General features: G+C 41.9%; 5 protein-coding genes across 7 annotated transcripts in view; 3 read left to right on the plus strand and 2 right to left on the minus strand.

The window, feature by feature from the left end:
- LOC134100805 (lysosome membrane protein 2-like) overlaps positions 1–13,614 on the minus strand; it is a 21,346-nt gene extending 7,732 nt beyond the window's left edge. Inside the window, exons 1-7 of one of the 2 annotated variants that reach the window (XM_062554233.1) lie at positions 13,081–13,614; positions 6,290–6,450; positions 5,106–5,253; positions 4,765–4,959; positions 4,427–4,518; positions 3,839–3,958; positions 1–162 (exon numbers count right to left, since the gene is read on the minus strand). The exon at positions 1–162 is cut by the window's left edge and continues 17 nt beyond it. In XM_062554233.1, coding sequence (XP_062410217.1) covers positions 1–162; positions 3,839–3,958; positions 4,427–4,518; positions 4,765–4,959; positions 5,106–5,253; positions 6,290–6,450; positions 13,081–13,203 — 1,001 coding nt within the window. In that variant the 5' untranslated portion in view covers positions 13,204–13,614. The remainder of the gene's footprint in view (positions 163–3,838; positions 3,959–4,426; positions 4,519–4,764; positions 4,960–5,105; positions 5,254–6,289; positions 6,451–13,080) is intronic. The other variant, XM_062554232.1, reaches the window with a different exon arrangement.
- Positions 13,615–24,134: 10,520 nt separating this feature from the next.
- On the plus strand, positions 24,135–25,270 carry LOC134100810 (liver-expressed antimicrobial peptide 2). The gene is made up of 3 exons (XM_062554238.1): positions 24,135–24,200; positions 24,533–24,675; positions 25,145–25,270. The coding sequence occupies exons 1-3, from the start codon at positions 24,135–24,137 to the stop codon at positions 25,179–25,181; spliced, it is 246 nt and encodes an 81-aa protein (XP_062410222.1). The 3' UTR covers positions 25,182–25,270.
- Positions 25,271–25,876: 606 nt separating this feature from the next.
- scarb2c (scavenger receptor class B, member 2c) lies at positions 25,877–43,688 on the minus strand. Its single transcript, XM_062554234.1, has 12 exons — positions 43,268–43,688; positions 42,895–43,052; positions 42,387–42,531; positions 40,653–40,844; positions 40,096–40,187; positions 39,790–39,909; positions 39,189–39,367; positions 38,721–38,839; positions 35,792–35,865; positions 31,403–31,457; positions 29,345–29,497; positions 25,877–29,196 (listed from the first exon to the last, which is right to left on the minus strand). Exons 1-12 carry the CDS (start codon positions 43,385–43,387, stop codon positions 29,158–29,160), a joined length of 1,446 nt encoding a protein of 481 aa, XP_062410218.1. The 5' UTR covers positions 43,388–43,688; the 3' UTR covers positions 25,877–29,157.
- Positions 43,689–51,504: 7,816 nt separating this feature from the next.
- On the plus strand, positions 51,505–54,878 carry stbd1 (starch binding domain 1). Its single transcript, XM_062554231.1, has 2 exons — positions 51,505–51,879; positions 52,361–54,878. Exons 1-2 carry the CDS (start codon positions 51,609–51,611, stop codon positions 53,788–53,790), a joined length of 1,701 nt encoding a protein of 566 aa, XP_062410215.1. The 5' UTR covers positions 51,505–51,608; the 3' UTR covers positions 53,791–54,878.
- Positions 54,879–61,559: 6,681 nt separating this feature from the next.
- shroom3 (shroom family member 3) overlaps positions 61,560–72,089 on the plus strand; it is a 46,929-nt gene continuing 36,399 nt past the window's right edge. For both annotated transcript variants that reach the window (XM_062554225.1, XM_062554226.1), the window contains exons 1-2: positions 61,560–62,383; positions 67,687–67,841. In XM_062554225.1, the coding sequence (XP_062410209.1) occupies positions 62,237–62,383; positions 67,687–67,841 (302 nt within the window). In that variant the 5' untranslated portion in view covers positions 61,560–62,236. The remainder of the gene's footprint in view (positions 62,384–67,686; positions 67,842–72,089) is intronic.

The following is a 72,089-nucleotide window of genomic DNA, read 5'->3' on the forward strand; positions in this document are numbered from 1 at the left end:
ACCTTGAGCACCCCAGAGCCCAAACACTTCTTGGGGTTCAGGCAGAAGCCTGCGTTGTCAGGGTTCTCTTTGGCACTGGCCAGCACAGAGCGGGGAGGGGTGAAGCGGTACGCCGGGATCCCCTTCACATCCACTTCCTTGTCAAAGTTCATGTAGATGGACCTGTGGCACAGAACATATACAGGACTTCAACCGTGTAGCCAAATAAACACAAGGCATATCCAACGTGCATCTAAAGTATACGTCTGTGGACCTTCACTTAAGATATACAGGACTTCAACCATGTAGCCATATAGCCATCAACCATGTAGCCAAATAAACACAAGGCATATCCAACGTGCATCTAAAGTATACGTCTGTGGACCTTCACCCCCCCCTCCCCCTCTCCATGAAACATCTCCCCATAGACCAGACAGCAATGGACCTGAAAGAAAGCAGGATCCAAACAAGGTCTCCTCAAAGCACTCTCAGCTAACCTAACCCACCCCTTTGGTCTGTTCCACAAGGCGAGCTGTTTAAAAAGCGATTTGCTGATACTTAAAGCTCATTACTAGATATAATCTGCTACACTGCCCGGCCTTGCACTTTTGAGCAAGGCATGGAGATTACCATGCCAATTATGCGTTCACAAATGCATTGAGCCAAGTGATTAAGCCTGTGCTGCATGTACCGAAAACTGAGTTCGCCCACATTATGTCTATAACGGCAAAACGGGAAAAGGGGAAATGTTGTTCAGTACAAAGGTCAATGGTCAAACAAAGCAATACCATTTTTGATGAAACAAGAGCAAAGTTGAAAATTGAGAGGAAATCTGCCAACGGTGATCTGGCTGATGATCTTCCTCTGAGAGCACAAGACTAGGCTAAAGTGTTTAGGGAGGGGAGGGGAGGGGAAGGGAGGGAGGGAGGGAGGGGAGGGGAGGGATTTGATCAGCATCCAGAAAGAGCAAATATGTGTGCCATACCAGCAGAGCAGATTCTTTCCACTTTGAACAAAAGAGGGAGGGTGCGTATGTGTTCAATATCATTGCCAGTTTTTTAGGTCAAGGTTCCCACTCAGAATAGACCCCACCACCACCACCCTCTCCGTCTGACCAATAACAACACGAGCACCTTTCATGTAGGTGAAAAGTCATACTGCGATGTGAGGAAGCGATTACGCTATGATCGTCTGACAAGGAGCACGTATCAAACAAACTCATGTCTACTAGGCCATGGTAGTAGAGGGACGCCCAATCAGCACTGAGGCTGGCGGCTCTTACAAGCAGACTGCCCAAACAATCACCAACATGATGTCACCCCCCTGTATTTAAAGTCAAACAGTGCAACTACCACTACAATTTTAGGATAGAATATGCATTTAATTATTGCTAAAGAAAAGGCAAGCCACTAAACACACACACACACACACACACACACACACACACACACACACACACACACACAAACACTAATTCTGGCAGTGGGCTGTTACCACAAAATGATTGCCACCGTTACCTCAGAATTAGGGCAAGTGCACGATCTTGTCTCGTTTGTCTGTAAGGTATCCTTCCGAAGTGTCCTCCTCCACTGGCTGATACTCATGAACAGCAAAACTAATGAGAGGCTATTCTTTTTTTTCCCACTAACATATCGTTGTCGTTAACGTTAGGGGAGTGTGCTACCAAGAGCTTCCATTAAGTGCACCATACTGCATTGTGGTACAGTATGTCTGTCAACAGTACTGCAAAAACGACTGGCACATTTTTTACAAAACTTGGAAAAGTGAAGCATAGGCTAGGGCATACCCATTCATTTTTGGAGCAGATCCGACTCACATTTCTTACAACATAACATAGCATGCAATCACTGTGATTCAGTGACACAGTTCATGTACACACTGGGCTATAATCAAAGAGAGATGGGATGCCATTTGCATCTCCGTTTAAACAAAGTCCATTTGTTTTAACCACATGTTTGCACAAAACAACATTTCTGTCAGAACCCAAATAGGCTAAGCTTTCTGTCCAATGTCAGTGTGAACCATGACAATATCCATGCTCAGTTTACATTTGCATAGGGTAAAGAAAATGTAATGACTATGTAATAATGTAATCTATTTCCTTTGGCAAATATTTTCTTAACATTTTGGCGTTTCTCTTAGTCAGAGTGTACAACAAAGATATACTCTCTAGTACATTACAAGCCAGGGAATGCTCTGAGATCTTCAACAAAATATCCTTATGTCCTTATCCTCCTTGGCTGTTCTGGATTAAAAACTGCAGTCTATGCAAAATGCAGGGAAATTCATGGGATACAGCTGACATTTAACATTAAAAGATAAAACTAGCGAATGGAACTCCTGGGAAGGACCTTCAGTGTATTCAATGAGCCCATTATTAGTAGCGGCTCTACTTTTGATGAACACTCAACAGGAGCAACCTGTCTGTGCCATCAAGACTGTAATAACATACTGTATAGCTGCATGGTATGCCAACTGCACAGCGAAGAACAGGAAATCCCTTAGCCGAATCATAAGATCTGCTGAAAAGATCATTGGACTTCCCCTGCCCCCACTGGACGACATATTGTCCACTGCCTCCGTCGAGCGCACAATATTCTGTAGAATGAGACACACCCCTCAAATCACACCCCTCAGGCTGCACAAGCAAATTTTTACAATTTTGCTGCACAATGACAATTAAAGTCTATTCTATTCTATGCTATTCTATTGCACATACAGCTTGGCCAGGCTTTATGACTTGCATAAACAACTCCCATGAGTCAGGTTTGTGTTTTCTTAAACAAGATCATAGAGATAGTCTACAGGCTTCCGAAAAGTGTATAAATAATTCCCATGAGTCCAATAAGCATATCCGTCTCAAAACAAAAGAAAGGATGTTTATGAAAATAATCTGGCCACCGAACTGAGGTACCTTTAACCTCATTCAGTCCCTCACCAGGTGAAAAGTAACACACCAACGTTTTGGGATCTTAGATTATTCACCACTTATGTAGCCTAGAAATCTAGACGCCCCTAGCGGCAGAAAATGTAATTTGGCTGGCGGGGCAGTCTAGGCACGATCCATAGAGCTTAGAAGCTAAGAACTGGAAAATCAAGCTGGCCAATCACAGCGTGTATAAAGTCGGTGGGCGGACTTAACATAATGGTGACTGACATGCGACCAGAAGTTGCGACGGTAACGCATCCTGCTATTTGAAAACAAGATGATGATTCGTTTAGCATTATCCTATTGCGTGGAGAGGGAAGGTTACGCATCCTGCTACTTGAAAACAAGAAGATGATTCGTTTAGAGTTATCCCATTGCAGAGAGGGAATTTGAAAGACAACTGTTTATCCCACCCCTCCGATTGAGCCCTGACTACGGTGAGTTCCCAGACCCTACATCTTGATGTGGGTCTGGCTCGTCAGGCTACCACTTATGCATGTACATAGGAAAATGTTGGAATTCTTTTGTCACTATTGGGAGGTGTAGGCCAGCCGCTTTGAGGCACTAGTGCTAAGCTAGGCTAAGAGTGGGTGTGTCAGATCCAGTGTATCGACATATCTAACTCTGGGGAATATGGTGAATAAGATCAGCGGGTTCCTCTAACTGAACATTTGCTGCCAAGTGTCAGAAACATCAGTGGTGGTGGCTAGTGACTGAGATCTTCATTACATTTATGAGGGTATGCTATACTTAGATGAACACTAAATCTGCTAATCTGCCCTCTAGCCAGTTTCAAACTGGTTCAAAATGTTTTAGCAATTGCTTTTTTAGAAATTGCTGGACTGGAGCAGCTGATCAGTCCAGATCAGTCTCTGCGCTGTGTGATCACATTTATGAGCCCCAACATACCTGCACAGGTCTGGGGTGAAAATGTGAAGGGTTTCCTCCTTGGTCAGGTAGGGGTGGAAGGCACTACCATCTGAGCCCCGGATCAGGTTGCTGTAGTTTGATCCCCAATAGGTCAGCTCCCTGGAATAAAGATTTATACAGAGAGGCGGAATCATGTAAAAGACAAAAAGTACAACACCCAGTCAATAAAAAGTATGCTTCATAGTATTTAAGTTATTACAAGGCCACACATAACTATCCACCGATGGACAAATAATAAATATATAAGAGCATAAGGATGACAAGGACAAAGTGTCAAAAATAAATCTCTAAACTCCGAAGGCCTTCAAGCCACTTCATGACTCCTCTCCCGCCTGACCTCCAAGCACCAGAGGACGTCTGGTCACTAATACTATGGAGACTGGGCTGCTGTGACCACAACCTCAGGACCTCTGGCCTCAAGAACACTAGAGGCAAGAGTCATGGGAAACGCCACTGACCCTCAAGGGACATGCATTGCACACTGATTTCACACAAAGACTGTTGCACAAACTGGGCTCAGAGTGCAGTGATGTTGAGATGCTCAGACAACAGATGAAAGGTCATCACCTTTGACCTTTCCATGTGTCTACACGACCATAGTCCAGGTAGTCCTTCTCTCCAGTGAAGTACACCAACTCTCCATCATGGGTCCCATTTTTCTGCAGAGATTGATGACACACACATTGTGCAACACAAAAGTGCAATGGATACGATTGTTCATGCACTCTTTACATGTCATAGCTTACCAGAAATAGCTTTTCTTGAGTTGTATTCAGATTTTTACAATAATGTTTATGCAAAGGCCACTTGTTGCAGTAAAATCAATGCATTCCCAACATTTGCCTTAAATTTGAATTGAAACAACAACAGCAGTCTTGGATGATATCTATGGAAAAAAACCTTACATCTAGCATGAAGCCGAAGTTCGTCGTTAGTCCTTTCTTTAAGGCAGCGGCCTTCATCAGAAGGGGGTCTTCATAACCCCACAAAAGCTCGCTGACAGTGCGTGCTGTAAGTATTCCAGTAATATTAAGCATCTTCATCCAAGCTTTGGCCACTGGGGCCCTGAAGAAACTACCCTGCATTTGGTTCATCACAGCCTATTGAAGAGCAGATTTCAAAAGAATGAGAAGTAAAACCAGACTAAAAAGACATCACCTGATGGAACAGAAATAATACCAGGAAGAGATGAAAGCATGCGCACACACACATACGCAATTGTAACAATGTTTATTACAGGTCTTACCAAAGCCGGCACATTGACAGTTGTAATGGTATCAACACCAGGGTCCCCCACTGATTTCTCACGCAAGAACACAAAGGTTTTGGGGGTATAGGCTGCCACCTTGGTCCCATTCTCCACAAACGTGACATTGTCTTTGGGTCTATACTCCCTAGTGATGAAAAGAGAGGGGAACTATTTGAGACACCAAGATGGGAGGAATGTGTGTGCATTATCCTTTAAAGACACAGAGCCGTAACACAGACACCAAACCATGTAAGGCATACCTCCATCAATCCATACATACATACATACATACATACATACATACATACATAGTACATACATCTATACATAGATGTATATTGTCTGTAAGAATGAACACATTTTGTTTCCCACCAGTTAAACAGACAGGCACTAGACAGCCTTGTGGGTATAGTACAGACCTGGCAGTTCAGAACATTGTCCATAGAGCAGGAAATGTTTATTACAAGCCTGGAGTTACTACGAAAGCATATCGTCTGCCATCTTAACAATGGTGTAAGCTGAGCTGCTAGCACCAGAAATAAATGGATTAAGAGACAGATCAGACTGCATAATGTGTAGCAGATCCTTGGGAGGACTCACACTCTCAAAAAAGTTGGGGGAAGGTCCATGTCTGAACTGAGAGGCCATGCATGAAAAAGTGAGACGTGAACCTGTACCTCAAACTGTCACACATCACCAATTACTTGGCTTGCCTTTTCTTTAAATACCAATCACTAAAGCAATGATCTACAATGCTAGTCCACCCTCTACATTTTAAAATAATATATTTTTTTTTCTTTTCAGAACTATTGCTAGTATTTTCCTTGGCCTTCCTATGTTCCTATTGGTGTTCACCAGAGGCAACAATGACTCACGAAAAGGAAGCTAGAGGGTAGATTATGGCTGTAATACCCGACGTAAGACGGCTTTGGCAGACACAGCATATTTCCACCAATGCTCCTTCACAGATCTAGCAGTTGTATACCTCATCAAAAATACACTCAATACATTTTTCTGATCTCAGAGAACAATTAGAGTATAGAAATGTCAATGACTGACATCACCATGAATGGACAGGCAGTGACAAAGTACAAACAGAGACGGCCAAGGCAAACATCAATAAGTTGAGAGATCGTTACAATGACGGCTCATATGTTATCTCCTATATGACTCATGCCTACCTGTAGGTATATGGTCCAACCTCAGCAACACGTGGCTTGGCCTGTCCAGAAAGATATTCTTTCGGGTTTGTAACATTGAAGAAAAAGAACTCCATGAAAACTGGGGGTGGAGGATTCTTCCAGCTGTCAAACACCTTGCTGCCTTCAGTAAGGGTGATCTCCTTTAAAACACAAACCAAAAGAAACAAATAAACAAACAAGAATTAATGCTGATGACTTGTAAGGCTGTATTTCAGTTTGAAGCACATAATGTATATGTAATGAGGGTCTTTTACAAGACACCAACAGGGACATGACCACTCAGTCCTGGTGCCCACCTGTAACCTTCACAAGATAGGCAAGTTGAGGCAAGGCAAATTGAACAACCCATGTTTGCAAAATGATATGAATACTTTATGGCTTGCCAGACAGCTTTATGAATGGTTTGCCAGACAAAGTCAATATGTTGAGTTCTGTCTACAAGCGTATGAGATGAAACACAGCATGACACAGTACAGTAACTACTCTGATACAGTCTGATAGAATATAATAGAATAGAATAGAATACACTTTTTTGATCCCGTGAGGGAAATTCGTTTCTCTGCCTTTAACCCAATTTAACCGAATTAGTGAACACACACAGCACACACACAGTGAGGTGAATCACACACTAACCCAGAGCAGTGAGCTCCCTGCCCAACCAGCGGCGCTCGGGGAGCAGTGAGGGGTTAGGTGCCTTGCTCAAGGGCACTTCAGCCGTGGTGGACTGATCGTGGATCGAACCGGCAACCCTTCGGTTACAAGCCCGAAGCCCTAACCAGTACACCACGGCTGCCCCAAAGAGTAGAGTAAATACTGAGAGCAAACCAAATTGTTTAAAGTGTTTAATAGAGCAGTATTTATAAGAAACTGTCATTATGTGAAAGGCCTAACAAAGTCGAGCGTCACAACTATAGAAACATAAACAAACATAAATAATGATACTGCAACAACTGACAAGTCAAAGAAACTGTTTCTCAAATGACATTGACGAGCCCAGCGCTCTTCTAAAAGTGAAACAGATTTCAAAACAAGATTTCAGACAAAAACAATCAGCGCTGAGGGCTGTTTTCTGCCGATGGCACTGAGCACTGTAAAGAATTTGAATTGAAAATAGCCACTGTCGGCGAAAAAAATGCAATTGGTCGACACAGGCCCTAATCCATTTGCACATTACTGCACATATACTGTATAACCTACAGAATACTAACTATATACTACCAATATAACAAAATACAAACATTTAGATTTTGGAAGTCGCATGATTGATCAAATCTGATTACCTCTGTATCCCATTGGCAGCTTGATATGTGCCAGGGAGGGATCTTAGCTTACGTTTAATACAGAATTCTAAGAAAATTAGGGCTAAAAACACCTTCTGTAGGCCTGGTGTAAGCCAGACGTTAAAATAAATTCACTTCTAGGTCTAAGTAAGTAGACAGGTCTTCTCAGCAGACACATCATTTGCATTGCCATGCCTGGATTATGGCTGAATGATACCATCAGGAAAAAACGATATAACCATATGTACAGGCTGATGCAGGTTAGACAATAGGATACAATAAGAGTATCCCACTCTGCATATGGGTCAAAAGCCAGGCTGTTTCAAACAGTGGCATAAAATCCACCATTGAGCTACTGGAAATATTGGCAGATGGACATTGAGAGTGTACTCAGAAAGAGAATCGCTCTCTGCTAGGCCTACTCCTAATGATTATGTGTGTGAGTAGCCTAAACAACTTGAAGCATGATTGTGAATTTTAGTTTGACAAACAGAACTTATGAGGTCAAGTGAGCTGTACTCTAATAAACAGTATGGTCTAAAATCCAAAGTTTCAAAACTATGGACCCCGGGCTGGCACACAATTAATCAAATACAAAAAGTAGGCTAACCAAACATTACATTAGGTAACCTAAACTCGTTTTAGCAGATCATGACCAAATAGAGTGAACTTTGTTTATTTATTTTTATGACGGGTATGTATGCTCAGAAAAAGAATAAATGCAGGCAGCGATGACCAAACAAAACCTGGTCAAATGGTGGACTATGCGTTTCACAATTTCTTGATCGGTCCAACTAGACCATGACATGCACCATCTACATGGTGCAACTGAGGTTTGCCCTTGACTCTTGAAGTGAATGAGCTGCCATCGATCACCAGGGCAGTTGCCCCTGCCAGCTGCTACACCATGTGGACTACTGGGCAATAAAGGCTCTGAAACTGGGCCAAAAACCATGAGAGGTAATGGCTATGTGCTGTGACATTGGATTGCTTGTGTTGACATACTCTGTGCCCATTCAGAATTACAGCACTGCTCATCTGCTACTTGAAAGGAATGCCAATGCACACATACCTGACTTCGTTTTGACTGAAAACTTTGAATATAGTGTGTTCCCATTGGTAAGCGGTCTTTAAACGGCTGACTATCGCTGTAATGATCTTTGCAACATCCTTTACAGACTAGAGTTAGCAGAGAGAGGAATCTTACTTTGAAACATTTCAGTAGTTTCAGGGGTTCCTATACGTTGGCCCAAATACATTCCTGGTGCTGTTGCAAGTCTGCAAATTAGGTGGGTTTCGCGGGTCACAGATTAATCGTAGGCATGAACTAAAAGAGAATGCTAATGTCCACTATAAAGGGATGGCCTCAGCATGGGAATGAATGGGAAAACTCTGTTCCCCATTGGTCGAAAGGGGCGTTCCTCTCTATCTTCAAAACCTCCTGAAGATACCAATCTCTTCTCCTAGCACTACTAACAACTGGATTTGTTTGATCTAGCACTTACCATGACCTTCTTCTTTATCCTGACTGTCCCTCTTCTTCATGTCTAGATCTGACTTGAATGGTCATTCTGTTCTATGCAAGTAGTACTTATTGCTGCACTCAACATGTATATTCTTTATATATTGTGTTTCAAATAAAGACAAGCTTTTTCTACGCCTTCTTGTTATTTTACAAAAAGTCATTCACATTATATGAAAGGAGAGCGATAAAAAGGTGACCTTTTGGCGTTAAAGGCAGTGAAAAATGTTGGTGCATCTAAATTTTGTGCTGGTTAGGCTCACCAGTGCAATAAACGCAAAAAGTTAGCCTGGAGCCCTGTAGTCACACAGTAGTCACACAAGTCCCTTCGGATGAAAGTATCATTTTAATAACTAAATGTAAATGTAACCATTCTCAGCTTGATTTCATGATGTGACTGAGATTCATCTCTTGACTCCATAAGCAAGCCTGCCACAATGGTTTACAAATTATGAGCAACATTATCAAGGTTGATAAGATAAGCTGCAATTGTTGGATTTAGCCATTTTCACAACAAAAAATGTCAAAACAACTAATCTGAAGACTCACAACTTTGGCAGCATTCCTTTCTCTCATGAGGCAACAGAATAAAACCCCCTTTCCCAATCTGTGAATAATGTCATGTTTGCCTCTGGTGTTATATGGGAGCCTATTAAGCTACAAACCTCTTATGTAGCTCTGTCAGCTCTGTCATGTGAGTGCAAACCCATGCTATGCCTATTGCTGTGGTCTCAGCTGATGAGCACTCTGTATCCAAAATGATACGAATGAATACCCCTATTGCAGCCTATAATAATGTGTGACATTCACCATAATCACTAATCATAAATCAATGTTCCTTTGTGCTTTGGTTTGACTTATGGTGTGCTTTGGGCCAAAAAAGATTGAGAACCTTTAATGTTTTTATGCTGTTATTAAACAATAACGTTTGGGCCTGGGGCCTTTAAGATCTGACGAAAGCTCCAGGCCCAAACGTTATCGTTCACATTCATGTGGAGTAAGAGAGTGCAGAGCTTCTCTACCTTCAATGGTAAACAGAAGAACAGACAAACACACACATGGGTTCCACCCAGTTCTGTGGTTTGAGTTGGACAACTCAACAAAAATGTAAGAAAAGCTTCGAAATCATGACATTTCCAAATATATCAAAATACATCCAAGTATAGTATTGATCCCGTGAGGGAAATTCGGTTTCTGCATTTATCCAAATCCGTGAATTAGTGAACACACTCAGCATACAGTGAACACACCGTGAGGTGAAGCACATTGACCCCGAGCAGTGAGGAACTGCTCAACTGTGCCGCTCGGAAAGCAGTGAGGAGTTAGGTGCCTTGTTTAAGGGCACTTCAGCCGCGGACTGGAAGGGGATCGAACCAGCAACCTTCCAGTTACAATCTCGAAGCCTTAAGTTAGCATAAGTTACAGTAGCATGCATAGCAAGCCTTTGGCTGTGCTGTTGTGGGTGTGGGTGTAAGGTTTTTGCAAGCCTATTGGATGGTTAGATTGCTATTTTTGCTATTAAGGTTTTTTTACCAAAACTCCTAATGAATGCTTTAACTACTGATTAGGCTATATGACATCTCTACACTTAACCAGGGGCACAGCTTCCAGCAGCCACTGATAATGCAATACTATTTTAGTCCTTCCTGTTTCTAAAGAGGACACAGGTTTGTGTCAGGAAGTACAGTAAGACCAACCGTAAAAGTAGTCTATCAACCTATGCATTGAACACACAGACTGGCCGTTGCCAGTCAGTAAGCAAGTTTTCCATGAATGTTGATTCTAGTCTGAAACCTGAAATTAAGAATGTACTATATATGGATTGCACTCCCTCTCACACAAACATAAACTCAGCAAGTTTCCAGCCACAACAGTATGCTAAACCAACTGTCCCAAAAAGAGAACAAAAAAACAAACCAATTCCTTATTATACAAGTGTGACAGTTGAAACTTGGATTAACAGATTTGTAAGCAACGCACTACTGTATGTGCAGGCCAGGGTAACCAAGATGAGGGGGAAAATGAGGATAAGAGCTAACTCGGTAGATTATACTGTACCTTACAGTAGCAGTTCCCAAACGATTTCCCCCACGTACCACCTTCTACATCCTGACTTGCCTCGCGCACCCCCATCATCCAACACATTAAAAAGTAACACATTCTATTAAAGTATTCTAGGCATCATGTTTAATAAGCCATCTTTTTTTAATTAAACATTATTTTATTATTATGAATTATTTCCAAAAGATTTAAACTTAAGTTTTAACACCTCTCAGCCATAGCCCTTTTCATCTTGTGTGCCCCCTAGAAGTAGCCGGCGTACTCGTTTGGGAATCCCTGCCTTAAAGCAACAGGCCTATGTGATTGCACTTCATAATCATACTTTGCATACAGAGATAGTGAACCACACTAGCATTCACACTTGACTAAACAAGCATATTACAGCTCTCAGGCTTCTTAAATGGCATAGCAGCATTACTTTATATGCACCCATTGTCCTGAGATCACATGACACTGTGCACCACCATTCTCTGTGAGAAACTGGGTCGGCTTACTCTGCTTTTCACTCCTTCCATGTTATGCTCCTGGAAGGAAAGTTTGTCCAAACAATTGGCTTTACTCTGTTTTTATACAAACTGATCTATTTTCATTTCTAAGCATCTTAGGGCTTTCCTTTGAGATCTAAACAGAGCCATAAAACGGCTGTAATGACAAAGAAGGCACAAAAATAACCAGCACCTGTGTCATTTCCCAAACCCCAAACTAATTCTTTGGGAACTCTAACCATCATATTACGAGGTTAGCAGTGTTTAGCTAAAAAGGAAGGTGGCATAACAGCAGCATTCTAAGACCTCGGTATCCAATGAATTTGCTGAGCAGGGTCATAATCAAATTAAAACCAGAAGATGAATCAGTAAATTCAAAATGGCAAGTTAATATGGGGTTTACTAACATGTTTAGCAACATGATGGAATCATAAAGAAAAGGGCAGAGTTATCTTCAGTGGTTAGTTTTATTACAGGCTGCCTTCACTTGCCTTTGTGGCTATCCCACTGCACAGGACTTGAAAGAACTAAAAGAGGGTGGGGAGACCCCCAGGATCCCATTTTTTTGCAGATTAGAAAGCAGCAAAGAAAAGCCCGTCATGGGGAGAGAGAGACAGCTATGGGAGGATGTATTGAATGCATAACGGTGAGTATAGCCTAAACCAAGAAGGCATGCATGATTACATTTTCTTTGACATCCAATCCATGCTTGAAAGTCCCAAATTAGTCAGAAGAAGTTATTTGTACATCCAAAAGTATGTTGGAAAAAGTATACAAAGATGTGTGAAAAAGATAGAGCATCACAAGTTCTCCACAGGGACACATCCCACATCTCTGATGCTCATCCGATGCATTATTGCATCTCACACAGGCATGTGCTAGTATGTATGGTAAATCTACTTAACAGGCACAGCACGTGCAAGACAACCTGCTTGCATGCACACATTACAGAAGAGGAAGAGAACCATCTCTGTAGATGTGTTGTGAAAACAGGTGTGGACTAAACTCCTTCATGCAGGCTTATCTCAAGAAAGAGGTTTGATATAATGGAAATTTAACTCTGAAACTAATTACCATTCATCCACTGACTAATTTTAGAGTAAGATATACGGCAGCAGCACATCTACCCACTCCAAAATGATTAGGCAAACCAAACCAAGTTTGGCGAAACCATGCTATGGCGCTATGTTACCACGTCACGTTCAACACTGTCACCATTAACACACCAGTGAGTTAAAACAACGGATAAAACAATCTCCTCACCCCATTAGTGATGGATAACAAATCAACAAGCAAGCTTTACTTGGCTTTAAAGCTGAATACATTGTTGCTGTGACTAACATTATCAGTTAACGTTAACTAGTGGGTCCGTACAACCTGTTGATCTGTCACACATGTGAGTTAATGTTTCAGTCAACTTACCGCCTTCAGTTTCTTGACAATTAATCCTGGAAACACATCTGCGATCATCAGAGCAATGCCGACTATTAACAAATGTGTTGCGATAATTCCAGTTGCATAGATGCAACAAGATTTTCGCCTCATGATTAGGATGGCAAGACTGTAAACTCGGACTAACTTTTAAACCCAGTTAATAGTATCTAACACACTATGGTACAATGTTACAACTAAGTTACAATGTATAGCCTATCGCCAGAACTTCGAAAGTTCGAAAAGTTTGATTTGGCGTTCAGACGTTGGCTGGAAAGGGGAGAATATAGCTTAACTGCGCAACTGAACTGGCTTGGTTGCTCTAACGTTATTCCACGTTGACCTAACGGTATCTTTTTTAATAGTCAAATATCTCGCCCGCCGAGCACAAGCGTTCGCGCCGGATTCAAGTTATCCTCTCTCTGTGAAACTTCAGTTCCCCTTCACTGAAATACAACTGCCAGACACGACCGTTCTGTCAATGTAGAGGCTGTGGGCGTATAGTATAATCCAGCATGCCAATGAATGTTTGCAGTGGGCTGCGAAGGTCATATTTTCAGTGTGAACGACAGACTCTGATTGGACACGACGGCAACGTGGTTCCTGCCCCCAGAGCCCTGTAGTGGACTCGTGCACTCACTGTCATCTCTCTCAGCATAGCCTACAAAGTGGCTTTGGGAGCTCGAACATAGCAGCTCGACAGTAAAACCATCCCATGAGAAACTATGTAGCCTACATAAGATAAGAAGAGATACACCTGACTGATTGTTCATCACCGATCGATTAACAGTAATTTCACTGTAGCCTATGTTGATGTGTCAAACACAACTGCCGCTTGAGATCAAACTCAAGCCTACAGCCCTGCCCAATTTTTTTTTATTCTTCAGCCTATTCAAATAATATATAATAGGCATGCATGCATATATATAGGCCTATTAAATGAAAGCAATATTCATATCTGCATATTTAGTATGGAAAGGTTATGAAAAGATAAATTTGTCCAAAGATGACAAGCATGCTAAAGGCCATCAGACCACCTCCAATCTCCACCTCCAAGTCATAGTTTGCTCAAACAGGACTGTAGCCAAATGAAGTCTCAAATGACCTTTGGACAGATGAGATGAAACTGGAATTGTGGCACGTCACAAAGGCCTATGTGGACAGAGGGATGGGCAAAAATGCATCATATGTATTTCCAAATAAATTGTCAAATACCTTAATTTTAGGTGTATCAAAATAAACTACAAAATGCAGTAGCCATGCCAGGTATAAAAGTAAAATATGTATTTTGAAAATAATACTAATACTCCCTAAAAGAAGCATCAAATAATTGTGTAATCTATTTCTTCTATGTAATCCATTTCTTCATTACTGACTCTGTTGATTAAGAGGGCAGTGTTTGAACAACAGCTTTCTGACAATTATAAATCTAAAACAGTCAATAGATCAACTATGCTGACCTGCTTGTATATCTTAAAGTCTATTGTATCAGATACTCATGAAGTCACAACTGAACTTGTTAAGTGTAAAATAACCACAGAACCTACTGAGAGCCACAGAATGTGGGCGTAAAGCAACCCAATAGGCCTACAGTTCTATTACTTAAACATACAGTAACGGCTTCAAGCTCATGGTATCCTGACATACAGTATAATTAATGCATGTAATGACCTTGTCATTACATGCATGGCCAGAATGATATTGCTTTGTGGGGTACAAGTTGAGTTGATATACACTTGAGTTTGGTGTGTTGAGTGTGTGTGCAGGGCCAGGATATAAAGTCATCCGGGGGCCGGGGAAGAGGCTTCCCCCGAGGCCCCCTTTGTGTTCGGTAAGGTCCTCTGTTTATTCTGATATATATTGGTTTGTCATGTGTTGAATGAAGAGTTTGTAAAATATCCCATATAAGGAGACAAATGGGTGTGGAGATGGGCGCAGAGAATAAGCAGTATATTTCTTGAATAGATATTAACCGCACCGCAAATAGTGGCTATAGCTACCGTTTACAGTTTTTCTCAAATGCTAAAACACAAAAGCCAATCCTCTTAACCAAATGACCAGTTGTCTAAACACATAATCTAGCCATAATTTTCCAATATCATAAACACATTTCACAAAACACAATCCTCCATTCTCATAAATCTAAACACATTTTTCCTTGCTAAAACACATGTTGCAAAAGAACATATTCTCAAATGAAAGTTCATGATGCAAAATGCTTGCCACAGTCAGCAATAATTGAACACAATGAACACACCTGGCGTCATTTATTACAGTTTTTCCAATCGTATACACACAAAAATTAAGGTTATCAGTTAACAATACTTAGCACTTAAGAAGCAAAACACCTGCGCAGAGTAGTACAACAGTAAGCACAAATTCAGCTTCACACTTTTTGCGAAACATTACACACAGTGAATGTCAAAACGTAAAACACATTTTCACACCTTAGACACAGATAAAGATTGTTAGGTACCTCCTTCTCATTACAAAGCCCTGGCTTGCCAATGACCACACTAATGAACAAATTGAATAATCACATCCACCAGGTGTGTAAGCACACATGTGCAAAATTGAAAACGCAGCACTCAGGTGTGTTATGCTCGATCCTCGAGGGGCGTTCCCACTGATCTATAACTAACACTGGATAGACTATCCCATTGTTTTCGCCCCATCATTCTTTATGTCGATCAGTGACGATCGAGGCCAGAGGAGCGAGGGAGGATGTATAAAAGCCCAAATGAGAGGCACCCATAGCCTGTGATGTGGTGAACTCTTATGGCCTGATCCAGCTAGACAGAGAGATGATTAGAGTATTATGTATTGTTGTTACTTGTTTGTATTGTTGCTTTAGTTTTTCTTCAGTGACTGTAAGTGTACAGTACTTTTTGTTTGTGTACAGATTTTTATTTTTCTACACTTTACAGTAGTAAGAACTATAATTTTGCCATTTTCTGTTGATTGACTTGTCACTGTAACTGAACATATGGTACAGTGAAATAAATGAATATTGTCTGCAGCATCAGTTTTGTGCATTGCTTGATGAGGGTTCATCAAAATATTTTTGTCAGCTAAATGATCCTAATGCTCTCAAACAATATGTCTGAATAAGATCCATATATTGGAAGAGGGTTTTTACAGATGTGTTTTGAATTTATTGTGTTGGTGTGTATAAGATAGCGACAGTGTGGAATCATTCAAAGAATGTGTTAGTGATATGAGAACAGTATAAGGTTTTGTCAATGTGTTTATTGTTTTGACAGAAATATTTCATTTTACTAACAATCTGTTATGTTCTGCTGATTAGGTGTTGTGTTAATTGTGTGATGTGTTCAGACAAAAAGAGCCCCGTTTTCAAAATTGTGTGTAAACGATTGGAAAAAACTGTAAACACAACGACTCAAAATTGAAGACACTTGTTGCTAATGCTGTGGCCATTCCAGGGTGTTTTCCCGCGGTGCCTACAAGAGATAATATAGCCTGCGATGTGGATGAGGTGATGGGGCCCGATGCAGCACGGCGACATGATGCCGCACAGTGACTGTGTGTGTGTGTGTGTGTGGTGTGAATGAAGAAAATAAAAAAACTTCACACCCTGATCATGTTTTCAAGAGTACTGTTGTGTGCAATAGATTCTGTTTTTTGGCATTGAGTTGTGTTACAGTAGTGTACTTGTAGAATTTTCTGTACTCTTCATATGAAATTCACAACTCTAAATGCCTAATCCTCTGAGTCTGCAGAGAAGAAGATCCGTTATTCTAAAGTTTTTTGAATACAGGTATATGCATTGGCAGTTATGAAACAAAGAACCGTCTCACAAATTGAGCATTGTGTTTTAAATTGTTTTGCTGTAGTGTGTATGTGTTTAGTGTTTACATTTTTAAAGGTATTTTGCAGTTTGGGTGTATGGTTTTGTGAATTGTGTGTGAATTTTGAGAAAACCACTGGCTGGCTATACACCCAGGGTCAGGGTGTCACTATAGAAATGTCTCTCTCAACAAGTCTAAATAACCAATAGCTCATATCATTTGACAAGTTTTGGGCCATGCATAATATCCTTCACAACATAAATATCCATCCTATATAACAGTAATAATTTAATTTTCAGTGCAGGTTAGCTATAGGTGCATCTCCACTGAATTTCAGCATAGCATTTCCAGTACAGTACATGTACTGTAAGCACCAGTGTTGGCCCTATTGCATCTTTAACCATTAGCTTTCGCATTCATTTTGACGTGTCAGAGGCAGCCTACGTATATGCAACTACATGTATGTGTTACCTTGCAGTGTGTTGAGGTAAGGATAATGATCTCGTCTGCGTTTTTCTCTTCATATGAAACGAAACTTAAAGAAAAATACATCTGAGTCCTCTGTGGTAGATGCGGTGTGACTGCAACTATGTGACACCTGACGGTGTGTTGAGGCAATGATATTGTCTCGTCAGCTAGTTTTACTTAATAAAAGAAATGTAACTTGTAGAAAGAAATACTGAGGACATGACCCCTCTATGGTAGATACCGCCATGCCCGCAGTTTATAAATGGTCAGTAGTGGGAACTGGACAACTCCAAAAATTCAGCGTGTGCTGATGCTGGTGTGATGGTTGGGCTGATGGACTGAAGCAGGCTCGTAGGTATAGGGTCCAACGATCTCTAACAGATAGTGTGCACGAGATGTAGGCTAGTCTTTTGAAATCTGAAATTGAAATCAGTGCATGTATGGCATTTACAGAGAAATATTGCTTTCCAAATGCATTTCATTTTATGAACTACCCTTATGTTTTTATCATTTTGCTAAAATTATATTTCTAATCAATATATCCTATGCTGTCTTTAATATATATATATATACAGTATTATATATATAGTCAGTCTCAATTAATTCCATAGCAGATTTAACAAATTAATAGTGTGCCATTGGTCCACTACTCTTTGATGATGACAAAGAAGGCATCACTCATTTTTTTTTTGTTTTAAAGCAAGTGTAGCACACTAATTCCGTGTGACTGAAATTAGCTGTTGCTGATTCCACAATTCCATTGTGGCACACTTACTTACATCTTAAATTCCATAGTGGCCTCAACTAAGCCAAAACAGACTCTTCCTTAGGTGGCGTGCGGCCTAGTAGCCTACAATTCAGTGAATATATAACTTTGAAAGCACAAGCACTATTCTGGAACAATCTGGCTGGAGAATGGTCTCTACTGGAACTTTTAGAGGAGTTTTGGAACAATGTATCTCCATAATTTAAGAATATCCCCAGCCTTTAGCAATGTCTTATTTATAACATATTGGCCTGTTTAAGACATTTCTTTGAACATGAAGGCAATACAACATGTCCATGTTCTGCTAATTGGCATTGATTGACTGGCATTTAATCTCGGGCGTACAACTGCTATATCAGTCATCAAATTGTACAGTTTTTTTCAGTTTTAGTCATATCTGTCTGCCACACACACAAACTGTGGTAGCATAACTCTGGATTGCTGCCAGTTTGGCATGAATCTCCACTAGATGATGCACTCCAAAACGCAGTGGCAGCCATTCTACAACTTACTCAACATTACAATTTGTCCATTGATAGAATTTGACATTTATTTTGCTATTGTCCTTAAATTTAGCCATACCATGCTATAGTTATTGTTATTATATAATTAATTGAGTGACTTATTTGATGGCTATTCTCATTTTCATTGTTTTATTTACCATTAGGTTAGTGCTTAAAATGATTGTTTTATTGATAATATTGCTATTCTCCCTATTTTGTAATTGTTGCTAATTTAATTTTTATTGTTATTTATTTGTATGTCGCTTTGGACAAAGGCGTCTGCTAAATAACCATAACCATAACCATAACCATAACCATATATATATATATACTGTATATATATATATATATATATATGTTAAAGACAGCATAGGATATATTGATTATACATATATATATATATATATATATATATATATATAGAAGGTTAATGTAAAGAAAATCAGAATAGGCTATTAAAAAAAACACATTTTTATATCAAATGTTGTTGGGTTTCGGTATAGTGACACATTTTGGCAGAGAGAAAACATTTTGAAACTGAACTTACGTGTCCAATCAGTAGGGTAGTGTTCCTTAGATGTTCTATTATGTTTATGACTACAATGCTTAAAAAAAAAAATCTTTGAAGTGTGAATTCAGTAGAATGGCCCATTATATGTTGGTTCTATTATTTATTTTGTCTTAATCAATTTAGCATCAAATATCAGTTAATAATTCTATATGCTCAACAAATATATTAGAATTCCCACCAGTCACTGCCTGTGCCTCCTCCAACTTCCATTGTTACCAGTGCCACAGCAATGTTAGCAAACAAATTGAGCTCCCTGCAGAGCTGTGTCCATCTCTAACAGCCAGGTATGATATGTGTCTTCCTATAAAACCATGGCATTGTTTGTCAACTTAGCATGGCTACGTTTGTCAACTAGTGTAAATCAATCTAAGCAATATCTGAAATAATTGGAAACTAATTAATTACAATTAATCACATATAATTAGGACCATTTTTATATGCAAACTACTATTTTAACATAGCTTTATAGCTGTTGTATGCCATTTCTTTGTGATGGTTATGGTTATTGCATTCAGCAGACAGTTTTGTTCACTTTTGTTCACTAATTTGTTCACTTTTGTTCAATAATTTTTTGTTTAAATTATTTTTTAAGGGGGGTGCTGGTGCAACAGGCTACAGCGCTCCTGCCACGGGTCTAAGTGCCCACGGGTACCCAGGTTCAACTCCGACCTGTGGTCATTTTCCGTCCCGATCCCACCCCATCTCAATTCAATTTCAAAATTCATAGAGCTTTATTGGCATGACTGTAAGTGTTACAATGTTGGCAAAGCAGTAATTACATAAAATAATTAGACATTAATATTAATAATAGCGACAATTGACATGGACTATATGGAGAATAATAAAAAATAATAGAACATTAGGACACCTACACTCATACACACACACACACACACACACACACACACATACTGTACACACAAACACATATGCCCACACACACACACACACACACACACACACACACACTAACACACACTGGAGAAAAAATAAATGAAGACGGAAAGAGAGGGGGAAATTAAAAAAAAAACATAGTGGCTTGCCTAGTGGCTGTCTCTTGCTTTATGGCATTCTGTGACATATCGTGCCATGCACTAGTGGTAGTAAAGTTGGTATTCTCCTAATAAGTTTGGATGTCATTACTGTATTAACTAAAATGTGGGATTATATTTTTAAATGTTGTGAAATAATATATTGTAAATACATCTCTCTTTCCACTGTCCTGTAGGAATAAAGCCAAAAAAGCCCCCCAAAAAGTACTTTTATTTTGAGTTGATAAGCCTACATTAAGTAAAATAGCAATAATAATAATAACAATATAAAATATAAAATAAAAAATGAAATAATCTAATTGTGTATAAGCTGAACAGAACAATTATTCAGACCCCATTTGAAAGACTATCGCAGAAATGCAAAACATGAGGCAACTCATTCCACCAACGAGGAACTACTGAGGGAAACAGTCTTGAATTTGACCTCCTATGTTACTGTAATCGTCGACAGCAGATGCTCATCGGATGACTGCAGTGGGCAATTGGGGATGTAGATGCTGAATCAACTGTAATGGTCTCTCTACACAGCAAATTATTTTATTCTTATTACAGTAAGAGAACAAAAAAACTTTAGAAGTGACACTGTGGTTACAGCACTCATACCATGTACTGGTCCAAGTGCCTATGGGGATCCTGGTTCGAATCCGACCTGCAGTCATAACCCAATTCCACCCCATCAGTCTCTGTATCACTCACTTCCTGTCTATCTTCACTGCCCTATATTTGAATAAAGGCAAAAAGGCCAGAAAATATACTTGCAAAAAAACAAGGAATCTATGAGGCTGTAAAAGTTTAAATATAAGTAATCTCATTTTACAACCAGCATTTTATGCTTATTTTTTGTAGGCTATATTATTTTGAACTGTATAATCTGATCTTAAAACCAGCATTTGCAGCATGTTAAGCCTTCCAAATAGGCTACCTCTAGACATGCTTATTTCTAGATTTGTAAATTATCTTAATTCAAGAAATCTTGTCAAGTGAAATGATCTTGCTGCATGGACAGATAATTTCACTTGTTTTGAGTGCCCTTTACCTCATATTTAGTGTTTTTATCTGTTTTTAGACACTTTTTTGCAGCTTTCTGAGCAAAGGTGTAGCCCTTGAAGAGGGAACCTCTCCATAACTGAATGAAGAATTAAATTCAGGAGGAGATCCAAAGGGCATGTTCTTGGAAGACTGCTGAAAAAGCAAAGAAACATTTTCTGCATCAAGAGGACAGAAAGAGTTCAATGATGCCAACATGTAAGCACAAGGCAAAGCCCTCCTTAAAGGCTCATCAAACTTTTTCAGTCAAGTCATTTGCAGTGAAGTAGATGGTGGCGATAGTGGAGAATTGAAAGGAGACTTCAAAGTATAGAGAAAAGATTTTTACTGTGAGTGGCGCTCTCATTTGACCTTGGGTTCCTTGATGAATTTCCACAAAACATTTCTGTCTGTAATATACAAGAGGGTTTTTTTTGTCTTGTTGGAAAGAACATGCAATTGAAGATTTTGGCCCTTTCCGAAACGTGCCCCTAAACCCTAGCCCTACACACTTCCACTTCGTTTGCGCGTTCACGCGAGGGTCGAGTGAAGTGCCTAGGGTCTAGAACATCTTTATTGGCGATTTAATATATATTGCCCTCATAATTTCTATGAAAACTAATAGGCCTATGATGTCAATTTCCTTCTCCCTCCAAGCGCATCCGAAATGTAGCGCTGTTTGAACCCCTACCCCTTCAATGCAAGTGTTCTCCGCACCTACGTGTGTGGCTTGAGAAGGAAGTTCACTCGCTATCCGAGTCGAAGTGAGAAGGGACTCCATTTAGGAAAGGGCCTAGACTACAAGGCACAGTAGTATCAAGGAAATTCTCTAAATATAACTCTTAGAAGTAGTTATCCTCCCCCTCAAATGCTCGACAAATGTAACATACTGATATCCAAAATATGCAACTCACATCCTTTATCTTAATTATTTCCGTATTTGGACTTCTTTGAAATTCCCCTTTCTTCTCAAATAGAAGTAAACAATCTTGAACAAAATGCTGGTGTTTGGAAGAGAGTTCACTGAAAAACACCATCAAGATAGATAGATATTCAAACAAACTTTGATTTTTCAACAATGAGAAATTATATAAATTCACAGATTCTGATGAGTTTAGAGCAAAATTAATTATACATTATGATACATTTTAACTGTCTCGCCTATTTGCTAAATTAATTCATTATTTTTGTAAAGGGTCAAGAAGAGTGTAATAACATGTGTTAATAGATTTCTGTCATTTCTTTACTTTGAACAACACAGCAGTCTTATCCAAACCACCACTGAGAGAAGGATGTGAGCACAGTTCAGATGATTCTTGCATATGAGATATGGTTTGTATTCGCCTCCTTCAGAACAGAATGCAGCTGTTAAAATTCACTCAAGAAAGGGTATACACAACTGTTTATTCTAAATGTAAGCCTTTAAAAGCTCAACATAATGTCCTCCCACTCTTCCATAGTGAACCCCACTGACATGCTCCACATTCCAAACACATCTGTGGTCTACACGGCACCCACAGTACCACGCAGAGCCTTGACCCTGGGGTTTCTCAACCCTTCAGTCTGAGTAAGCGATGGCCCAGTGCACTGAGCAGATAGCACAATAAGATGGCACAATAAGATGACACAATATACAAAGCAACCGTTGTTTGACTGAATTAAGGTTTTCCACCTGGAAATACACAACAACCTGCATTCAGTTATTCAATGTCCATCTGCAGTCTGTCATTGAAATGCCAGGGATGAATGAAGTAGGCAATGCAGTTATCATACAAACCCATGTGGTGGCAGTGTGGAGGTGCAAAAATGAGAGGACAACATGCGGATATAGAAAGCGTAAAGTGCTGGCTTTAATACAGTGAGCTTATGAGTCCTATATTTGTCCCAGGCAAATTACTGTAACCACTCTTCAAAAACCACAACAATACCTTTGGGATTATCAAACAGCAAGCAAATATCACCCAATATGAGAGGTTGATTAGCACCCCCTACTGCCATTATATCTCACTGCAAATCTCTCACAGACATCACATTATCTTCTCATGAACTCAGACACCGTCCGGCATCTTTTGTCTTGTGTATCATTTGTTATTTTGTACATTTGTTTGTTTATATCACGGGTACCAACTACGTTGCTCCATCCGGCATCTTTTGTCTTATGTGTCAATGTCTTGTGTGTGGAGCGCTTTGGTTGGACTGTTAAATGCGCTAGACTTGACCTGACTTGACATAGTAATTAGTGATGCGTGTTTACCCAAAATCTGTTTTTCATCTTAAATTAGGCTTGTTGATGAGAGGGTATTGTTAGGGTAATGATGTTTGATTCTTGTCGTGCCACCCAGGCATCATTGTTGAGATCTGAAGTTGTGATAACATTTAATTTACTCAGCTAAAAAACAAAGAAAACAAAAATAGATGTTTATACTCACAGAATATTAGCCTTACACATGACAGATTTACAGATTAAGATTTATGAGCTGGTGACATATTTCAATCATTATTTTCTCAAACAATACAAAAATTATGGCCACTCAACTCAATTTTGCCAAGATTTTGAAAGCTATTCTCTCCAGTTTCTGTCATTACACTTGATCACCCGGACTGTTGGCACGCCCTGGTCCTCTGGGCTGCCTCTGTCGGGCACAGAGAGGTCGGGGCAAAAGGAGCCAACGGAGACGTGGAATCACCCTGGCTACCCCACCCCGCAGATGACACGGCCTTTGCTCACCTATACACCAGCGGCCTCACAGAGGGCTTATCACAAGATAATCGCCACTAATATAAAGACAGCGTGCCTTTCTCACTTTCTCTGTTGTGCACACGACATTGCTTCCCAGATCCTCTGCAAACATGAAGACCATCGATCAGAGGGTGATTGTCCTCAGTTTGGTCCTGATCCTGATCGCCGCTGTGCAGGTAAGGCAACAATCAGCTCTGAATTTCCGAAAGATCATGAAACCCTACCAAATCAACAGTTGTGGATGCCATTTGGTTTTACATAACATTAAACTTTTATGTTTTGTAGAAGCTGAATGTTTTAGAGTCAGTTTGTATTTTTTTGCACTCAAATCTCGGTAGATTTGGTTGCAAGACTGCAATAACTAATGGTTGATTAGCAGCACTGTGTACTGTACAAGTGACTTGTAGGTTTTTGCTTTGCTGCATGTGATGCTCTCTAGAGGAGGTTTCTGGTGGTGGTGAACTGTGCAGCTGAAATGTAAGGCCCATGTGTGTGTGGTGTCTGGCAGGTGAAGTCTGCTCCGGTGGCTGAGGAGTGGGCCACGGGCCTGATCCACCGGGCCAAGCGCTCTCTGCTGTGGCGCTGGAACATGCTCAAGCCTATGGGGGCCAGCTGCAGGGAGCACTCGGAGTGCGGCACACAGTACTGCAGGTAAGGGCTGCGCCCAGCATCCTGCCCCACCATCTCTCCCTCCTCCTTGGTGCCACTGCACAGCCTGGTACCATTAACGTGTACGTGTGCAAGACAAGAAATGATCGGCATTATTGTTATTCTGGGTAAAGGTTGTAAGATATGGCAGGCTGTAAAGTGCATAATCAATCCCTGTTTGCGCCTTTTGCTGTCTCCTACATAGATAGATAGATAGATTTTCTTGAATTTCCCCTTGGGAATCAATAAAGTATCTATCTATCTATCTATCTATCTATCTATCTATCTATCTATCTAGATACTTTATTGATACTTTACTTATATTTTATTTATACTTTACATCTGCATGTTAGTAAGCTTTCTTGGCTTATATTGAATCGACATCCTTCGACATTACTTACACTACAGATGTTAATACAGCTATATTGTTTTCTAGTCTGATTGTAGATTTATATACTTTTTATCTTTGCAGGAAACACACCTGTACATTTCGCAGCTATTCCTCTTGAATATATGGATTCCACTACTACCTGGACAGAACAATTTCATGAACTTTGAACCACAAAACACACTGAGGTTTTTAAGTTTGCCGGTCACTACCAGTGGAGCAGAGAACCTCTCTCATCAAAATGGACATCTAAAATAAGGACCCTACCCCCTGTTTTCAGAATCTCTCATAAGCCGTACTGACAGTCTTAAGAATATTAAACGGGACAAAATGGCAACAAAATTGCAAGAACCTTGTAAACACATGCAGTTGCCTGACTGAGATCAAGCCAGTAAAAGCAAACCATGAGATCAAAACAATTTGTTATGTATACTAAACAGTAAATGTACTGTACCGTTTGGAAGTGAGAGCAGTACCATTTTTGGAATATGAGACACAGTCCTGATGGTTTATGACCTCATTAGATACTTTAAAAAGCATTTTTTTTTTGAGACTCTGGTCACATCTAACTTCTATGAAGGAGTGCTAATTACTGTCTTTTGTGCCATATTCTAAATTTCAAAACGAATCAATATCAGTTGACAAGAGGTTAACTGTACCTTGTTCTAAGCATCAGGCCTTTCTGTGTCGGGTATGGACAAGCCAATACTTCTTCTGTTCCAGGAGATTATGAAGTACTAAATATATTCATGGGAACTCAAAACAAGTCAAAGCACATTTGGTTTCTTGGAAAGAACTTATTTGTGATAGCTGATGTATTTGCTGTTATTTATTTGTAAATATGAGATATGGGTACTGTACATGGTGTTTTTTACTGCCACAGTTATGGTGTTTACATTGTTCTGTTTTTTTAGAAAAGAGCAAAGAAAAAATCCAATTTTGCACAATGCAAATAAAAGTAAATATCAATGTCAAAATTAAAAAATGACATAATTCATGGATTAATCACAAGTCAGATTTCTTTGTGAACACTAGAAGCAGTGTCCCATATCAACAGGCTGCTCATAAAATGTAAATATTTCCATATGCATCCTATACATAGTGTAATTACTATGTGCACGTAAACAGTCATTTACACACATTGTTCAAGAACCATTACCTGATGGAACTGAAAGCAAAACTAAAAAAATGTGGCGCTAAGCAATTTTGGCCATATTGTGGTAAACACACATACTTGGAGAATGTAGTGCAGATTAGAGCAGGTTAATAGACATCAGACATGTACATCAAGCCAGAACACAACCTCAGTTGCTACACTGGAACATCTGTAATACTGCATTGTACACAAAAATGGATGTATTCATTTAACCATCTATAACATGTTCTCAGTCCTAGGGCACAAGGGAATCCTGCACTGACAGTATTTAAATGAGTATGATGTCTGGCGCAGATTAAAACACAAGAACTTGGTAACAAATTTGACAACAACATAAAGAACTCTGATTCACTTCATACCGTTAAAAACGAGAGCAAAGTTCAGAGCAATGTTTCTTTATTTATTCCTTTTTAGATTGCACCTCTTAGTGGGATTTAGTGGGCACATTCCCTTTGAATATGAGGGCTAGTGTATGCACTGGAGGACTCTGCACAGGAGAACTGTGAGCTGCCCTCTGGAGAGGTACTCTTCAACATAAGCACTACCAGCTACGGTACTACAGTCATCACGATAAGATAGTGAAGGGCACTAATGTGCAGGTGAAGTGAGGTAAACTGAGCTGAGGATCAGGAGAGCACTGACGGAACTCACGTAGGCCACAGTGGACAAGCAACACAACATAAGACCGATTCAGTGGCCAGAACTGCTATCACTTGGAACACAAACTATTACAAAACAAAAAGTCATTAAAAAAGCATCTACTAAATGAGTATACCCTGCTAAAAAAAACAGCTAGGAACTAGAAAAGCACTCAGAGAGCGTAGACCTCCGCCAAGCGAAAACATAACAAACAAACAAACAAACAAACAAACAGACAAACAGACAGAGACAAACAAACCCCGATGAAAACAGAACCTCCTTGGCGTAGATAACCTGTTTATGCTTGTAGCTGGGTGAGCTGGTCTTTGGTGATTTTCTTCCAACCAGCAAACCACCTTAAAGGTGACATAGAATGGAAATCATTTTTATCTTGGTTTCGATGAATTAGGAGAGGTTGTGCAAACCAAAAAGCTGTCATGAACATGAGGCATGGTTGTGCCCTCCTTCATACAAAAATCTTGAACTTAAAAATAGCCACTAAAAAACGGGCGAATTAGAACAAAGCCTACTTGTGATGTCAAATATCGCAAAGCCATTGAAGTTCAATTGGGTTTGCCAAAGAGGGCACCATTTAGTCAAACGGACCATTTCAATACCCAGCCTACGCGTAAGGTTTTAATTGGGCTTGTAAAATTGCAATTGAGTTTAATTTTTATGAATCAAAGTTTAATATATTATAGTTGAATATAGTACACAGTACAATACTCAATTCATCCATTCTATAATGTCCTCTTTAAGATGGTCAAGCTGTTTTTCCAGCAGGGTATGTAACAAATAAAGCAAAAACAATAACTCCTGGATTACTACAGGGAACAGAATGACTTAGTGTAGTCTGGGCTAAACTCCTTCCCCCCCCTAAATCTAGACACCTGTGTAGGAGAGAACAGTAGGAGGAAATGCTGAGCGTGACCTATTGACCTTGATATGTTTTCCTGCTCAGCATGAGACGACATTAATCAGCATGCTCAAACAGAAGGAGCAAGGGTTTCGCTTCCTACGAACTATCCATCCGTACATGGGAGTAGTTAACTATTACATCTTGACTGGTAAATCAAGGTGCTTGTCAGTAACTGATTCCTACTGTGAGTGTGTGAGTATGAGCACAGCTTCTAATGTATGCATTAAATAAGTAATTGACACTTTAACCACTGATCACAAGAACTCCTACCTGTAATGCAATTATAAAAATGGGCTATTGACATCCATCTTATATGGGCATGCTATAGAAGAAGGACATCCAAATGATCAGTGACTAAAACATGAAACGAAAAGAATGTAATCAGACCATAATGCAATTGGGCATAAAATGTTTGTGCGCGTCTAGTAGCATTGAAGAATATCTGTTGTACAAAGCCCGATCACATTTCATGTCAGCAAAGAATGAAAAAGCAAACCCAATAGACCCATTTATGGTATTCCCCATCTCTGGTCAGCACTGAACAATGCTCCTCAGAGAGGGGGGAAAAAAATAGAAAGTAGATTCTTACAAAAATGGCTCCATATAAAAATAAAGAAAATCAGAATTTTCTTTCTTTATCGATCGGCCTATCTAATTAGTAAAGTGAGTGGCAAAGGACTGGTTCTGCACCTTTTGCTTTCCCCTCTCTAGATTAGTGGATGAAAGGGGATTTAAGGATTCCTTTCTGCCCCAGATATGTCACTAATACGTCACGTAGTGCAATATTGCCTCATACCTCGTGGACTGTTTGTCCAATCATTCACCTCCCTCTGTTCTGAAACGCTGCCAGATGAGGAAGACCCTGTTAGCCAAAGCCAATATCACAGGCCTGCAAAACTAACAAAGCCACTCAGGATTACTATGTCCTATTTAACTCAAGTCAAAGGCTAAAATCAGTAGCGTAACAAACAGACTCCTCATTTCATTTTTTCCCAAAGCGTGGGTTACTTTCGCAGGACCTTAATCTCTCCCTCATGAAATAAGCATAAAAGCAGCTATTTCAATATACAGTGATTGTTAAAAACACATGATTGAACAAAACAAGACAGAGTTATTCATCAAATTAAAGATATAAAAAGAACTACTGCACTACTAACTGTCCTTCCGTCCGTCCAAGGACCGCTTTCAAACCAGTGGGTTGTCAGAATGGGAGAGGACCTCTGGGGATGTGGTAAAGTGCCATGCAGTATGCATTGGAAGATGAAGGGGAGGGTGAAGAGACCATGCTCGTTTCAGAAGGGTGTCGCCGATGCTGGCCTGCTGGCGGTGAGGCCGGCTCAGTCCAGTTGGTCCAGGCTCCCCCGAGGACCACGTGCTCTGTGGCTAGGGCTTCAGCAGGGGCTGGCGCTCAGCAGGGGAGCTCTGCGGGAGCAACAACACACCAAGAAGGTCATGAGCTTCTCCGCAATACCACCACAATCTCAATCACACTTACACGCACTCACAAACAGGACAGTCGTGTGAACATGACATGTGTGGACAGACCCGTGGTCACCTGACCAAGCCTCACCTCTGGGGTTCTGTGTCTGCACATGAGCGCCATGAAGACCACGCCCAAGAGGACGCCCAGGCCGACGAGGATGAAGGGGATGTTGATCACCACGTTGGCCTCGGCCACCACGGCCAGCAGCTTCTTAGCCGAGTCGTCATCGATGACCACGCTCTACGCAGAGAGAAGAGCAGGTAAGGACACGGGGGCGAGGGGGGACAGCAGGAGGACGAGGACACGCTCAAGGCCACTAGATCACGGTGCTGAGGGTGCCGCAACACCCTGACTGACATGAGGTGGAACGCATGGCGCAAACAGGTCTTTACTCTATTCAGCACTTTTGTGCAATCGGAACATACATATTTGAATATAATATGATAAGGTCTTTTTCTATCAGAAAATAGATTTGAAATATATAGACATTTTTGACATGTGTATATCCAATCGCTGCTTTCAAATGGATCTATCCATCCATGTGATGTGTCAGAAGTCAGACAGGAAATTGGCCTAATTACATCAAAACAGAAGGAATACCCTGACAAATATGAAAACACAAATGGATAATAAAGGCAAATATTCTCTAATAAAAACGTATCAATTATAAGTTACACTTCTGCTAATAGAGCCCCTACATAGGCCCTGCTGTACATGTATACATTTGCATTTAGTTTTATTAGTCAGTTCTGTCAGAATGCACGTAGCAATTCAGTGTGTGCAATATGCCATCATTGGGGCTTTTTCTAAAGAGAACTAATACATACATTAGGCTATTAGGCTAATATAACTTATTGAATTATATGGCAAACGGGGGAAATGGGGCCTATCCAGACAATAGGTACCAGAGCCAAATGTTGTCCATCAATGAGTCAGACAGAAATGTTTATCGCAGTAAAGTGGAGCGAGAAAAAAAAAAAACTTGATGTGGTGGATATGACAAAGGTTGCTGTCGAATTGGTGGGGCGTTTGAAAGGACCGGAATTGTTTTTGTTTGTATTGGTGCTTACTCTGGATTGTGCTTAAGATAATTGTCGCTGGAACTGTTAAATGTGTGTATTTAGCTGTCAGCATATCTAACGTTTAAAGATGGAGAAAGCCCTGGACCCCTTTATCTTCCTCTACTATGCGCCGCAACCCTGAGAAAAAATGTGGTCCTGCTCACATGGTCACACTGGGCTCCTTAAGGCAAGATCAGATTTTTCCTAAACCTCATCCAACAGTAAGAGACCAGATGAGATATCCTTTCTGTGCTTCTAGATCGCTGGGAAAGCTGAGACCCTGAGGACAATGCCCAGCCCATCCTACTCGTGATAAATTGCCTTCCCTCAGCATCTGGCAGCCTATGAGGAAATGTTCTTGGGTGGGAGGTTTATGAAAAGGTCTGGAATATGACTTACGCAGGTCCCCTGTGGTTTGATAAGGTCTGTTGTGGAATAAGGTGACCTCTGTTCCACTTAAAACAATGCTAACCTCTTAGTCCTCAAATCCTCAAAGTAATCCTCAAAGTAGCCCTTCATAAGTAATTGTTGAAAATAATGACAGGTATGCGACATTTGTGAATATAAATTAATGGGAAAAAAAATGCAAATACTGAATTTGATTGATGTCTAGTTATTTTGTTTGTGGGATTAATACATTAATTGAAATGCCTGTATCAAACATTACAACAATTGGTCAAGGGGAATAGGTTGGGTGGAAATACAGTGTACTCACTCATATTGTAATTAGGCCAAAGGTGAGCAGAACAAGCACATTGCTAAGGCAGATGTTTTTTTTTGTTTTTAGAGACATCCTAACCCTAACCCTTTCCGTTCTATTAATATCCCATAATACCCAACACTGTGTATTCTACAGACCCCCCCCCCAAGGGACTTCCTGACGTAGCTGGCCAGAACACAGGAGTGAGACCTTCACCCGGCAGAGACCTCTAAAGGCACCTAACAATCGCTACATGATTTCTGACACTGAACGATAACAATAGAGAGGGTAACAATAATAACAGATGACTTGAGCCCCGCATGAGAGGAAGGCCCCTCGGAGGCTTTCCATTATGTCTAGGCTAAACATGAAAGGCGCACTTACTTCATTGAGATACATAACAGGGAACACCAAGGTCCTGACATCAGCCGTCTGACTTCTGTTTATAAAAGAACAAAAAAAAGAACATTCAGACACACAAACTTTAGGAAACATGGGCATTTTGTATTATTGTGATTAAGAAAAACTAAATTAAGGGGTGTCAAGGAATTGGTGAAATACATGATAACTAGCTTCCACAAGCAGCTGCCACTTAGAGGAAGGTAAAGATACGCACTTTGGTTCCTCAGGCTTTGTTTAACACAATTGTATTCCTGTTGAATAAAACCTGGACATTCATTTGCAGTATTGATGACGGATGTTTACGGAAAATTGAATATCCTAATTATAGTTAGGAATAAGTATTCAAATACTATTTTTCCTATTTGGTTATTTTATACACAGGGCGTAATGAGAAAATAGGGAATACCAATTAAATCATTATTACAGTAACAATAGTTACAAAAAAAACAATAGTTCATTTGTGAAGATGATAAACAAAATGATTGTAAAAGTAATGTGTTCAATTTGGGGAAACGACATACTCCTACAAGGAAACAGTAGCCAGGTTGCCAGATATACACTTATACAGTTATACAGTACAATTTTTGAAAATATTTATTCATCAAATCTCATACCCCCTTAGTCATTCACACATATAACATGAAAAAGACAGACAAAACTATAACCTGATATTTATGTTTAACCGGCTAGAGTCACAACTGCTGTTTACAACTTATCACTGAGAAATTGCAACTCCACGGCAGTTTCAACTCAATAAGAAAGGGTGTATGGCCCGCCCCATACTCTGGGAACCACTGGTCCTCAAACCCACTGTTGTTTGTACTATTTTTTTCGGATGCATTTCCATGTTCTGTAGCTTTATGGTCACAGTTACGATCACTGCAACCAAATGACTGTTTGTGGACACAGGCAGATATTCAAAAACCAAGGATGGTGAATAGGCAGGCACACCCCTTGTATTTATAGACCTTTGCTACATGGTATCTAGGGATGGGTGGTGGAGTTGCATCATTTACAGATTCTGCTCCAGGTCCCAGCCTTCATGTGCCTGGCCGAACTTGAGTGACATACTATGCCAGTGACATGGACCCGCCACTCGTGCCATTCCTTACGGAGCTGAAACCGCCATGACATGACACCAGCACCACCAGCTGTGTAAGGGCGGTTAAATATGTATATGATATGTGAGAACACTTAGTGTGGATTCAAATTACACTGGCAGAGGCTTAAACTTGATCTCAAACTGGAATCCAATCCTTTCTGTTCACACTCTATCTGACAAGCCATTGAAAGATATGAAGTAATGTTTTTGATTAATGGCACACGCATACAATAGACACAAGCGCACATACGCATGAAGTCAAGCAAAACACAAACAGACGGGGGAAAACAATATAAGCAAATCAAAATAGCTTACGAGATTAATTTGTTTTGTGACTAAATATTAACAAAAGTTTACAAAACATGGCATACAGGCTTTGTAAGTGCGCCACCACAACAGTCACTTCCCTCTCGGCCCCATGTAACCCAAACACGAGAGGACACGTCCCCTCACCTCTTGGCCCAGTCAAGCGTCATGCAGCAGCCCAAGCCATATTAAAATAGACTTAATAAATAGCTATGACGCTGGGCTGGTGACCCAGGGGGATGAGTGTACATTGCTGAACTGATTCCCCTGTCACCTCATCACAAGGGTTTCTTGGCTTCTAAAGTTGGCCTATGGAATGATGACAACTGCCCTGTTGGGTAACCAAAGAGGGGTGAGAAGTGTGCCATGGTCATCAGGCGGTGGGAAGGGCACATCCGTGTCAAGGTTATAGGGGGCAGAGAGGTTGTTTGTCAGGTATAGGTTGAACAGGATGCTTGATTGTGGAGCCCAAGTTAGCCTGATTTCCTGAAGAAATTCCTCCGTGTGCAGAACAACACCATGCAGATAAGTGGTCCTGTTAAGATCTTTCACAGGTGTAGAGACATAAGCCACTTTTTCTGTATCTGCACAAGCCTGTAGGCACTGGTAGGAAACAGATGTGGTGATGCTTCTAATGTCAAGTGAGAAGATTCTCCATCAATACATTTATTTCCTGTCATATGGAAAAATGGAATATATCGTACTGAAAGTCCTCCATCACCACCCATTGTTATGTTTGAGTCTTTCTGCTTCCCTCTCCTGGAACCATTCCTTCATGTTCACACACTTCAATCTCCCTTCCATTCCTGTCCATCCTACACAGTGTCAGTGTTCAAAGCATAACAATTGCCAACAAAAGTAGCCCCAGCCATAGCTGGTCCTGGAAGGGACACAATATTTATGGGAAGGAACTTATGTCGACAAAACAGTTTACCAAACAAGTACAGGGAAACGAATGCAACCACCAGCACTGCTTATTATTACTCAAACTTACTGGAGGTCATAACGAAAATAGGACCATCCATCCTTATGCAACTGGGGCAACCCTGGTTTCAACTCACATAAACACTCAGAGGTGGCTTATCAGATTGGGGATTGATCAGTGCTGAAGAACTTTGACTGGTCAAAGGTCACATAGCATCAGATCTGACTGTCAGTACTCTGGACATCTTGACACTATAACAGATCTGAATATCAGATAGCACAGTACAGTACAGTACTGTGACATACCTACATTACACACAAAACAACTTACAATGTAATAGTACAATAATGTACCAATACTATACTATGAATGATATATACAGTAACACACCAACCACCATAAAACAGAAAGTTACATAAAAAGTTATTCAAGAACAAACAAAGCTGATGACCTCCTAACCTTCCTAAATTTGACACAAATTACCCTGACCTAAACAAAGACAACTAGGCTATCCATTCCTCTTCAAAAGTTATATTTCTATTTTTGTCAAACGTTTCAATTGCCTGTGTGAATAAAACACGACAATGAAATAAACTTACAAATAAGCTTTATATTTTTTAGGAGGCAATTCACCTGTGGGAGCTGTTGAGATTTTTGGTACCTGCATAGGACCGTCTGACAGATAGGCTGTAGACTTATACCCCTGTATCAGCATCAACAGTTAAGGGCTGTGGACAGCGGCACCGACATGAGTGTGACACACTCCGCTTGCGACATTCACTTACTTATACAACAATATTCTGAATATTGCTGTCTAAGTCTAACAATATAGTGTCCACAGCGATGTATGCTTAGATGAGCATATTTAACAGTGAATTAGGTCTGCTTTACACCCCAGCAGCCCAAGTCCAGGAGGGCTCATTGCAACATCGGTCTAAAATGGGTCAGCAGACAGCAACGGTTTCTGTGTAAACAGACGTAACCAACGAAAACAGGCTATCTGCTATTTCTGCACTTGTTGAGAAATGCGCCGCCATGCAACAGAGGAAAGAGAGGAGTGAGAGAGAGAATGAGCAAATCAGAGGGCAAAGGCTTTTCCACGCTGGACTCATGCATGCCAAGAATATGGCCAACTATGACATCAGAACGGCTGACCGGGCAGGGCGGGTGTGAGTGACCATGACCATGTGTGCACCCATAATTCATGGCTTCCACACAGAGTTGCGCTGCAGAGGACTCCGGTGTAAAGAGCACTCCAGTCGTACACATCTCCATTTTGCACCTGCTGCAACACTTTGTGCTTATGTCTCAAGGAACATGGTGCCGTGTTTACAAAACACAGATCAGACACCGATATCAACACAGCAGGAAGGCCAGCAGCTACTCATGTCTGGACTACAGATATACGAATATGACTGGGTCACAAATCAATCACATAACTAACTCATTTCAGCTGTGACTATTCTTTAAAAGGTCTAAATGTAATGTTTTAAAGGTCTAAATGTAACGTTTTAATGGAACAGATGGGACAGTAACGGACTGTGCATGAAACCCATATGTATTGTGTATATGTATGAAGGATGTTGGCCCTCAGTGAACACAGCCAGACTGCACCCCTGAGGGTAGGGAGCTAGAGTGGGAGTGAGATCTGAGGCTTGAACTTAACTCCCAATGTAAAATGTTCAGAGGTCAAGAAGTGGAAATTTATGGAGCATGGTGTTTTAAGGTCACCCAATAAAGGAAAAGATGGTAGACAACATAAGGTATACAACCCTTTCCCAGCCAGCCACGTCGTTTAGAGAGGAGGAGAGAAGATAAAGACTATAAAGTAAGAAATGTGCACTCCAGAGTCCTCTGTTCCCAGGCTTACGTTGCAAAACACAACCAACCAATAAACAAACTCAGTGTTCAAAACCAAACAGGCTATACTAGTGTCTCTGTTTACATTTACTGTTTACTGTTTACATGATGTGCGATCCACCTGATAATTTGAAACTCTAGCCCTTTCACCTCTGTATGTAATCAAAAGTGTACTTACTTGAAGACGTCGATCTTCTCAACGAGCACGTTCACTTGCAGCCTCTTGGCAGCACGCAGCACAATACCTGTGAGCTGAGGAGAGACGGACAGGCCATCAACACATGAACACACACGCACGCACGCACACACACGTCGAGCTCATCAGCTCATCACTTTTGACCCATCACTCAAGATCATATTTGTCCCCAAATATTTCCACATGCTTCCAATCTTTCCCTATTTCACCTGTTTGAAATGTTTTTAATCTTTATCTTTAAAACGACTTTAAAGACAATGCATATCCACTTGTTGGACCGTTGTGCAGATTATGTAACACACAGAGCAGTCTACTGCTATCTCTTTAGCAATCAACAGCACAGGTTTATGCATACAGTATGTGTGTTTTTTCACTCTCTCTGTAATGACTGGGCTTTGCCAGTGCACTGTCTGCACCCCTTCCCCAAAATAGAGGAAGACCACAGCGTAAAAAAGAAGCTGCTGGACTTATTGGACCATTTCCTACAGTGAACACCGTGCAGACAGGGCTATTCCAGTGTTATCTGGTGTCCAAACGGTCTCGTAAAGTCAAGAGGTGTCAACAAGTCGACAAGTCAACAAGAAGGAGATGACTCATCTCATTTCTGCCCCAGCCTTATAAACGGAAGCTGTCACAACTGAAAGTTCCACCACAACTGAACGTTCGACCACAACTGAAAGTTCAACCGCCCTGTTACACCCTGCAACGCCAAATTGCATGGCAACTCTGAAACTCAGGAAAAAGTTATATGTAGGTTAGAGATCATACATTTATGACACCTTCTTAGGAAGTATCCTTTGTAGATAAAAAAGCATGACCACTTTTGACCGCAAAAATGCAGATACTGCATTCTGCCTTGGGATAACCTTAAACGACTAAATTGCAATGGCAAAGTGCAGTATTTGCAATCTAAATGTGTTAATTACTACATTTTGATTGATTTTAATAGTTTTTTGTTTTATTTATGAATGTTTGGAAGTTGGTAAGGCTAGTAACACTCAAGATGAAGAAATGTATTCTATAGACCTGTTTCAGGTCCCTAACAACCATTGTCAAGAATGAACTCATAGAATTGCAAGCTTGCTGAACTTGATATAAGATGAATTATATAATCAGTAGAAAAGAAGCAGACGTCGAATAGTCTTGTACTTATTTACCCTGTATTCTTCTAATCCCTCAAATATATTGTGTTTTCCTTTTTAAACTTCGTTCCTTTATAAATTGTGGTGTATCATTAAGGTACGTTTTGTAATTACTCTGACATTCGACATTAGATGACCATGCATTTGAGCAATGGGCACAGTTCTCCACATGCTTAAGCCAAATTCTGCTATGTATTACAAGTAATCCGAGAACGAGAACAACCACAGGCTGTGGTTTGATCAGGCTGTCGAATGCCTATAATGCTCCCTCACCATTCACCCCTTGCTCTCAGAGAACACCTCTCTCTCACATCCTCAGCTGTTACAGGCTGGGTGTGCCATCCACTTCTCTCTCAGCTGTACAGGTCTCTGCCACTCCACAGTGCCACCACACAGTAGCTTTAACAGCGAGGCTAGTCCTTGCTGATGTGACACGGGACAGACAGATAAGTTATCTGCCCAATCTCAGTGCCCAGGCAGCCAGCGTGTGACCACATCTCCCACTTCACAAACAACTCCATAAACCACTGCTTATCTGTACGACAAAACACAAACCGCCTGACTCACCTACTGTGTAAAAATGCTGCTCTTATCCAGACTGATCCCCTTATATCTTGATGCAAACAAAGCTTGACTTGATCTGATATACAGTACCATTTATTGTCCAGAGCATTTTAGATTGAACTTTTCTCAGATCAAGTTCTATTCTTTTAAGTTTATCATTTTTGGCCCTTTTTGCCTTTATTGTGATAGGAAAGTGCAGAGGTAGACAGTCGAACCTGGATCCCTTTGGCACTTGGACCCGTATATGGTACAAGCACTGTAGCCTGCTGTGCCAGAGCACCTGCTACCCTACCCTCGTTTTTTTAACAGAAATGTTATCCAGTTTAATTGCTGTATCAGGCTGGCAGAGAATTTCATTCATTTCAGTCCATATCTCAAAATAAGTCTTTAGTGTAGTTCAGATTTTCTGCTTTTAGTTCATTCATTTTCTACAGAGTTTAGATGAGGTGCATGAGGCTTCTCGAAGGCTTAGTTCACACTGGCAGTCGAAATCCGATTTATTGCTTATCTGGATTGTATCTAGCTTGAATTTTGGGTAGTCTGAACGGCACAAAACCGCATGAAATGCGATTTTTCCAATACTGATTCGCACCACATACGGAGGTGGTTTCAATCTCACTTACTATCGGATATGACTCAATCTGAACAGTCGAACCACTTGAATAGGATTTCAACGTGCCCCTTTCGTCATTTGCACTGCGACAAACAATTGCAACGTAATTCTGAGTGACGGAAGTGATTGATTGATTGATTCAGCAATGCGCCAGGGCTACCAGCAAAACAAAAACCAACGTCAGCCTCAAGTCATCATTTTATAGTGAAACATGGAAAACTGTAACGTTAAGGGTGACGAGGTATTTGCGCCGCGGATACGCATAATAAGTTGGAAAATAAAAATAATAAATCCACTTTCATCCATGAAGACTTGGTTGTGTACAACTCTACCTAATGAATCCAGGTGTGTGTAATTTATATCGGATCTAAGCATTGCACGCCAAGATCGGATGTGATCGGATGTGATCACTTGCAATATGCAATGAGAACAGTCAGTCAGAAAGATCAGGTTCTGATCGGATATACAAGACATCCGATTTTGACTGCCAGTGTGAACTAAGCCTAATAGTCAGAGTCGAAGAGATAATAGTAATACTACAGTGCCCTCTAGTGGTCACATCATGAAACCAAAAGCCAGACAGGAGCAGTACCGGGTTGATGTCGATGGCCGTCTCATGGTGCTCCTTCTTGGGCTTCATCCCGATGACATCTTCCGCAAACTTCTCATCAGCCTGATAGAAATGTGGTGAGGACATGATGATTGGGGCGTCTAAGGAGTACACACAGAGAGGACAAGCAAGAGTGACATGAGTTTTAGAGTAAAGGTTATCAGCATGCTTGAGTCATCTGAGGCCTGTGAAACATAAACTAAAATTGGAGAAGTGAAATATATGACAAATTTGAAGGGTCCCTATTTCTAATGGTTTATTTATGGGGCACTTAAATGATGATCATGCTTTTTTCCATTGTCAGTTTTCAAACCCCCTTGACCAACACTCATTACACGTGTGACATTTCACACAATCTGCTTGCGCAACCACAGTTGATTCACTTCCTGTTATAGGGCTCCTGTTGAAATAGACCCCCACACACACACACACACTCTCTGTTCTGCTTACCCTGCTTGCAGGGACTGACGTTGAGGAGACCAGATCCGAGGCAGTTCCCTTCAGGGACACAGAAACCTGCATTGGATGGATTGATGGTAATATTGGCAAAGACCTCACTTGGCGGCACAAACCGGTAGGCTGGCAGGTACTTCACCCACACATCCTTCTCAAAGACAGCATAAATGGACCTGTGATAAAGAAGGTGAATTGGAAAAATATATAACAAGTGGAATAGCTCTTGTTTGTCATATTGAGTAACGGAATAAAAAAAATGGTGCCTTCTGCTGTTAGTGGTCATACTGGATAAAATACCAGCCTACTACAAAGCCACAAACAAATGTATGTGGTTGCTGCTTTACTTGATCTGCTTCCTCATAATACAATTGACCAGCGTGTCGATCACTTCCCTAATCCTGCCCATGGAGTGTGATACACACGAGGACTCACGTAATGACTAAGGAGGAAGTGGGGAAAAAAAGTGACTTTCACTTAACCTGACAGGACCGACCACTTCAATTCAACAATGGCACCACATTCATTTCTATTTTTGACAGCCTTACACTTATTTTCACTGAAATCTATGTAATGGCGTACTGTAACCAGTGAGTACCTGCAGAGGTCTGAGGAGAACATGTAGAGGGTCTCGCTCTGCTTGATGATGGGGTGAAAGGAGGCTCCGTTGGTTCCATTGATCATATTACATTCATCAGAGGTCCACCAGTTCAGAGAGCTGCGGGGATGCAAATAAAACACAGCCAAGTCAACAAACACAAGACAAAGACACCTCTATGCTATTGAAATGAGATGAGATCAGATAAGGCATGACAACACCGTCACTTCTCGTTGTCAGAGTACAAAGCACACGGACACAATTCAATCACAGAGAACAGTGTTTCCCCCCCTCACGTTGACATACCTTTGGTTTTTCCACAAAGCCACCTTGGCAAAATCTTCATAATTCTGAGATCCAGTATGGAACAAATATTCACCATCATCTGTCCCATTCATCTGAAATACAGACCCCACATAATGTGTGAAACATTTCTTATAACTATAAATAAAACAATAAATAAATCACACTACAGAGGATAAACCATATCAAGTGATGTAAAAGACCCAAATACCTAATTCATTGGTTTATCCAAAGCATCTAAAGCTATTTGACTGGTTTATCCAGTAACTTGCATAACACACATCCAATTCACTGAGAGAATTGCGTAACAAACATCTCTTTCATAGCAGAACCTAACTCAGGCCCTGGCCTGGTAAATCAGAATTTGAGGAATCAAACGCAATAGCTGATTAGCTACAGAAGAATATTGTAGATTCCACATGCCACTGCATGGTACTTATTAACTGGAGAGGTGTGAATGGAACGGTGGAGGATGGTGGTCTCATGAACACCTTAAATGATGTCTCTTCTCTTCACAAAGGAGCATTAGTCTGCCAGCACCCGGAGAGTCCACTCCTCACCTTATAAAAGAGTCCAAACGTGGTGTCGATGGACTCATCAATTTTGTGCACCATCTCCAGCAGTTTGTCCTCATAGCCCCACAGCAGATCCCCCACTGAGACGGAGGTGAAGAGGCCGATGTCTTCCCCTTTCATGTACGCGGAGATCAGTCCTCCAGAAAAGGGGCTGTCCTTCTCCTTCTCCATCACCGTCTGCAGGAGCACCCAGGAGACACAGGTTAGGACGAGCACCAGGACTACCAGCCTGCTCCAGGAATGAGTGGAACACATTCCACCCCAGGGTTTGGGCCAGTTTAGCTACAAACCCACTATGGAGCCAAACCGGGACAGGACGGTATTCAAGATTACAGGCAATTATAGCAGGGGGCTTCATGCCACCAAAACAAAGATACAAAACATTTTTTTTCCCCCCATCATCATTCTGACATCCCCTCCGTGTTGTCCTAAATAAGGAATGAGAGGAATCCTGGGCCCTCTTACCCCATCTTTGAAACCACAGGTCAGAAATCTTGGAGTGATTTTTGATACTGATCTAAAATTTGACAAACAAGTCAATGCCGTTCTCAAGGCAGCTTTTTTCAGCTTAGCCTTAAAACAATAGCTAAATTAAAATAATTTTTAACTGTGGTAGATCTTGAGAAAGTCATACATGCTTTTATAACTTCCAGATTAGACTATTGCAATGCCCTTTATACTGGAATTAATTAATCATCTCTTTCAAGATTACAATTGGTACAAAATGCAGCCGCTAGACTGCTTATTGGGACAAGAAAACAACACATCACTCCTGTACTAGCAGCCTTGCACTGCCTTCCTACTAGATTTAGAATCCAGTATAAAGTGGCATTGACTGGCAGGCCCCAGGTTATGTATCAAACACGATTAACACTCCATCATGACCACTAAGGTCTGCATCCCACGCACGCCTGGACACACCCTGTTCCCACACACACAAGGGTGACCGTGCTTTCAGTATCTATGCGCCGCGCCTCTGGAACAGTCCACTCTACCACAAGACCTTAAATCAGCATCACCTGTCACTGGTTTATAATCTCTTCTAAAAACCTATTTATTCAGATTTGCTTTTAACAGTCATTGAGTTCCTGTGTAACAAATGGATGTTGATGCCACATATATCCTTGTCTATATGATTATATACAGTGGGGAGCACATGTATTTGATACCATGCTAAAACAGGAATATAAAATCATCATTTGACAATTGATCTTAATGCCTTAATTCAAAAAATGAGTAAAAATCAAACCGCTAAGTACACCCATTTTCTTCGTATTTGAAGAATGTATCGTAAATAAATAAATGTTTTCCTTAAATGCTAGGGGAAGGAAGCATTTGACACCCTATGTAACCCTATGGGAATTTAACACACAGGGTTAACATAGGGGCAGGCAGATTTTTATTTTCAAAGGCCAGCTATTTCATGGATCCAGGATATTATGCATCCTGAAGTTCCCTTGGCCTTTGGAATTAAAATAGCCCCACATCATCACATAATCCTTCACCATAGTTTAGCACGGGGCTTTTTCCAGTAGGCCTATTAGCCTGTTTGATTTGCATTGAGCTCAATGAGCTCAAGTTCCAAATGGCTTTGCATATTCTAAGGAATATACAGTATTCGTATGTTTCACTGGAACCTGTTTGTTTGTGAGTGTGTGTGTGTGTGTGTGTGTGTGTGTGTGTGTGTGTGTGTGTAAATCTGTAAATAAAAAGCCTCACCACTGCTGGGATATTGACGGTTCGGATGACATCCTCCTCTGATCCACTCGACATGTTGGCCTCAAACACGTAGGTCTTAGGATTGGTTGCTTCAACTTTGGTACCATTCTCCAAGAAATGTACATTTGACATGGGGCGGTATTCCCTGAAACAGTCACACACAGAGAATAAACAGTGTGTCAAGGACTGAGTCTGTGGCAAGTTTCTGAAATGTGCTCAGATTTAACCACATTGCTGATCATATATGGACACAGACAGCCACAGTATGCACTTCACATGCCAGTGCAATCATTCATTCAGGCACAATTGTGCTACACACGCCACACTGCTGTGACCTAAAGATGACATTATGTTTTCAATAGGAGGTATGTGACAAAGGTGGCTCTTCCTGTTTCCATCATCAGCTAGGTGTTACACTAAACAAAAACCTACTTCTTGATCACTCAATCCTGTGACTGTAGGCCTAGTTGTATAACAAGTCTGTGACCTGGATGGTAGACAAACTCACCTATAGGTATAAGGTCCCAGCTCGATTACAGCAGGTTTAGCCCCAGCCAAAACCTCTATGGGATTGGTCAAATTAAAGAAATAAAACTGCATGTAAACCGGCGGGGGCGGGTTTTCCCAAGCTGCAAATGCATCTGTGCCATTCTTCAACACCACCTCCTAAAAGGTAAAGGATCATTCAGTCAGTCAGGAATGGTGCCAAACACCCACAATTCAGGTTCATTTAAGTTTAGCCGTGTGGTTAATGCTAAATAAACCAAGTTGAATATGTGCGATCTGGCATGCTGGCCGATACGTTCAATAATACGCGGCATAGCTAACAAAACATCTAAAAGATAGCCTATGTGACTCATGCAGAAATGTTGTCAACTCACCGATTTGATCCTATTGTACACGATGTTTTGAAAGATCTGCGCCAACACCAAGGATATCCCCGCAATTAAAAAAAGTATACAAAGCACTCCCGTGCTGTACACACAACAGGACTTGAACATAATTTACAGATAAAATATTGTAACCCAGCGGATAATAATACAATCGGTGAAAATGTTGCTTCTTCGTGATGAAATGACCACTGTAACCCACTCCGCCGCCGCCTGTCACAACAAGGCAAAGATATTTGTGAGTGCGCTAGCTATGCCACTGCATCTCTTTCCACGTCTAACGTTGTGGCACTGGCAAGTATGGACTAACAGAGAAATGTGGAGCTTGGTGAATTTTACAACAACTTCCCAATTTCAACAGAATGTAACTAAACACATCTGGATTTAAAAGCAGCAAGTCCTTCCGCATTTCTTTTAGTCATTCAATGAGCTGAGCTGTGTATCTCCGTCTATTGAGAAAGTCTTTCCAAGTCATGTGACGTTCACGCATGTGCGTTTGAAAGCAGGCTGCAGCCGTCCCACTGGAGTGACCTCATATCAGACTGCTTGTAAACAAGAATCGAAGTGTGAGATTAGGCCAATGCATTTTAGAGCTTGGCGTTTGCTAAATCGTCTCAAACAAAGTGATACTTAGTTATTACTACACAACTGTTTTTGTATACTTTTTTATTTAGGGGATAAATGTGTGTTATTATTATAATCTTACGCAGTGCAATGGACTCTGGCCCAATGTTATGACTTGCACATTTGGAATATAGGCCTCCAAACAGAATCTTAAGATTAATGTTACGCATTTAGCCTAAGCCTAAAGAAGAGATGAAATAATTAAGCAATATAGCGAGAGTGGGTTGTTAATGGAAATTCCCACGGGTGTTGTTCGGGCCATGGCTATTTCTCAATTTAACATTAGGCCTACAGCTTAGGCTACAGAAACTTCACCATTAGATGTATTAGAAATTGTATTGTTCTCCATGTGGTAGGTAGCCTATTTAATTATCAGAGTTTATTTGTTATTATCTCCCTCAACAATGGAATTCTCTTCTCTGATTGGCTAATGGGGTGGCCATTAACTTCGTATAACCTGCTACCTTCGAAGTAGTTCCCGTATCACACTTGAATATTAATTCGCCAAACTCGTTGCGAAGTTTAAATGAACTGTCACATTGCATCCAAGCTGAAATACAGACGTGCAGAACCATAGTAACATTGTAGCATATGACGGAGGTGGATTGTAGCTAGTTGGATGCCATGTAGGCTATAAAAGTAGCGATCTTTCAAAGTCAAGGTTAATCAGAATCCTGGGAAATGCCCGCTTGACAACGGGAGAGATAGAACTAACGACTGGCTTTTGGCCGTAGCAACCAGTCATTTAGAACTAACGACTGGCCTTTGGCCATAGCAACCATCCACTTTAGAACTAGTAACGGCAGTTTTGTCCTGCAAGTAGAAGTTGATATGTGGCGGAAAGTAGTCCCACAGTCAAGACAGTTTTAGCGATGTTAACGGACGCAACGGTGGAATAAAACTATGTTCTAAATATACAGGTTATGAATACAAACGGGAGATAAGCGGGATAACGGCCTTCGAGGTCGACCGGTTCGATGGAAATAATGGCACGGCGGAGGTAACTCCGTCTCCGTGCTTCGCACGTCGCCGGAGTTCTAGACCTCCACCTAGCCATTATTTCCATCGAACCGGTCACCTCGTCGGCCGTTATCCCTTACATATGATGACAAGGAAGCACTATCACCTGTTCAAGTTTGATGAGTCTTTGGTCATAGCTCAGTCTACTGAGAGAATTAACTCACAGTATTCCAGTGAATCAGAATCATTTTGCAAATTGTCTTAGACATACCATGATGATGGAGAAACCTTGTATTCGTTTTGAAAAAACTCTCCCTCTAAAACAGGTTTTTTGGCAGATGACCCCATTTTGATGTCCCAAAATGTTGGCGACCACCACAATCATTGACATGTAGCGAGAGAGAGTACAACTCATCTCTGCTGTAACATCCAGACAGACAAGAGTAGTAGGCTACTTTTACATTTTCCCTAAATGTACTGGCATGTCTGATTGTTTAGCTACTTTGTTTTGAACACTGAAGCATAGTTCCATCAATCTAACATCTAATGGGCTGTCTAAATTTATCTTTACTGAGCTGGATTGTAAATGAAGGATCTTTTACTTAACTTCAATATCATTTTATTATCTTTTTTTTAATTTAGTTTATGTATCATTTTATGTAATGAACTAGTAAACTGTAGGATATCTTAGCCAACCCCATTTGGATTTCAGGCGACCCCACATAGGGTCCCGACTCCAAGGTTGGGAACCGAAGTATGTGCTGTACAATTGGATTTTTTATTGTTAAATCTTTGTCTGTCAGTAACTGGTAACTGAATCTTGTAGAGGAGTCGATAATGCGGTGCCCCTACAATCTAAACGTTTGCTTTTTGTGCGAGACAAGACTGCTGTGGTGGATGCAAAAGAGAGCTATTGACCAAAACATCGGTTTTAAATTCATTTTATTACTGACTAAATGTAAATCACACATCAGTCATTAGCTCTTTGCATAAACCGTCTGCATTTTCGTTTCAGCAGGTGGAAGCCTGGGTTCAAATTAACCTCTCCCTCATGGCTCAAGGCCTAAATATTGTAGTCTGTCATGGGTTCACAGTTTACAGTATACTTCCACTTGTGGTTCTGCAGTTGGAGATGCGCTTGGACCCAGAGCTGTACTTGTTTTTCAGAGGTGGTTGAAAGATCTCAAGGTTCCTCTTGTTCCCATATGATTGTAAACTGAGTAGCTTCGTATTATCAAGGTTCAAGTATCAAGGTTTTGTCATGATGTCCTCCTGCTCGCAAAGTACAACACTCAAACAAATAAACATGAACAAGAATAAAAAAAACAGAACAGTAAGAATAGAATGAAGGGCAGGTAAGAAGTAAATAAGTAATGGTCATAGTTGTTTTCTATAGCCATAGCCATACAAAATTATATTTTATACAGCCATCCAACATGATTAATCCTTCTCTGAAAGTTCGTCTTCAGTGAAAAAGTCCACAGACATTCCAAGACTTGGAGATGTGTTGCATTCGGCTCTAGTGACACTGGCAATGTGATAGTCAGTTGATGCATGGTCAAAGTCCAGTTCCTCTTCATAACATGGGATCATTTGTCCTGGGCAAAGTCTGTATGAATCTCTCCATCTGTGCATGGGTGTCTGTGCTGTTGGTTCATTTCTCCGTGTGGACTCTCGTCCTCTTCTGCTGATGAGTCCAACTCGTAGAGGTCACTGAGCACTTTTTTCATTGAAGGGATCTTTTTAAGGCAAACTGGCCAACCCTCAGCCTCCATTTTAGCAGGCACATGTTGCGCATGGCTACTTGTTGCTCCATGGTGGCTTGTATGAGATTTGTCCAGAACAGCTTCACGGTCTCCTCGGTCACCGTGATGTTGAGGTTCACTGTTCTCTTCACCTTCGTCAGAATGTTCCAGATGGGGACCACATTCCTCTGTGAGGTCCATTGCTTGGTTACTGTTGTTGCCAGGGTGCTTGCACTCCATGCTGAGGGCTTTCTGGTTTTGAGATCCTTTCTGGTTTTCTGTAATGGTATCCAACCAGGGTCTTTAAAGCTGTTTCCAATGGTGTTACAGTGCCACCTGGGGCTTTTCATCACAGCTAGCCTACTTTGAAAGGAATTGAGATCCATGTTTATGGTTTGGTGACTGCTATCTCTGATCTAATTAGATAGGCATGGTCTCCACTGAGAACCAATCAGAAGAGGTGTGACAGCACCATTTAGTTTGTGCTTTTAATTATAGCTGCTATTATGTTGGGTAAATGTCTAAATTCATTTCTGCAGTATTTTCATGCATGTATTAAAATGCATATTTTGTGAATAGGCAAAATCAAAATAAAGAGTTCTGAATTTTAAGTGATGGAAGTGTTATACATGCTATTCTTAAATAAGTTTTTTTTTTTTTTTTTAACCCTTATAGGGTCTTCGTTTTTTGGTTACACAGGGGGTCCTGCCGGGTCTGGTAGACCCATGGCATTTTGGGGTCTTTAATCCAACATATTGAAACCTTTTTTTGTTAAAATTCTCAGCAGATGTTTACTTCCACCTATTTGCAAGTCATATAAACAACATTTGTTACATTTGTTGCCTTTACCTTTGTTAAATCACATGGTTATGCACAGAAGTGCTACTCGTTTTTGTTGCACAAATGCAACAAACTTAGGAAATGCATCCTAAAACAGCCATAACTGGACAATGATCAACTAATGTAGAAATGAAGGATGTTTTTCCAGAACTATAGTGAATTATTTATTAAAAATTGAACTTTCTCACTACATCTGCCATGATTCTCAGATTCTGAAACCTCTTCCTCTGCATCATCTTCAAGTCCCCCTGTCTCTTCCAGTAAGGCAGTCTGAACTGAGAATCGCTTTGCCATCTTGTGTGGTATTCATTCCCGCAGGACAGATAATGAAATGTGTGGGAATATGGGTGCAGATATTGTTGGGTTAGGGGTTGGGTTAGGGTTGGGTGCTCCAATTTTGTTCAATGTTGCAACCTTGTACGGGAACTGCACTGGTGGCTCACACTAAGGGCCCATCTACCTGCTTTACTCTCTCTCTCCCTCTCTCTCTTTCTCTCTCTCCCTCACTCACTCACTCTCTCTCTCACACACACACACACACATACTGTACACAGGCCCAGAAACCTAAAAGGGCAAATGAGGTAACACAGGACCTATGATTTCCACACATTATAGCCCCGGGTCCAGTAGACCCGCGAAGACCCTGTATGTAATAGAAATCACGTTGGCAGGGGGGGATGCAGGGGGGGTTCAATTTTTTTTCCTTCTGAATTATGTTCCTCACACAAAATGAGCCAAGGCCAATGAATCTCAGTTTGAAAAAATAATTATTTGTATCACTTTTCTTAAGATGAAAACTGAAAACGGGTCCCACAGACCCGAAGACCTTATAAGGGTTAAATGTGAGATAAGCTTTACATGGCAATTCAACGTACACTCATAAATTCCTGTACTGATCCTGTTAATGGCTGTGTATAGGAATTAATGCATATCATGTATTTATCTGCTGTCAGCTCTGTTGTATCTGTTCGTCCTCATGAAATGATGTGAATGTGTGGCATATTCACAGCTTTGACAAGAGAGAATCATATTAAAACTTCTCTGCTGCTTTTTGCCTCCTGAAAGAAAGAACATCTGAGCTGCCTTCTGTGTAGATAGGAGTCTTTCATCATGTTGGCTCCCTGTCTTCTTATCAATGTGCAACTTTTCTTGGCCAGACAATCAACTCTTCTGGGTACAAATCTCCAGTGTCCTTTTCCTCCAGGTGCTAGAAGGGATTGTTGTATGATTATTTGTATTTTTTTATCCTATTTTTATATATATATATATATATATATATATATATATATATAATAGGATAAAAACACATATATATATATACCTATATATATATATATATATATATATATATATATATATATACATTACTGGTGATTGTCCATCATTGTTCTGTTATTCTGTCATTATTTGGATGCATGACGGCAGCATTTTCAGAAACATTTCTCACAGTCCTCCACTGTGTGTCACTCTAGAGGCATTTGATGGGGCACTCTTGATTTACACTCCAAATGAAACTATATCAAATTGATTTCTGATTCTAATACACATTTAGTCACATGAAGTGAGTTCATCCTCACCTCTACCTGTCCAATCAATCAAAACACACACACACACACACACACACACTGAATGTGTTCCTAGACAATCCTAGGCTAATGGGAAACACACACAGTATCTCTGACTGAGCTCTTCCAACAATAAACATTTCCAGGAAATCAACACATCTCTTGAGGAGCACAGTAGTGAGGGGTGTCATTTGGGGGGTCTGTTCAGCTCAAATATCAACAACTTTGCAGGGTAATTTTATTCCTTCTTAGAATGATATGAACAAGTGGTTAAGGGGCACTAACTTCTTCACATTAATAATAATTTATTTGATGATCATGTATTCAGTTAGAATGAATTACAACAGATGAACTGTATGCATTGCATACAGCATTGAAACCACATCTAACTGTTGCAGCAACCAAATTGACCAAATGATACCATGCGGCTTAGCTGTACATCAGTTTGCCATTGCGTCACACAAAACAAGGCTTTGAAGTGGAAGATTTAAAAAATGCTGGGATAAGGCTTTAAACACATTGATCAGAAAACGAGTTGTCAAAGATTGGGTTGGCTCAGCGTTTACTTTTGTCATCTCAAGGAGCCACACTTTGATATGGATTGCCTTTCGTTGACTTTTACACAATACAGAGATTGATTAAGGTCATGAGATATAACACGTTTTCAGTGACAGATAGCTTAGATCGATAACTTGGAATCCAATAGAAACAAGATTGAAAGATCTGCACACAGCAGAAAAGCTTTTAGTACAACTCTGAGCTGCAGTCTGAAGATGAGACGCTGTCTTTGAAACGTAAGAGAGTGTGCATAGACTATGACGTTCAGGAGCACTATCAAGAGATTCCCTGGGTGTTCCGATGGTTTGGGGAGACCTGTGCTGTCCATTCATCTCCCCCTCCTCCCCAGCAGGCCCATTGTTCACTTTCATTCATCAGAATGAGATGACTTCATTCAAAGTGTTGCTGTGTGGCCACTCATTCATTTGACCACGTTACAAAACAAAGCCACACTGACCTTTAACCCTTCGCCAGGAACCCCACAACCTGCCGCTGCACCCTGTGTTGGCCCTGTGGAGCGTCCCGCTGAGGCAGAGGTCTCAGAATGCGTGCACAGCCACAGAACAAAAACACACCCATAAATCATGGCCATCACACACTAGCAGCACAGCATCCAGACAGCTCTGTGAAATCAGTGTATGCTCGCCACACCAAGATCAGACGAAGGGACATGAATAGAGGACAATGCTGAAAATATTTCCAAGATCAAATGGGAATGTCTGCAGCCAATGCCAAATACCTGCGCTTAATATCATGCATTCGTCTATCAAATGCATTCATGCATATTGTTTGGAGGGTGCTTCAAACCACATATTTTTGATGAAGACATAATTTTTTACATGATTGTCAATCCATATATTATGCTCTTTATACAAGGATGACACAGAACCATTGATTTTCATTTTGATCCGTCGGCCACCCACCACACTGGACCCCCCAAAATGAGGGTTTTCACAGTTTTCTGTGAATATCTCGAAAACCATAGGGCCTAGGATCCTCTCTTTTGTTTGCATGTTGGTCGCAAGGGGGCATCTAACCCCATCCATCCCATAACTCATTTGCAGTATAGCGCCACCTAGTTAAAAATGAGGTGTCGTCACAGGTATCTTTAGCTGACATGTTCAAAACTGCATGAAATTTGAAGTGTGGGATTGTCATGACACCCTCTGCATTCATGGCAAAATTGGGGGGCCTTACCCATAAAATAATTTATGTGTAGGTCTGCATTTATGGGATGGAGTAGGAGATGGAGACAAATGTGCAGGACTGATCAGTGGTCATATTTTGTACCGCTATGCAGTACATCTAGTTTCACTCTTATTGGTGTGTTTCATTTCACCAGTAGATGGCATTACATCATGTGACTGCATTGTAAAGCAGCTGTTGGCAGCCTATATTTTACAACAGGGATTTGCTTTGAAATCAGAATCAAACCAGTAGGACTGTGATTTAATTAGCAGACATTCACCATGATACAGGCCATTTAAGTCACTTAACCACATGTTATAGGCCATCATCTCTTAAAACACCTTAATTGAGAAACAAACTCATTTATTTGACTCATTTTGATATTGCAATTAGATATCTATCTTGAGCATGATGCGCGTAGCCAAACGACTACATTGGCTACTCTTTGTAACATTACTTGGGTAATTTATTGAATAAAAGAATGTTGTGTGATAGGCTAAACGCTGGCTACAGAGAAACTTTCTCTGAACCATTGCTGAATTTTGATCTCGTTATACGGTAATCTTTATCGCTAGAGGACAATTGATAGGCTATTGAAAGAAAAAAAGGGCTTTCATCAGCGGTTAATATCGCTCCACTCCCCTTTCATCTTCCACACGTGCAGCCTACTCAGCGTACGTTGATGCAGGACCCGCTGCAAGGCATTAGCCAATTGGCAGTGAGCTTACCTGATTGCAGGGAGTGATTTTATCAGTGCCGCAACAAGAGGTCATTGCAAGCAAAGAAGATACACACGCCAGGCGGACAAGCGGACTCTGCTAGAAATACCAGGTCCTGATAGCAATTATCAGAATGGTCGCGAAGAAAAGTAAAAGCGTCGCCCTGGATAGCCGTGATCTGAATCCACTCTTTTCATTGATGAAAGGTTACGGTCCGCTAATGGCCCTCGGAATAATTGCAGTGTTGTCTGTCTGTGCGGCGTTCTTCATTTACCGATCCACACAGGCTCAAAGTAAAAGAAACGGCGAGAAACCAGTGACCGAGACTGAGGAGGAAGAGGAGACTAATCCGATTCCGAAGAAGAGGAGAGTAGAAAATAAGCACGTCAAGTTCGAGTCAACAGGTACGTTTCTAATGATTGTATACATCCATTTGCTGGTTCATTGACAAAATAATGATCACTATATGTCTCAGGGTCGGGCTCTACATTTGTTCTTTTGTCTTAACACTAAATTGAAAGGGTTTTTGTTAAACCACGTTTCCGAGTCGGAAATTGCTTACCTGTGTAGGCTACCGTTAGTTATGTGAAATGCACTGGATAGTGTGTCGCTCAAATACTTTGGCACTAGTCTGTGGTTTCCCTGGGTAGGCTACATATTGCAACTTGAGACTTATAACGCAGAATTGGTATTTGGCCAATTTGGTCTAGCCTACTAATCAGCAAACCAATCAAATGAAGTTTAACCTCATGTTTAGTTAATTTTACAGATTAAGCAGACTTCAATTTCAATTCCCCCCCCTGGCAGCCTGTCTATGTGTTTTCAACTGGAGAATGTTCTGCTATTGTTTCATTATTTTTATTTTTATTTTTTTGTCTTTTAAAGGGAATATGGATGATGCTCAGTTCTCATCTAGACTTCACAGTGAGGACCAGGATGAAGGGAATGAACTCTCATGCACAGACCAGTCATCGGAGTGCTGTGAGAAAGCACAGGGACCTCTCCAAGAGTCGGTCACTGACCACACATCAGTTCACAATGGGTCCTGTGCCTCTCCGACCAGCTGTGATAGTTTCCTTGACCAGCCTGAAGTGGATGATGGCTGGATGGATGATGCTGCAGAGCAGGGAAGAATGCAAGTAGGATCTGATGAGGATTTGATTGTTGACCAGGAAAATCAGCAGGGCTATATTACAGATGGCCAAATGCATCCTATTGTCAGTGAATCATGGGAAGATTTGTCAGGATGTTTTGGGAAAGTCTGCCTCAAAATGAGCCTGAGTGATTTGCATGAGAAGGACATGAGCGATAATTCACCTGCTCAGAATAGGTCCTGTGGGGTTGACAGTGCGTATGAGGATGGAGAGTCAGAGGCAGAGAAGAGTTGCGGGACTCGAGGTCAGAGTAGTAGCTCTTCAAACACCGACAATGATTTTGCATATTACCAGCAAGGTGATCAAGACGGTCCCACTGAACATTCAGTGAGGGCTGACATTTTGGAAGGCAAAAGAGAAATTGAAGATGTGACCTGGGGAATGCAAGCAGTGGATGTAACCAGCAAGGGCCCAGTGGACATGAGCATCCACCACCGTGAGCAGGAAATGCCACTGGCCCACCATTACACACACGACTACCTGAGCTTCTCCCCCATGGGTCTCCCCAGGCTGGTCGGAGAACCGACGGCGATGAAGAGTGCTGGTGTGAGCCCCGTGGTGAAGACCCAGACTCCGGGTGCCAGTGGAGATGTTCCAGCGGAGGACAAGACGGAGATCAACATCATGGAGGCCACCATGGACAACAACGAGTGGCTGACCGGCAACGAGAGCCGCAGCGACTGCCCTTGGCTGAGTCTGAGCGACGGCGGCGAGAGCTCCTCTATGGCGGAGGAATCTCAGCAGGACGTCGAGTGGGACACCGAGAAATCCGAGGCCTCCGAAGAGCTTTCGGCCGCCTACACCTCCTCCGATGACGACGACCCTGCGCTGAGGCGAGTCGCGACCGTTCCACCCATGCTTCAGATGGTCAGCGTCACGTTCTCCGTCCACTACATCACTGACGCACCCAACCAGCTGCTTGCGGTCACTGGGAACCCACAGGAGCTTGGCGGCTGGCAGGACTTTGTTCCGCTTGAGAGAAGCAAGAACGGGTTCTGGGCCAATACCATCACCCTCCCAGTGGAGAGCCAGGTGGAGTGGAAATTTGTCCTGGTTGAGGATGACAAGATCTGTCGCTGGGAGGAGTGCGGTAACCGCCACCTAGTGCTCACTGGGCAAGAAGATAATCTCCATGTGCAGAGATGGTGGGGTTGCCTCTGAGGAGGGTGCCTGTCCTGCAATATGAAGAAAACAAAAATACAATATATATATATAGCAATAATGTTATCTGGCAATATTAATGTAAAGTGCAATATTTATAGTGGAATATTTGAAGGAAGTTGTCATTTTGTGTTCAAATGCTAGTTAATGCAGCATGAGGATGAGGCATCATGGAAAAGCCTCGTCATTCAGAGGTCACTGGCACCAAAAGTGTTTATTTTGCACTGAACAATAGCAATATTTTCTTCATGCTGCTTGTTTGTCTTTAAAAACCTATGAATGTAATGGCAATGTTGACTTTCTTTTTTTCTTTTTGAATTCTCTAAACGGCAAGTCTTTATCCAAGGTACACTAATAACTTTAAGTGGTCTTGTGTATTTGTCTGTTACTGTGTATGCTACTGATTTAATCTGATAATTATTAACTTCAGTGGAATGTCTGTCTGGAAATTGTTTTTCAATATGGTTTAATTGTCTCTGTCCAAGAATATATGCAACATTCCACATTTAACCTTTTAGATTCACTTTAAAGCAGTCGTTTTGAAGTCCCCTATATCCCTAGTATATATCTACTGCAGTAAATCCTTATTTTACAGAACTGTTAATGCTGAGAGCTGATATGCCTTCTCCCAGCGGATCCTTGATGCCTTTAATTCTACAGCAATATGTATAGGTCAGTGTTACATGTTTTACGTGTGTTTTTATTGTCAAGACTTGCATTGATTTTTTTTTTTTTTAACCTGTTCAGTTTTGATAATGTTCCACTGTCAGTTCTAGGTGGGGGCAACACTGAGCACAGTCCAAAAATAAGCATATTGACTTTTCTTTTTAAAACTTTGTTCCAAAAAGCGTTCTATTTGCACTCTAAGCATTCACTGATGTCACATTTTGTTTGTCTGCCCTGATGGTTTATTGACTTTTGTATTTCAAACGTGTACCCATAACGGTCCATGAAGAGAATGTGTTGTGTGAAGTACAAAAAAAGAGAATATTTTGATAGTATCTATGTATGTTGTAATTTTATCATGTCGAACTTGATCATATTAACTTGTATTGGGGAAAAAAATAATAAAGAATTTCCTTCACTTACCGGAGTATGTTTCAGTCATGAATCTGCACAGCTCTCCTCCTCCTGAGTCACTTCATTAAATTTCCAGATATGACTTGCTGGATGACTGGGCTATTCCCTTCAGACATTGAAGGGTCATGAAGGATTTATCAGCTCACATTGTACTGTGGCTTAAAAGCCCTGCTGATGTTCTCTGCTGAAATGAAATCTGTGTAGTCATAAATGCGTGAATGGATTGGGAACAGGAGTGGGGGGGTATTTGCTTGCTTTTTGGCATAATGCGAGGCTTTGTTTCTAAAAGGTCTAGTTCTTGTCTCGGTTTCCAATTTGAATTTATTTGGAAACGATGTGACCGATAATTGGTTGATGGGCGTAACACATTATCTAAGCTCATTGGGTCTACCATTTGATCTCACGGAGCCAGAGTTAAAGAGCAGTCCCTTGAAATTCTCTCCGAAGAAGAGGGAGCTTTTTGTAAGGCTATGTATGATGGAAGGGAACATGGAGTGTGCTGCCGGCCTTGTAAATGATTCATTCGCCACTGAGTGGGTGCATTTTGAGGTCGTGGGTTCTAACCATGAAAGTTAGAGAAACCACAGAAAGCAGTGAGGTGTACTGGGGGAAATATGGAGCTTGGAAGAAACAGTTTTTCAGCCTTGCTTTTGTGAACGCTATATCTGTCTTCAGAATGCGAAAACCTATTTTTTTGCCAGTGAAAGCTGTACCAATACTGTGGCTATAGTCAGAGGAGAAATTGATGCATTAAGTCTGTGTTCGGATTCTTAAAGGAGTGTGACTGGATGTCACTGCTTCAACTGTGTGCACACTGCATATAAGATTGGCCACAACCACAGATGGTGCAGAATCTTTGTGTGATGAATACGAGGCAGCTCTGCGCCCTCACCATAAAAAAGTGGGTTTATATTTGCATAGCCCAGTTCTCAAACTACAGCGCAGGTCAGGGTGTGTTTGCAAACTCTTTTTGGTTTGGACTTGACGGTAAGCTGCAGGTGCAGTGGCCTTGTGTTCTTTGGTCTAGTTTAGGAGCGCTGACAAAAAGCTGGCCTACATCCCAGAAGAGCCCAATCAAGGAAAAAGGGAGAGTGATGCATCATCAGTAATCACCAAGTGATTGAACAGTGCCCCGCTCTCTGACAAGCTCCCTCCATAAGTTGCTCTATATGTCTGATTCACACACAGCCTGATGGGACAAAAATGGCATACAGTAGTTGTCATTCAAAATGTAGGTTTTTCAAATCCTATTGAAGTATAAATTCTAATATCGAACCTGACGAAATGGAAAGCGACCTCTCAAAAATACTGAACAATACTAAGCAATATCTTATCAATACTGCTGTGCATTTGCTAACAATGTGGTGATCAGGTGGAATATCATGTCATTTTTTATGACCCAGATATACTGTAACACACAAGAACATCCTGATCTCAATGACAGTTCCTGCTTCAAGTTGTGGTGGTCTCCACAAATGTATGACACCTGTATTTTTTTTTTACTGTTACTCAATACAGAGATTGAATTATTATGTGATTTTTAGGTTGCTTTTAGTTAAACAAATGTATACAAGTATACCATAGCCTCAATCCCTGTCCCTAAAATGATGTTTATTTTAGGATCAGATTCTCTTTCAAATAAAGATTGATGCATGCCAGAGCATTGTTTTTTCTGTTTATATAAGCTCACTTTCTACTGCACTACTTTGTGGCTGCCCTTTGTGAACTCGTGTGTGCATATCAGACTATTAATAAAACATACCACTCTTCATACTGAGATATTGCTAAGATTACCATGACCTTCTATTGGGACAGCCTATATAAGGACAGCAGGGAACTGCACAGAAATAGACTCCCTAGAAACGTCTGTAGTCACTCAGTGCAGTGACTGTCCCCAGTTCAATTATGCGATTTCTTTTTTATGTGAACAGCACTTGAAATGTCTCATGCTCTCACGCTACTCTGATGAACTCTATATTCAGTGCTAGACCTCTGTGAAATGCAGTTCCGGCCTTTTATATGTAGTGTATGATGGCAATGATGACACAGCGCTGGCCTACTGCCACTGATAAAGACAGTAGCAGCACACTTGTCCCAGAATGCAACACTGTACACTAGCTTTTCAAGTGCATTTGCTTGAAATGACTCGTAATATTGAGATCAAGAAGGTTGTCATACTCCCAGCCTTATACGGCAGCTTCATATTAATCCACCGTGAGGCTCCTTTAAAGATGACTTTGAAAGAGGACACCATTTATTGTTTTTCCGAATGAAAGGGAATGAGTGAACAAGGGAGATAGAGAGAAAGAAAGAGTGGGAGGGAGGGAGAGAGAGATTGATTCTACTCTGTTGGCAGCCTCTCTGAACTGCTCAGCATCCAAAATGCAATTCAGGAGAGATCGTCCATCTTATCTTACAATTGCCAAATGTGAAAAGCCTAATAAGACAAATTGTGATATAATAATATTATATTAATCTCTGTTATCTGTATTTTGTGCTTGGTTTGTACAAGACTGTACAATAAATGCAATCGAAAGATGTTTGTGATTTTTCATTTGCCCTGAAATGTACTGACAACACACTTCTAATCGTCTAATTTCTCCAAAAATAAGGCAAATTCGAGAGTAAAGTGAAGAGTAAATAAACTATCAGAGGTTCAGGTTCTCAATTTAATTTTGCATAGAGATTTTTAATATTAATTTAAGCAATATTATTGCCACATTTTTAAGAGCCAACCTTCAAAAGAATGCAGAAATGCAATGCCTGACACATTACTTGATTTGACTTTTACATATTACTGACTTACTTCTGCACATTACTTGATTACTCTTGTTCAACATAGTTTATAGGCATGCTGATTTGAAATGGTTCATTTACAAAACAAATTGGACCACACCAAAGTGGATAAACATGAATGGCTTCAGTATCTAGATTTAACAATGGTGCCACTCTCTGGTCAAGGACGGTAGTGTCTGTACATTTGCATTTTCTGTGCAAGTTGAATCTGGAGGATGCTGAGAGCTGTGATTTGTATGTGTTACTGGCAAACATATCATCATTTGTTTTGACTGAGTGTTGACCAATTTGCAGCGGGTGATTTTTGAGTCTGATTTTAGGGTGATCAAAAAAATCTAAACAGATTTTCTCATAAAAATAGCACCCTTGAGTATAATGGATTTCAAGGCAAACAAACAAACATTGTTGCTCTAAAAAGCTGTGTTATTCATTTAAAGTAAATATACAACTGCCATGTCTGAAGCCTCGGGAGCAATCAGAATGATCCATAAGATTAAAATCTGCTGAAATTCCCAAAAGTTTTTTTTATGCAGTCTTCAAGGGCTTCTTTTCAGAATGCATTTACCTCTTTAAAAGAAGAGTCCTACTTGAAAAGAATCACAATATGGCTTTTTACTCCACACAAATTCATCCCAGCTGGAGTTAAGCAGGGAAAATAAATCGCGTCTCGAGGCTATTTACTGTCAAAACATTTTTTTTCTTCCACTGGACCTTAAAATCCAATAAGAAAAAAATCTCCTCCCCTAAACAATTGACCACCCACTGACAGCACAAAGGGATTGGGCTATTTTTCTCTCATGGCTTTGTTAATTTTCCCACTGTTCTGCCAAATATTTCCTCTGCAGGTCCCTCATCAACTAATCAAAGGCCTCACATACAATTAGGATTGTAGAGCATACATGACCAACATGACAAACAGTGCCAAGAGGGTGGTTGCTCCTGGCTTCTGTACACACACCCTAAGTTAGACGACTTAATGGACGGCCCTTTTGTCAAGTCCACTGGCACACGGTCACGTGCTGCGTGGCTCACTGGTGCTGTTGTTCCAATCTAACACCTCACTGAAGGGAGAAAGGCCTGACTCAGGGTCATGTGACCTCATGGCTGCTCTGTGGTAGCAGTGAAATGCTGTGACCAGCATGGCAGTTTGCCACTCTCCCCCTGCTCATCTTTAATGACGTGATAGTGTGGTGAACATCATGATTAAAGTATGTCCTTCTGCTGTGTGGTGTCATAGTTGTGGTTAGACATACCTTGAGTTTTGCATAGGACTGATTATCCAGCTCTTCCCATGATTCATGACCGCAGCAGAATATGTTCTCCAGATTAATGAGGACATGATTTTACCTTTGGTCAAAGACAGTGGTGGTACCATTGATGTATTGAAGTCCAGCTCTCTGAATAATACAAAATTGATTCCTGCAGAAAAGGGGTGCAAATCTCAAAGGTTACTTCTTTGTTAAGACTGATTTTATAGTTTGATAACAGTTTATACACTGTAGTTTGCTAACACTGATCCTCATCTGAAATCAACAGACATAATGCACCCTCAGACCTGTTTTAATTTTGAAACATTGCCACATTCCCACACATTCAGTGATCACTTCTGTTTTGCTCACACTTGTCAGAATAACTGGGTACAGAGACATGAATCAGCATGTCCGATATCCTCCACTTGCATTTCCAGAACAACTTCCTATTTTCGACCAAGCTTCCTTTTTCTTATCAACATCCTGCCAAGCACCCGTGCCATGCCCTTCGCCCTCACTGACCCCTCCGCACCGTGCGTCTCCTGCCATCCTCCCTAAGTACCTGTTTTCCTTCCTTAAACATATGTACCCCCTAAAACAAACCATACATCATGTGAAAAATATGTCTATTGACATTGTAATTAAGCACTTGGTGTATCCTGCTGTGTGCACTAATTCAGGGCTGAGGGACAGTAAATGGTTCTGGTATGCGGTCATGAGATATAATAACTGGGGACTTCAACATGTGAGGAGTTGATGGAGGAGAGCTCATACCATACATACAATAAACATGCTTATGGAGGCTCCTCCTCCCGCAAAGCATGTCTGTTACATATGTCTTCGTTTAGACACAGTCGTGCCCTTGGCTCCTGCTTGTCTGAGAAAATACATAGGGCTCAGACTGGCATTAAAGAAAATCACTCAATTACAAAAAAGAGCTATAATCTAAAACTGGTCTCAACAGACCTTTTGTTTACCTTTCCGTCTCCCTTTTTCTTTTTTCCCCTCTCTCTTTGTCTCTGCTTTTAGATCTAATATTTTCATAGACTAACTGCAAAGTTTTCTGTAAAAGTCTTTCTCTCGCCTGCTCTCGCTCTGTGGGACTCTCTCTCCCTCCCTCTCTCTTTCTCTCTCTCTCTCTCTCTCTCTCTCTGTCCCGCTCTCTCTCTGGCTGTATTAAGTCCAAATGATAGGATAAGAATGACCTCATCATGAGTCATGCTGTTGAGGCTTTGATAATTGATATGTGTGGGTCATCCAGTGGCAAATATTTTTTCAGCTAAACCTGTTGTGACATGCATTTGTAAAGATGCAGTGAGGTGTGCACACAGTTGTCAGGCACAGCACCCACTGTGCTCAATGCTAGTGTTACCATGCTTGTCCACATAATAAGTCTCCTCACTGGAAACTGAACCGGAAACTAAAACTTCAACATGTGAAAAATGTTAAAACAGTCACAAACGGACCACTGGTTGAAACATAGAAAGCTGTATAACATGCTCTTCATAACTGACCACTGAAGGTGAAAAATTGGATTGACACCATCTGGTAGAATGTTCCCTGTCAAACTTAATTTACAAAGTGCAGAGAAGGTTATTTATAACAGACAGTTCAATTAGTCTCTCTGAGCTCTAGACTCTGGCTCAGTCTCTCAGCATGCCTGTCTGGCCCTCACTGAAGGATGCCCTGGCGCAACCCCTGCCCCAGCATAGTGGAACATAGTAGAACCTGGGGCACCATGACCAGAAGATCAGATCGGAGGAATAAACTAACAGGCCATGGGCATCTGAAAAGTAATGCATCTGGGAAATGTTGGTCAAGCCCATCTCCTCATAAGACGCCATGTCTGAGGTGGTAGATCAGTGTCTTATTTAGAATGAGGAACTCTGTCATCCATTTGCATGCTACATGTTAAAGACAGTTTCTCTCCTCTTCATTGAATCTCAATGATTAGCCTATGATACACCAGCAGATGAATGAGTGTAAAGCCAAGTGCTTTTATGTTCCAAATTAATTAATTAGCTAATGGCATACACTTCAAGACTTTGAGACAACTTTCAAAGACATTCAAAATCTGTGCAGTTACAAATAGCCATATTAGGTCATGCTTATATCAGCTTTGCTTGACCTGAATATCAGAGATTACCAGGAAAAGAGCATGAGCTCTTGACACTTATTCAGCTCAAAAAGAACGGGAAAGGCTTTGAGTGTTAAATTTCAAGTGTACTCATATACCTGTTGTAATACTATTAGTACAGGTGGTATCTTTGTTCTCTCTTGGGAATCCACATAAAAGGGACCTGGAGACATGTTGGTGATCTTCTTGTTTTCCTCGCTGGAGAGGTTGGACTGGAATTTCGATGAAGTAATCAAGACACAATTTTCGAATGACCGTGGGACGTTTTGCTTGTCCTGCGCAGTGTCTGAGCCGCGTCAAAGTGAGAGTTGGCTGGCGATAACTGAATCACCAAACCTATTGGGTTTCCACTCAGTTCCTGTCGGTCTGAGTAGACAGTGAAGCGGCTTACGTGCCTTGCGCATGCGCTGTGCAAGAGCCATGAGTAATGAGCTGTGCAGGAGGACAGAGTATCGCATCCATGGATTCGAAAAGTTTCAGCGCATCAGGAGAACCAGCCGAAATCCGACCCGTGCGTGGTTCGACAAGTGTAGTGTGTCTGTTGGTTATCCAAGGAATAATGTGAGCACTGGGGAAAGCCAGCATCCACAACTTTAAAACTTTGCTGGACAAAACTTTTTTGTGACAGGACTGGCTGAACAGATCTCGGGGCAAGCAACTCAGCGGCCAGACTCGAGCGCTCTCCTTTCTCTGAAGCCAGTGGATTGGAGCAAATTCTATTGTGATGCTAAAATGAAGTCGGAAGAGGGAAAAGGCTGACAAACGATCAAACGTGAAGCTCTCCACGGAATGGTAGCATACACAGTAAAACTTTTTCAAAAAGGGATATAACTTTTGCACTTAGTTTGTAATTTTATTTTTCTATAGAACTGTGATGCCGCTTGTTTTTGTTTTAACACTTGGTTACAATTCATTTGCATTTTCATCGGGACTTGACCTAATATTTACACTGCCAATCCCTCGTTACTGTCTGACTAAGAATTTAGTAATGCACGGAAATGATTTATCAAACAGGAGTGGACAGTCTTATCTTGCCATGTGTGGTTTCTGAGAAGAAGTTGGAAAGGACAGAAAATAACCACATTTCTTTGGTCCTCGATTCATCCTCTCAAGTGGGCTTTGGTTGAGTGAGCCGGAGAGGACTGCCGACGGTCCACACCTCTTTTCCCCTCTGTTGCCGACTATGGATAACAGCTTTACCGGCTCTAACAGCACCGTGTTCCAGAGGGGAAAGTCACTGTATGTGCAAGCACGGCTCCAGGGTGGAGCTCCCTGGGGGTTTACGCTCAAAGGTGGCCTTGAACATGGAGAGGCGCTCATCATCTCTAAGGTGAGGACTATTTTGCCATTTTATATGAGCAGACAGCCCCAATGTTGTGTTTACTGTCCCCCAAACCTGTCCCCTGGCATGGATTCAATGGTTTTACACGATAGAACACTGATTTTCCAGACTTAAAGATATTTAATGCACACAGATGGCTCAATGCCATATTAACATTTTACATGAATATTGATTGAGTTCACTGAGGAAGTGCATTCATGCCTTGGAGCTCTCATGCCCTCATGGATAGCCAGCCCTATGTAATTATGCACCTGTTCTCGCTGCTAGAGAGGTTACAAACTCATTACCACTGGTTTATATTCTTCCCCCTGAAAGGATGGGTATAAAAGCCTCCTTTGGGCAAGCCCACTACTCTCATACCTCCTCAGGACCTCCTAGTCTACTATAAGTGCTTGTTATAATGAATGTAGCCTTTCAACACACCCGCTTCCATACTAAACCTCTTTCCTTGCCCTGGACAAAAGTATGTCTGCTAATCCACGGTCTTGTGACTGACCGGTGCGTTTTTCAGGGCGTACTGTATGTCTGTGCTGCCCCAGATGACAGCGCAGGGCACAAGCTGGTGGCCATGGATCAGGGCACCGGCCTCTCACAGGCCCTCTGGTCATGCAGAAGGGCCAGTGACCGCAGCTCGCATATCCTCTCCGTTCCGTGTCCACATTCGCAGTCACTTGAGACGTACATTATTTGTTTGTGTAAGAGATAGTTTGTATATTACTAAATATAACTGTTTTGGAAAAAGACATCAGCCTTCTGGTCTACAGACATTTCTGAGTATGATTTTGCTGAAATTTGGATGGAATATTTTGTGTCCTGTTTGTCTGTTTGAATGTTGCATGGCCGTGTGTAGTTCTACTTCACCACCTGAACCCTGCTGAACTCACATGCTGAGTGGGATGAGCCGAGTGAGTCTATGGTGGTGTCTGGGCTGTGTTGGGCTGGTTGTGTTTCTGTGCACGACTGGATTCTCACTGCAGTGATGAAAGGCAACATGACCTTTCAACTGCAAATCTAAATCATTGCACACAATGGTTATTTACCCTAACCACTGAGATTTGCACAAATGTGACAGTGTTACTGCATATGGCACAATGAAGCCCAGTAATAACAGATGCAGTGTCAGATAAAACACTGTGGTCACTGTGCTCTCACTCTCCCATGACCCCTTGTGTTATTACGGATGCCTAATAAGGTCCAGCCTAAGGTCCAAGGTCCAACCAAAGCCATGCTGCACCCTGCGGTGTGCACTGTAATTCAGTACGCTCCTTTGGTCTGCAACTGTCAAAGGAAAAAACTTTTTTTATCAGTCGTTGGATGAGGATAGTGTTCATAATAAATAAGAGACTCACTGCCATATACTCCCACTATTAGAGAGAGAGAGAGAGAGAGATAGAGGCAGAGGTAGAGAGAGAGAGAGGCGGGGGGGGGCTTCTTGCTTGTCTTGGACTCTATCCCCAGGTATCAGAGCTCTGGGTTCATCCAGCTTCATCATCATTAATCTGAGTTCACCATGCCCTCGCTGGAGAGTTCATCCCCGTATCCCACAGATTGTTTGGGAAGTTTTCATATCATTTCCACTCAATTCCTTCGCATCCCACAATGGAAAAAAAGGTTTGTTTTTGTGTCTCACAGAAATTACATGGGGATGGGAAGGAGGGGGCATTAATTCACTGAGGTCCAGTTTCCCATTCTGCCTCTGCCTTATTGAAGCAGCACTGATTGCTCTAAACTATTTATCAATTTGTACAGCGTTAAATGTTTTTGGAATGTTATATATGTTTTTCTCTGGCGGTGTTGTGTTTTGCAGATAAAACATTAAGGGTCTAAAAGTGGATAGGCAAGGCAGGCGGCTCTGCTAGCCTTATTTGGTGATTTGGATTTCATTCTCTGAGAAATGTCTTAGTCTAGGCAGGCTCTCCTCTCAGCTGACAACTGAGTTGCTTTGAAAAAAGTTCTGAAACAGAGAAAACAGAAACAAACAGAGAAAAGAAGTGACAGTGTTCTGCCAAAGGCGATGAAAGAGTCATTCTTCAGCTTCCGTGTGTATAGGAGTGGATGTGGATACTAGGATAAACAGGAAACAATGACAAAGATATTTTTCTGTGAAATAGGAAATTATGTAACATAGAGTCAAGCAAGACAAGCAATGTATACCATCAAGTGAAAGCTAAGCTAGGCTAAAAAAATATCCAATCACAATTTAGCTACGAATTGTTTGATAATGAACAAATACCTTTATAAGGCAAGGTTGTTGACATGGTTTGTAATGGGGGTAAAAAGAATCCCTGCATCATGCTTCTACGTCATACAACAGCAGACTGAAATGATTTGTATTGGTGGGTGTTGGTGGGTGAAATCATCGTTTGATGCCAGAGAAACCAGTAGTGATAGGTCCCAGGATATCACAGTGCTAAAGTGGGTTTCGACAGTCAACATGAGCGAGGGAAAGATCCCGAATGAGAGATGCACAGAGAGAGAAAGAGAAAGAGAGAGAGAGAGAGAGGTGACAATGGTCAGTGTTGAGATAGAACATATACTGACCATGAAACATGTAAAACTAATACTACTAAAAGACATACTATAACCACAAGAATAGCTACATATTATGAAAATGCAAAGCAATCCACCATATTTTCTGTGTGTACACTGCCATTTTAGAGGCACTTAGAAATGTCCATTCCAGTCCATTATAGATAGAATACCAGCCGACTGCTTCTTCCCTACATGGTTCCTACATAGTTTGGAGCTGTCCTTTGGGTTATTTTCTGGAGGAAGTTGGCTCCAATCAAGCACTTTGCACAGGGTGTGGCATGGCATTGCAAACAAGATGATAGCCTTCTTTCTTCAGAGTTAATTTTATTCAGTACAATTTCCCACTTGACCTCCACCAAAGCACTCCCAGACCATCCCATTCCCTCCACCATGCTAGATAGATGCCGTCAAACACTCCTCCAGAATTGGTCTGCTTCTCTCAAACGTGCTTCTTTTCAGGCTTCCTCTGTTGACTTGTCTGTGTTCCTTTTCCTATCTATCGACCAATCTGAGATATGATTTTTCTTTACACCTCTGTCTAGAAGTGCAGCATCCTGAATAGCATCTGTTGATTTTGGCACTGTTCTCTGCAAGTATAGGACCTGTGTGGTGTCTGTTTCTCAAGCTAGACACTCTAATGTATGTGTCCTCTTGTGCAGTTGTGCGTAGGGACCACCCACCCACTCCTCTTTCTGTTCCCATTCTCAAATGGATAATGGACCTCTGTATGCTTATGCAGATATTGTGTTATAAATGAGCCATTTCCTGCTAAAAGGGATATTTACAACATTAACAATGGCTATACGGTATTTCCGATTGATTTGATGTTATTTAAATGGTCAAGGAGCCTTTGTTTTCCCCTTGAAAACAACGAAATGTCTAAGTGGTTCCAGACTTGTAAACGGTAGTGTACATGTTAAAGTCATCCATCCTGCAGAGCAGGTAGATTGACAGGCACTGTGTAAGGGCGGAGAGCAGAGCTCTGATTGGAGGATGAGGGATAAGCTGGCAGCTTAGGCTGGATGCTGCAGTGACAGTGGCACTGTCAGTCTGCTCAGGGAGAGGCCTGAACAGCTAAACATGATCCACCATCCAGCAGATGTTTGAGAATGCATATATCTGTAATAGTACACCAGAATTACAAACATATGCAGTCACTCATACAAAGACACACTAGAATGAACCCCCTACCCCTCCCAAATACAGTCCTCTTCTCCCGCAGCTCACAGCCCCCCTCCCCTCCATGGCCCCCCTCCTGAAGTGGGGAAGTGCAACCCGGAATGCGGCTCGGGGTTTCTGGCAGGATTTCGAGAGAGAGAGAGAGAGAGTGAGAGTGAAAGAGAGAGAAGGAATGTAAGTAACGGAATTTGCAAGTGCTCGGCTCGTCTGAAAGGCAACAAGAGGGAGAAAAGAAAAGCTTAGAAAAAGAGATAGCGAATCCAAACACGCACTTCATGTCGACTGCATACTGATTTCCAGTCGGACGCTTTTCTCCCCGTAAGATGTCCTTTTACTGGGCCGGCTTTGAATGTAGCACTCTATTTACAGGGCCCCGGCCATTGGAGAAGCTGTCCCAGTGACCTACGACTTTCAGGGCCGAGGGTTAAAGAAAGGTTAAGAGAATTAGTCTCTTTGTCCAGGGTCTTATTAATACCTTCATTGTCGGGGGCTTGGCAGCACATCTGTACTTAAAAGATTCCTTTTGCAGGCCCCCTGGCCACCAGAGTTAAGCAAATCTCACAGCGCCTTTTCTCAGGGCCACAACGGCCTGCCTCAAAGAGGAAATGTAAAACGCCACCATGCCTGCTTTCCAGATTATTCCAAATGTGTCACCCTTCTGAATGGCAGTATATTAAGTGAGAAAGTTCAGCATCTATTCAGGTGCAAAACCTGTAAAGCCGTAGTCTTAACGACGGGAAATGTCAAAGTGCAGCCGGAGTGCAACTGGGTGTGTGTGGCAAGAAGGGTCTAGAAATGCGGAAGGCCTCTCCTTTTTCCTTTTTGTTGTTTCTTTGAAAACAACATCACTGAAGTGTTATTTGTGTTTTCTTAACACCCACTAATCGCCTGTTTGCAGCTGAGGCTAACACAGGGATGCATACTATGGGCCTGCAGTGAGGCGTGTTCAGGCAGTTTGGCTAAAAATCATCTTTTCACATGGAGGTTGAGATTGAGGCTGAAAGCAAAGATGAGCTGTCATCAGTTGTTTTCCATCAGTTCTGCTTTTTGTGTGCATGTATTTTACCGTCAGGAAATTCCGTCACTGTGACAACATTTCAATATCATTCCATATTTCCGTACCAGTTATCCTCAAGAGGTGGAATTCCGTTCCCCACGTGTACCTCACGTGTGTGGCTTTGATGAGGAGCCAGCACAGTGTTCCCAGGGGAACGTTTTCACCGTCGCACCATGTGCTCTCTGTCAGCAGGCCCTTGAGATAAGGCTGGCAGGATGATCCGTAGGGAGGGATTATGAGGGGTGACACATATCTGGACACACCTCCTGAGCCCCAGCTTTGGCACGCCAGTGAATAATGCATCCGCACCATGACTTCACTGAGGCATGGCAGTGATGGGGGAGTTGAAGGTGCCTCTGACTGGCCAGCCTCATTGGAGACTAAATGTACTGTACACACACTCATTTGCATCTGTGTGTGTGTGTGTGTGTGTGTGTGTGTGTGTGTGTGTGTGTGTGTGTGTGTGTGTGTGTGTGTGTGTGCGCGTGCGTGCATGCGTGTGTGTGTGTGGTCACTTCTCCAGGTTGAGGAGGGAGGGAAAGCAGACCAGTTGGAGCATCCCCTGCAGGCGGGCGACCAGGTGGTCATCATCAACGACGTGGAGCTAAGCGGCTTCAGACAGGAGGCCATCTCTCTGGTCAAAGGCTCCTACAAGACCCTCTGGCTGACCGTCCGCAGGTGAGACCCAAGCAGATCAGGTTCATGTGTACGCTAGCGGCTAGTGTGTGTTGTTGTCCTCTTGTCCTGCTCTGTCCATCTCACCTTAAAGGGTGTGTTTTCCGAAAACTCTATTGGCTGTTAAGACTCATAAGATGAGAGGGCTCCAGAGCCATTGGCTCCTCCACTCGTCAGTCATCGTTGTGCTGATAGGACTTCCTGTTGACCTGCTCACCCAGTCTGCCTTGGCCTCCCTCTCTCATCACAGATTTACACAGCCTGGCCTAGTGCTGCGAAGCTTGTGGCTGAAACAACGAGTCGGACTCTCAAATGTGCGCTCACACACACACACAAGCACGGTTACCAACACACACACACACACACACACACACACACACACACACACACACACACACACACACACACACACACACACACACACACACACACACACACACACACTTACTCACTCAGTCTGATAAGTCCATGGGGCTTGGTGTCGGAGGTGCCTGAGTGGAAGTTGGCTCAGCCAGATGAAGCCTCAGCCTCTTTGTTATCGGCACAAGGGCTACTGTGTGTACGTGCTCTACGCCCTGGGGAGAGTAAAAATAGGGGAGAGCGTGCGCTCACATGCACACACACACACACACACACACACACACACACCATACACCACACACACACACTCACAGAATAAAACGCTCACGCATACACAAATAGAGGCAAACAACCTTAAACGTTTAGCCACACGTAAATCACAGGCCTTCTTTTGATCCGTTTGCAAAGACAACATAGATTAGATACCGCTGATGGCAGCAGGTATAGAGGGCCGCGCGGCGCACCCGGCACTTATCAGCACTGGCCTCTAGAGGGCAAACGCTGGGAGAGTCCACTCACACTGTCCATGCAGAGCATCAGAGAGGGGAGCCAGACAGTCAATACTGGACTTCCCACTTGGCACAGAGGCTGCATGTTTTTATGTATGAGAGTTATCATAGGGGTATCAGGTGGCAAACTCAGTCACCGGTCCCTAGCCCCCCCTCACTGAAAGAGGGGGACTGTGATGCTCCCGCTCGGTGTGGCCCAGGCTGGACAAGGCTGGACTGGACTGGGCTGGGCCACTCACAAAGGGCCCGGGGCATAGAGGCAGCCTGTGTGCACACAGCCAGGTCCTTTTCTTAGTCCCCATTAAGGAGCCATAATGGCGACCATTGTCCCACACCTGGCTTTGTTCAGGCCCAGTGACTGGTGTCAGATTCTCCGGGATAACTCGGGCTGGATTTGGGGTGAACGCCGCCGGATGGGGGAGGGGAGTGGTCAGTTCTCAGGTGTAATGTGTGTGTGTGTGTGGGGGGGGGGGGGGGGGGGGGCCTAGGGGGATCTGGGGTATGCTGCTTCAGTTGTGGCTGTTCTGAGAAAATGGGAGGGGGGGTGGGGGGGTCCAATGGAAAGCCGGAGAAATCTCATGTTCTCAAGCATGGCTCGGGTTTTGTGGTAGAGGGTCAGTAGCCTGTTGGGGGTGACCGTTGGGGGTAAGAGCCGGTCACTTGAGGAGGCTCAGAAAACAAGCAGGAAACACAAGCCATCAGCGACCAGCGAGAGCCGGACTCTCATTTGCATCCCGGTCCAGAGTCCAGTCCTGCGCTGCCGGAGTCGGGGCGAGCCGTTTCCCCCCTCCAGAGTCCAGATCTCCTTCACCTCCACAAGGCTGCGCAAAATGGACCCTGGTCCTGCGCCGGGAGGAGGAAGTTGTTGACTCTGCGAAGCCCTTGATCAAACAGGCTTTCCCCCTGGATGACTCGTTCGCCCCGAGCCATTAAAAGAGTGGAGAGAGGGAGAGATAGCACCAGCCTGGGCAAACAATCAGCGAAAGGCCAACAGCCGTTTCTGCACGCAGGTGTGACATCACTGACGGAGCGGTGCGACTGGAGGAGTTACGCAAGCGGAGGGGACTTGGGACTCGGCTTCTTGAGAAGCGGGAGACGGCGGCGAGTCGTCATGAGGTCTGCTGGGAAAAAGCGGCAATCAGGAACGCGACTGCGCTCAACGCAGCCATAAACTCCTGTCTTCTGTGTTTCTGTCTGTGCTGACACAGACAGAGTTTTATACCAGTTCACGATAACAGTGTTAGGAGTCTGTGTGGAGAACTGGCTCTGACTCAAACAGTTGTGCTGACATGGACACTGCAGTCAGTTGAGGCCAGTACCACCTTGGAGACGACAATTCCACACTATGGACGGACCGTAGGAAAGGAACTTTACGACAAAAGATTTTGTTTGCGAAGTTGAGTTCTTTTCTGCCCCCGTCTCTCTGAATGAGAACTGTAGAGAGGTGGGTTCAGCTACTGTGTGAGAGAGAGAAAGAGAGAGAGAGAGAGAGCAGTGGATTGAGTCTGAGCCGTTATGGAAGAAAAGGAAGACAACGTGAGTGAATCAGACAGGTATGTGACCTCTCCTGCTGCCTTTGCTCATGAATGGGGCTGCCAAAATTAAAATTGGAGGTTGAAGCTAAGGCCTCCTGAAAGGGCTGTGAGTGTAAGAATAGGGAGCTTTGCTTACCCCTGCTTATTAAAGCTTTGCTGTCTCTTAGTGGTCACTGACAAAGAAGGAGCTGATTTCACCTTTGGCAAATAGTGGAGACAAAAACATTTGGAATCAAGTTCAAAAATAACCTGACAGGATTTTTAGTCTAAATCTTCCGTCTTCTGTCGTTCTGGAGCTTGTGAAGATGTCACACCTGTTGAAACATTAGAACCAAAGCATGACGTTTCTCTTATTAATGTAACACACCACTAAGGACCTAGACAACTGACTAGCCGGGTTACGGTTAGCTACTCTGCTTTTAGTTGCCAGTAATGGACTAAAGTGACCAGTGAGGGCAGCCCCTCAGCCCTAACCCTGCTCCCCAGCAGGAGACGACAAGCTGTAGAGAAGGACCCGCAACAATATGACAATGAGGAATGCAGTAAATATTTAACAACGTCCTGTGAGACGCTGTGTTCTTGCCAAGTTTCTCTGCCTAGCACCTGCCATCTCTGTCTCTTTCTTTCTCTCTCTCTCTTTCTCTCTCTCTCTCTCTCTCCTTACCTTTCTCTCTCTCTCTCTCCTTTCTCCCTCTCTCTCTTACTCTCTTTCTCTGTCACTGCCCCCTCCTCACTGCCTCAACCCCCATGCTGTTAACTAACCCCAGTGTAACATGACTTGACAGATCGTGCTGCAGTGGAAGTCTAAGGCAGCGTTTGTGTTCACTTAGTGTCGGATGTTAATCAGTAACCTGCGTATGCAAAGACCGAGGCAAGGTGCGGGAGGCTGCTGAATGCGCCACTTTGTGGAGGGGAGCCCACTGTTTGGCGCCTGACTGCGACTAATGAGATTTGAAGTGACTTGCATGTCACGCTCGCTATGTGCTCGCTCACATTGCAAATAACGGCTTCATGTGCCCGAGTGTGTTTAAAAATGAAAGGCCTCGGCCTGTTAAGCTTTCATGAGATGCTGCTCTAGGGGATATCCAACTGTGCACCTGCCTGGAGTCACACAGACAGGCCAGCAGATGCTCCACTGAGTCCACCTTTACCGTCAACACGGCAGTTCACCTCTAAAACAATCAGGCATGATCCATGGCATTGGCATCAAGTACAAAAGCAGTAGCAAACAAGTGAAACAACATTAAGTGAGAGTATATCATGTCATTTGTCAGAATTTTAACATAAAGTTGCAGTCCCTGATTAGAATACACATTATATGGCACATTTTCTTTCCATTGTTGTTCATAGTTGATAGTTGTCCAATGCAGTGAGAGCTCAGACAATTAAATGTTTAAAATCTAACTCTCTAAGTGTTAAGTGGCTTGGACCAAGCTGTACATTATTTTAGCCAATCAACATGCTGCTTCACGAGCACAAATGCGAGGGGTGTAGTTTGATTGGCTGTTGATCTCAAAAATCAACAACCTTTCGTCCAAATCAAGCTCTGCACCTTTAACAAGGCATGTCTCACTGGAGCTGTGTGGCCAACAGAGCCTAAACATCGATAGTGATGCTCTGAGTGGAGACAAGAAGCTGACGCCAACACGCCAACACAGCATATGCATTACCGGCGAGGGAGCTCACTCTCAATGATGACTTGTTGTGGCACATTGATGTGAAGATTATGTCACACACCAGCATAATCAAACGTTTAATTACACATGAATAAATCATCAGAAAATTTCACTCCCTCATGTCATCCTCTCTCTCTCTCTCTCTCTCTCTCTCTCTCTCTCTCTCTCTTT

The sequence above is a fragment of the Sardina pilchardus genome, chromosome 14 (genome assembly GCF_963854185.1).
Source record: "Sardina pilchardus chromosome 14, fSarPil1.1, whole genome shotgun sequence".
Classification (NCBI taxonomy): domain Eukaryota; kingdom Metazoa; phylum Chordata; class Actinopteri; order Clupeiformes; family Clupeidae; genus Sardina; species Sardina pilchardus.

Excerpts from the sequence above, each read along its gene's own strand:
- LOC134100810 (XM_062554238.1), top strand. The coding sequence starts at position 24,135 with ATGAAGACCATCGATCAGAGGGTGATTGTCCTCAGTTTGGTCCTGATC. Across the intron at positions 24,201-24,532 it reads TCCTGATCGCCGCTGTGCAG|GTGAAGTCTGCTCCGGTGGC; the intron begins GTAAGGCAACAA and ends GGTGTCTGGCAG. Across the intron at positions 24,676-25,144 it reads TGCGGCACACAGTACTGCAG|GAAACACACCTGTACATTTC; the intron begins GTAAGGGCTGCG and ends TTATCTTTGCAG.
- scarb2c (XM_062554234.1), bottom strand. The coding sequence starts at position 43,387 with ATGTTCAAGTCCTGTTGTGTGTACAGCACGGGAGTGCTTTGTATACTT. Across the intron at positions 40,845-42,386 it reads CCGTCAATATCCCAGCAGTG|ACGGTGATGGAGAAGGAGAA; the intron begins GTGAGGCTTTTT and ends GTGCTCCTGCAG. Across the intron at positions 40,188-40,652 it reads CGTTTGGACTCTTTTATAAG|ATGAATGGGACAGATGATGG; the intron begins GTGAGGAGTGGA and ends TCTGTATTTCAG.
- stbd1 (XM_062554231.1), top strand. The coding sequence starts at position 51,609 with ATGGTCGCGAAGAAAAGTAAAAGCGTCGCCCTGGATAGCCGTGATCTG. Across the intron at positions 51,880-52,360 it reads CGTCAAGTTCGAGTCAACAG|GGAATATGGATGATGCTCAG; the intron begins GTACGTTTCTAA and ends TGTCTTTTAAAG.